At 54.7% G+C, this 67,040-nt stretch overlaps 2 protein-coding genes across 2 annotated transcripts; one reads left to right on the top strand and one right to left on the bottom strand.

Moving 5' to 3' along the window:
• Positions 1-7,559: 7,559 nt before the first annotated feature.
• Positions 7,560-19,691, bottom strand: MRPL21 (mitochondrial ribosomal protein L21). Its single transcript, XM_079930766.1, has 7 exons — positions 19,546-19,691; positions 16,209-16,266; positions 13,899-13,984; positions 12,694-12,857; positions 10,917-10,969; positions 10,441-10,544; positions 7,560-7,788 (listed from the first exon to the last, which is right to left on the bottom strand). Exons 1-7 carry the CDS (start codon positions 19,643-19,645, stop codon positions 7,724-7,726), a joined length of 630 nt encoding a protein of 209 aa, XP_079786892.1. The 5' UTR covers positions 19,646-19,691; the 3' UTR covers positions 7,560-7,723.
• Positions 19,692-19,754: 63 nt separating this feature from the next.
• IGHMBP2 (immunoglobulin mu DNA binding protein 2) lies at positions 19,755-45,222 on the top strand. Its single transcript, XM_079930763.1, has 15 exons — positions 19,755-19,883; positions 21,602-21,771; positions 24,791-24,974; positions 25,180-25,277; positions 27,011-27,174; positions 28,657-28,857; positions 30,920-31,067; positions 35,400-35,574; positions 38,274-38,456; positions 38,743-38,861; positions 39,385-39,479; positions 40,426-40,549; positions 41,230-42,060; positions 43,528-43,700; positions 44,154-45,222. The coding sequence occupies exons 1-15, from the start codon at positions 19,798-19,800 to the stop codon at positions 44,349-44,351; spliced, it is 2,949 nt and encodes a 982-aa protein (XP_079786889.1). The 5' UTR covers positions 19,755-19,797; the 3' UTR covers positions 44,352-45,222.
• The last annotated feature ends 21,818 nt before the right edge of the window (positions 45,223-67,040 follow it).

Genomic DNA, 67,040 nt, shown 5'->3' with positions numbered 1-67,040 from the left:
TGTTTGTATTCTTACAGTTTTTTTTTTCCCGGTAATTGATATCTAGTCTCATAGCACTGTGGTCAGAAAAGATAATTGATACAATTTCAATTTTCTTAAATTTAGCAAGGCTTGATTTATGACCCAAGATATGATCTATCCTGGAGAATGTTCCATGAGCACTTGAGAAGAAAGTGTATTCTGTTGTTTTGGGGTGGAATGTCCTATAAACATCAATTAAGTCCATCTTGTTTAATGTGTCATTTAAAGCTTGTGTTTCCTTATTTTCATTTTGGATGATCTGTCCATTGGTGAAACTGGGGTGTTAAAGTCCCCTACTATTATTGTGTTACTGTCAATTTCCCCTCTTATGGATGTTAGCATTTGCCTTATGTACTGAGGTGCTCCTATGTTGGGTGCATAAATATTTACAATTGTTATATCTTCTTCTTGGATTGATCCCTTGATCATTATGTGGTGTCCTTCTTTGTCTCTTGTAATAGTCTTCATTTAAAAGTCTATTTTGTCTGATATGAGAATTGCTACTCCAGCTTTCTTTTGATTTCCATTTGCATGGAATATCTTTTTCCAGCCCCTCACTTTCAGTCTGTATGCATCCCTAGGTCTGAAGTGGGTCTCTTGTAGACAGCATATATACGGGTCTTGTTTTTGTATCCATCCAGCCAGTCTATATCTTTTTTTTGTTTGTTTTTGTGGTATGTGGGCCTCTCACTGTTGTGGCCTCTCCCGTTGCGGAGCCCAGGCTCCAGACGTGCAGGCTCAGTGGCCTTGGCTCACGGGACCAGCCGCTCCGCGGCATGTGGGATCTTCCCGGACCGGGGCACGAACCCATGTCCCCTGCATCGGCAGGTGGACTCTCAACCACTGCGCCACCAGGGAAGCCCTAGCCAGTCTATATCTTTTGATTGGAGCATTTAATCCATTTACATTTAAGGTAATTATCGATATGTATGTTCCTATTACCATTTTCTCAATTGTTTTTGGTTTGTTTTTGTAGGTCTTTTTCTTCTCTTGTGTTTCTTGCCTAGATAAGTTCCTTTAGCATTTGTTGTAAAGCTGTTTTCGTGGTGCTGAATTCTCTTAACTTTTGCCTGTCTGTAAAGGTTTTAATTTCTCTGTCCAATCTGAATGAGATCCTTGCTGGGTAGAGTAATCTTTGTTGTAGGTTTTTCCTTTTCACCACTTTAAATATGTCTTGCCACTCCCTTCTGGCTTGCAGAGTTTCTGCTGAAAGATCAGCTGTTTACGTTGTGGGGATTCCTTTGTATGTTATTTGTTGCTTTTCCCTTGCTGCTTTTAATATTTTTCTTCATATTCAATTTTTGATAGTTTGATTAATATGTGTCTTGGCATGTTTCTCCTTGGATTTATCCTCTATGGGACTCTCTGCGTTTCCTGGACTTGATTGACTGTTTCCTTTTCCATGTTAGGGAAGTTTTCAACTATAATCTCTTCAAATATTTTCTCAGACCCTTTATCTCTTCTTCTTCCGGGACCCCTATAATTCGAATGTTGGTGCGTTTAATGTTGTCCCAGAGGTCTCTGAGACTGTCCTCAATTCTTTTCATTCTTTTCTCTTTATTCTGCTCCGTGTTAGTTATTTCCACTATTTTATCTTCCAGGTCACTTATCCATTCTTCTGCCTGTTATTCTGCTATTGATTCCTTCTAGAGAATTTTTAATTTCATTTATTGTGTTGTTCATCATTGTTTGCTCTTTAGTTCTTCCAGGTCCTTGTTAAACGTTTCTTGTATTTTCTCCATTCTATTTCCAAGATTTTGGATCACACTTACTATCATTATTCTGAATTCTTTTTCAGGTAGACTGCCTATTTCTTCTTCATTTGTTTGGTCTGGTGGGTTTTTACCTTGCTCCTTCTTCTCCTGCATATTTCTCTGTCTTCTCCTTTTGCTTAACTTACTGTGTTTTGCATCTCCTCTTCACAGGCTGCATGTTCCTAGTTCCTGTTGTTTTTGGTGTCTGCCCCCAGTGGGTGAGGTTGGTTCAGTGGCTTGTGTAGCCTTCCTGGTGGAGGGGACTGGTACCTGTGTTCTGGTGGATGGGGCTGGATCTTTTCTGCTGGGCAGGGCTGCGTCTGGTGGTGTGTTTTGGGGTGTCTTTGAACTTTGTATGATTTTAGGCAGCCTCTCTGCTAATGGGTGGGGTTGCGTTCCTGTCTGGCTAGTTGTTTGGCAAAGGCTGTCCAGCGCTGGAGCTTGCTGGCCGTTGGGTGGAGCTGGGTCTTAGCATTGAGACGGAGATCTCTGGGAGAGCTTCTGCTGTTTGATATTACGTGGGGCTGGGAGGTCTCTGGTGGACCAATATCCTGAACTTGGCTCTCCCACCTCAGAGGCTCAGGCCTGACACCAGGCCGGAGAACCAAGACCCTGTCAGCCACACGGCTCGGGCAGCCATCCTGTCATGGAGTCACCTGAGAGCTGGGCGTCCTATCAGGGGCTCCTCTCCTCAGGTCCCAGAGATGCCTGAGGGGCGGCCTCCTGTCAGGGGCTTCCTGGTCAGGTGCAGAGGCCTGAGGGCCGGGCGTCAGGTCTGAGTCATGTGGGGTACTGGGCACTTGCCTTCTCTGCTCCAGACTGCAGCGTTGGGGGGTTCGGCTGGTGTCTGAGGCCCAGGTTACGGCTTCCACCCAGGTTTACATCTGAGCCCCAGGTTTAAGACTTGGGGAGTTTCAAGACACTACTTTGAACAATTCAAAAAAGCCCCTCAGGGACTTCCCTGGTGGTGCAGTGGTTAAGAATCCACCTGCCAGTGCAGGGGACACGGGTTCGAGCCCTGGCCCAGGAAGATCCCACATGCTACAGAGCAACTAAGCCCGTGTGCCACAACTACTGAAGCCCCCACGCTCTAGAGCCCATGAGCCACAACTACTGAGCCCACGTGCCACAACTACTGAAGCCCGTGCGCCTAGAGCCCATGCTTCACAACAAGAGAAGCCACCACAATGAGAAGCCTGCGCACTGCAACGAAGAGTAGCCCTCGCTCACCGCAACTAGAGAAAGCCTGTGCACAGGAATGGAGACCCAACACAGCCAAAAATAAATAAATAAATTTATATTAAACAACAAAAACCAAACAACCCTCCCCCCCGAAAAAAAAAACCCTCAGTTTTTTATTTGTCCAAACCTTCAGCCCCAAGAAGGCCTCCCTTGGCCTCGGTTAAGAGGGGAGACTTGGCCACTGAGCCTCCTCAACCCCGGCCGCCCATATCAGAACTATCTGGGGAACCAGAAAAACACCTTCACCCCTCTATGGTTTAGTTTCTTTGTGTGTAAAATGGTGAGAAATGACAGTACCCACGTTGCAGGGCTCTTGGAGGCTTAGATGATTTAGTGCACCTGGCACAGAGCATCTCACAGATGTCACCGTTGTCAAGGTCTGACCTGCATGGACCTCCCAGTAACAGCCTCAACTCTGCTCCTTTGTCCCCTCAGGGCAGGGGCTGCGTCTCCCCACCCTTTCACGATTTCCTCTTTGGCTTGCTGGCTGCAGGCAGGCCCCACGCCAGGCAATTTTACTTGAAAATGATCCCTCCACGAGGTGACCTTTGTCCCCCCGAGATCGTTCCAGGACAACCTGATAACGACTCTGCCAGTCCTGAACTTCTATCAGGAGACTGGGGTAGGGCCGGACTCTATTTTGCAATTCTGTACTGCACACCAAGGCCTGGAAGCGTTGCCCGGGTTCCAAGGGGAGGATGTGTCTCTGGTGGCCGCCCACGGGAGCAGAGGAAGAAGCAAGCCAGATGGCGTCTCCAGGGAGGTGAGCATTCCAGGTTCTGCATTTCCCCATCTCTGCCGCAGGGCCTCGCAGGAAGTGGGTCAAGGGGCACCCAGCCACCAGGTGTGCTGCCCTTATCTCCGAGAACCAGGCCCTGCGGGTTTGTGCCCTGACTCAGCAGAAGTGGCCCCAGGAGTCTGAGGCCCCAGGGGTGTGGAGACGGCGGGAGGAAGCTGCCCTCCTGACAGCTGGGCTCACCTGCAGGAACCAGAGCAGCCCCGCCGGCACTGTACAGCAATTTACATCTTTATTTAAAAAGTATTAAAAAAATTTTTTTTTGGCCATACTGCATGGCATGTGGGATGTTAGTTCCCCAACGACGGATCGAACCTGTGTCCCCTGCAGTGGAAGCACCGAGTCTCAACCACTGGACCGCCAGGGAATTCCCAACTTACATCTTTAATGTTTGTAGAGCTCTGTCTGACTGTGGTCCTGCTGGACACCAAGGACTCCATCTTTTCCGTAAAGCTGCTGGACCAGCAGCCTCACCCGACGCCACTGGGCAGGCTCCACTGACCCTCCTCCCCCACTAGCCCGCATGCCCCCACGCCTGTGGCCCCAAGCACAGCCTGGGACCCACCCTGCAGACGGAAGGAGCCCCTTCAGCCCTCCCCTGGTCAGCAGCAGCGTGGAATTAGGGGTTGTGACAGAGACATTCGTGCATGCACCTGCATCCCTGCCGCGGGCCAGGTGTGGTCCTGGATGCTGCGTGTACATTAGTGAATAAAACAGATACGCTCCCCCCTCCTGGAGCTAGTGGTCCAGTGGGGGAGGGAGGCAGAGGAGAAACCCGGGACAGTAAAATACACGTGCGCTGACACCAAGTAGAAGACGGGGAGCAGGGACAGTGACCTGGGGGGGGACCTGCTGAGATGGGACAGCTCCACAGCCCCATCTGAGCCAGTGATACGTTTCAGTAGCAGCCAGGCCCCCTGGTTAATAACGGAAGTGACAGTCTGATCAAAGCCCTTGTGCCTGGCCCGGGGCTGGCCTGCATCCCATCGTCCCCTTTCACGCTCCCCCTACGTGCTCCACCCTCACTATCTGTCTGGACCTGCTAGGTTTTGGGGTGACAGCGGACTCGGGTCTCGGGCCACACCTGGCCCTGAGAGGGTTAGCCCTGCAGTCTGGCGGAGTGAACTGGGCGGAGGATGCAGGGGCAGCCTGAGCTCGGGAGCCGGCGAGGCCAAGGTGGTGCCCGCTGGGCAGGGGTCTGGATTAATGGGGTGGGGGGGGCAGGGAGGCAAGCAGGTGCTTGGAGGCCAGGGTGAAGGCCCCACTGCAGACGGAGCAGCAAAGTAGTCCTGTGAAAAAGGGAACCGAGACACCGGCCTGGGAGGACCCCGCAGGCAGCGAGGTGACAGGCGGTGAGGGTGGTGTGGCTGGAGCCCCCTGCCAAGCCCAGGTGACCTGCAGCTGCAGTGTCCAGGCACCGGCCAAGAACGGCTGGAAGGGGACAGTCATCAACGACAGCCACGGGAATCCAATTTTTGCCTTTTTTTTTCAGTCAACCGATGTGACTCATTAACCTAGTGGGTTTTCCCTATGTTTAAAAAGTTGTGAAATATTCGTAACATACAATTCACCAACTTAACCACTTTTAACGGACAATCCATCGGCATTAATGACATTGACAAGGCTGTGCAGCCACCACGCTAGCCACTTCCGGACTTTATGACCTCAAACAGAAACCCGGGGCCCAGGAAGGGAGAATTCAAGGGAGAATTCTGCTTCCCCTCCCCCAGCCCCTGATGACCTCTCACCTACTTTCTGTCTGAATCTGCCCAGCCTGGGTATCTCACATGAGTAGAATCATACCAATTTGTCCTTTCTGTGTCTGGCTTCTTTCACTCAGCACACTGTCCTCAAGGCCATCTGTGCTGTGGCAAGTGTCAGAATGCCGCCAGTCCTCTCTGTTTTTGGCTGTGCCGGCTTGCAGGATCCTAGTTCCCCAATGGGATGGAACCTGTGCCCCCTGCAGTGGAAGCGTGGAGTCCTGACCATTCCTTTCTTATTGCTGAATAAACACGTCCATTGTACTGTAGACCGCATTTGTTTATCCATCAGGATGGACTCGAGCTATTTCTGCCTCCTGGCTATTGTGAATGTTGCCTAGTCCAGTTTTTAAAAGCAGTAATCTTTCACCAGTTCGACACCGATGTCAATACTTTACGGGCACGTCACCAGTTCCCCAGAGCACAGCGGCTCTGCCCCTTTCTAGGATCACAAATGCTGACTTCGGCTGAGCAGTTGCTGTCGCCCAGAATCCTCACAGCGGTCCAGCGGGGGGTACCAGTATCGCCCCCATTTGAGGGATGAGGAAGTTGAGGCCCAGGGACCAGATAACGTGCCCAAGGACTCCTTGGAGGGTGGGTGTGGGGTTCACACCAGGTCAGTCTGGGTCCGGAGCCACCCGCCCCCTCCCCAACTACGTAAGCTGGGCTGCCTGACTACAGCAGACGACTTCAGAACCTGTTCTGTATTTCAAGCATATGGATGTGCATAAGATGAAGCATGTGGAAGGTGATTCCCACCTTACCTGCACAGGTTAAAAGGACCACAGGAGTGGGCCCTAGGCCGGCCGAGAAGACCCGGAGAGAGCCAGGGCCCGGGATCCGGAGCCGTGGCTCTCAGAGCAGTCCGCACGAGCCACAGCGTGTGGAAAGTTATCACAGATCCTGACGCGGCGGTGTCAGAGGGAGAGCACCCACGCTCTGAGGTGGGCCCACCACCCCTGCCGCCCACCCCAGGGGCACTGCAGCCAGTAACCGGCGGCCGGAATGCAGAATCTCCGCATCCAGTAGGACTGCTGCCCCCTGCTGTACATGGAGGGCACTGCAGGAGGGGGAGCGTCCCCACAGCCTGGCCAGCCAGCGTCCCCCAGCATCCCTGAGGGAGACTGGGTACCTGAAAGGGCGCAGGGAGGAGAGGGGTAGGCCTCCTGGTGCAGTGCCGCCTGCCTCGCTCACTCCCCCGTCATGGGACTCTGGAAGAAAGTATTAACTACAGTTTGATAACGGGTTTTATTGTGTCCCTTGAAAGCCCTAACTTTTCTCTTGGAGGAAGCCCGGCCTCTGTGAAGGACACAACCAGACACCTGGGCCGCCTGGGAGACCCCCGCTCCCTACACTTGACCCCCACCTCCACGTCCTTCCATTTGCCCTCCAGCCCTGGCCAATCTGGTTCGGGATCCCTCCCTTGTCACAGGGGTCAGCTGCCGGCCTGACCCGCCCCAGAAAGCAGCCCCCAACCCTTCTGGGACAGGAGGCTGCCTTCAGGATCAGGTTCAAAACTGCTCCGGCCCCTCTGCTCTGTCACTTCACATCCGGTTCCCAGCACGTGCTGCGCTGCCCCAGCTCTGCAGCCCCAGCGCCGCGCCCCGGCCTTGGACAGAGTGCCCCCCCTTCCCTGCTGGACCCAGCGGAGCAGAAGGACAAGGGCAGGGACTCTGCACCCAGATGCCTGGTTTGCATCTCGGCTTCTTGGAAAAGCAAATCACTAGAAACAGGTAGTTGGATTACCCGAGGGATGGGAATTTGCTCACGTCTTTGTACATCTTGCCCAGGAGTGGAATCCAGATCGTGTCTCTCCTGGCGTCAGCTCCTGGGCCCCGGCTGTGTCCCCCACGTCGCGCACCTGCGGTGCCCGGTGGAGGGCAGCCAGTAATATCAGTCTGTGTCTTACACGAGCATCCAGGCTCCAGCCCTGGAGGGCCACGCCTGTAATTCTTCCCGAATTCCTGTTTCTCCAGCCAAGGGAGACTATTCCTTACTAAGGATAAGCTCCCAGTCAGGGTGCTCAGCCTCCAACAATCGACGGCAGGACTGAGCCTGTTACGGCAGAGCCGCCTACCCCAGAGCACAGAGACCCGGACTCCTCGGAAAGTGGGTTTATTTTTATATTTCTAGAAACATTAGCTGGATGATCAGCACAGACGTGGAGCAATCCTGATGGTGTTTATCCGGAGGACGGTCTGAGGGCTCACGATAACTGCAAGACAGAGCAGGGCCCGGCATGAACACAGATCCGGACGCCGTCAACCAGCTACCGCGAGACCCAGCCGCCGCCCGCTCTTTCCTCGAGGGTCTGCCTTGCACCAGCACCGCCCCGCAGCCGGGCAGAACTGGCCACCCAGTGATGTCCCACAGGCCGTGGTTTTTGGTCATCACTGACCGCCTGCCTCACCACTCGCTCCGTGAGCCCCGTCAGACCCCACAGGGGCTGCAACACCCCGGGGCCTGGAGGCCAGGGGCGCCCTTGCTGCGGGCCCCCAGCCTGGCCTCCCCCACGTGCCCAGAGACCCCTGCCCTGCATGGGTGGGGGCACCCCTTCCGGCTACGCTGAGGCTACTGGAGGTGGCGGAGGGTACAGGAGAGGCTCCCTACTGACCCAGCTCTAGTAAAGCTGAAGCTACCGTCTGGTACGTTTCACCGTTTGTAACCGAGGACTGTGAGAGACATACATCGTCCCTCGTTGTCTGCAGGGGATGGGTTCCAGGGCCCCCGAGGACACCGGCATCCAAGGATGCTCAAGCCCCCTAATAAGACGGTCTAGTGTCTGCATGTGACCCACACCCACCCTCCCGTACACTCTAAACCATCTCTAGGTCACACGTGAGGCCTAAAGCACTGTCAACGCCATGTGAACAGGTGTAAATACAACGTATAATATACATCCTATGTAAGGACTTGGTGAAGCAAATTCAAGTTTTGCTTTTTGGAACTCTCTGGAATTTTTTTTTCTTGCAAATTTTTTTGTTTTTGGCCCTGCGGCACGCGGGCTCTTAGTTGTGGCATGTGGGATCTTAGTTCCCTGGCCAGGGATCAAACCTGCACCCCCTGCATTGGAAGCACGGAGTCAACCACTGGACCGCCAGGGAAGTCCCTCCTGCAAATGTTCCACCTGTGGCTGGTTGACTCTGCGTGTATGGCAGGCGGGGATATAGGGGGCCAACTGTGCACCTCCTGAGACAAGATGCTGCAGCCTGTGGGTCCCGCCCCAAGGGGCTGTGGCCTCCAGTGGAGGCCCCTGCAGGGACAGTTCTGTTCCCGCTTGTGGGTTTACTGGGAAATGGCAGGGGGCTCTGGATGGGAACAAAAGGTCGTGTGGGGTCAGGGAGACGGGGGAGACACAGCCCGGGCCGTGCAAAGCGGGCAGCAACGGCTAGGTGAGGGCGGAGGGGGATCCCTCCGTGAACCCTCGTCCCGGCCCTGCTCCGTGAGGCCGGGCAGGAGAGCGGGGTCTCCTGCCCCCACTCAGGGCACAGGCTCCCCTCCTGTCCCTGTGATGAGCCGCCAACTCCCGCAAGTCACCACAAGGCCGCTGGATGCGGTGGCCTCTCCACTCCCGCTCAGCAGGCCCTGCCTGCGCCCCCGGGGGAGGCCCCTGCTGTGAAGTCCCCCCCTCAGGTGCCAGCCCTTCCCGCCACCGCTTCCTCCCTTCCCGGCTGAGGTTCTGTCCACCCCACGCGCTGCACCTGCCAGAACCCGCGGCAAGTCCACACAGGGGCGCTGCTTCTTCACCTCTCCGACCTCTGACCTCACCCCTTCCTGCCTCCATCCCCTCCCCCCTCCCAGCAGACCCTCCTTGGTGACGCCCATTGTTACTGGCCCTTTAAATCAGGCGCACCACATGCGCCTGGACGCCCCTTCGGCCGGGGGACAGGACGGAAGGGCCTCCTGTCCCTGGTCTCTCAGCCCCTGTGCTCGAGCCCACCCTGCCCGCTCCATCCCACCAGCATCCGGACGCCCTGGCCCTCCAGGGGCCACCCCGCCTGCCGCCTCCCCAGGGAAACCTCTCCTGACCTTCTCTCCCAGGACTGCCTTCCTTCGGGCTCCAGACGGGCCTCCCTCCTCCCCCAAAGCCTCTTTCACTCCTTCAAACAAACCAGCCCCACCTCCGCCTCCCGGCCCAGTCGACCTCACACCCTTCCAGCCACCACCTCTTCTCTTTAACCACCTTCTGAGGATGCTGTCCCCACCTGCCTTTGCGTCACAGAACAAACATGAACGAACGCCCGAAGCATTACGGTAAGATGAAGTCTGACGAGCCGCCCACAGGAATTGGAACACAGGACACACGATCCCTCTGCATTTGTGACTCCTTCCTTCCCCGCCCCTCCAGAGGCAGCCACACCTGTGATTCTGCGCAAACCGTTCTTCCTTTAAAAATGTGCCGTTGTTATGTGTGTGCGTAATGCGTGCGGGCGCGAGCGTGTGCCCAGCAGCACGAGGCTGAGCTCTGCCCACCTCCGGGCTTCATGACTCGGCCTCACCCTCACATAGTCTAAGATCGTCCCTGCCGTGTGGAGGTGGGCCATCCACTGCACTGGACAACATCCCACTGAGGGAATCTCCGTTGCTCGTCCATTCCCCGTGGTGGACACGTGGCCTGCTTCTGGGTTGTCCGCAGGAACCCAGCTGCCAGGGCCGTGCCCTCCACAAGCCCCGGAGTGGTTAACGACTGCTACCCGCCCCTCCCTGGCAGAGCCAGGACGTGGGCAGAGCTCTCACTGGTCTCTGGGCTGCTGCACCCACAAAAGCGCCTGGCAGAGGGCAGGGCCCCGTCCAACCTGGCCCAGCACAGGACGCGGGGCAACACCCAGAGGACGGGAACGCAGCAGCCACGTTTTCTCCAACTTACTTCTTTTCCTTTTGTAGTTTTTCCTTTTCTTGAATCTCATATTGATTTTTGGCCATGATTCTGTCTTTTCAATGACTGTGGCTTCTACTTGAACAAGATCCTTTCTGGAAGGGAGGAAAACGAACAGTAATGTACCTTCCTGATTATTTTTCAGTTTTACTAGTGCTTTACGTGAGAACATCTAAATAAAGTTTAACTTCCTTTTCTGCCGGTTATCAACGTCATACGCCCTCCCTGCAGGCACTGTGAAAACTACCAAAAAGCACAGCAAAGAACAGTGTCATCCCACAGCAAATCTTAAAAGGGCCAAACTGCAGTGAATGAGTAACAGGTCAACGATTTGTCCTGGATGCTCTGTACGTGGGACACTACACACCCACGGTGAGAAGCGTAAGCGTGTTGAGCTTGGTGGCTGCAGCGGGTGTGACGGGAGCCCCTCTGCCCAGCCTCCCCGCCGGCATCTGAGAGCACGTTACCCGAGGAGGGGTCTGCCGAGCAGCGTGAAGTCGTCGGCCCCAACCAGCAGGACCTGGAATCAAATAGGCGTGTTACCAGCAAATAACACAAAGCCCCTAGAACAGGCAGTCGCCCGAGCACACCGGAAAGGAAGCAAGGTGTCGGTTCCCCGAAACCAAAACGCGGGCTTCCTCTGCTATCTAACTAGCCACTCCCTCAACCTGGGACAGAGGTGGGGGCGCCAGCTGGCGGCCTGGCTGTGTGTGCAGGGGCGCCCGGCTGCCTGCGGACACGCCCGCGCTGTCAGACCCGGACACGTGGAACTCGGTCATCTGGGCGAGCACGTAACCTCCTATGGCAACAGTGGCTTTTAAAATACAACAACTTTTTATTGAAGTATAATACATACGGGGAAAAAATGCACAAACCAAACTGTGGTGTCTTTTATACAGTTCACAGTCCTGCTGATACTGCAAAGATTGAGGTTCAAGGTATTCTTTTAATGACTGCAAAACCCTGCACGGCCAGGCAGCCTCTCTCACTGGAGGGAAACTGTGACGCTAAGCGTGGCCTCAGATGAAGACAGTTCTGCGACCCAAGTGCAGTGGGGTTCTCATTAGACATTGGGAGACTGTCTGAAATTCTCCTGATGAGAAAAAAACTCGATTGCATTAAGCTTAAATGTCTAAAGACAAAGCCTATTTTATAATAACATCAACGCGCTATGTGTTAGGTGATGACAAATAACGCAATCTTGCTCGACTCGCTCTCAGCCCGACACGTCCTCTGTTGCTGGGCTTCCGACGCTACGAAAACCACCTGCACTAGGTGGAGCTTCCTATGTTTTTGTTAATGTGAAATGTTTCAACATAATGTCTTTTTAGAGATCCTCACAAAAACACTCCAGAAGTCTCTTATTTTAGATGTAAAAGGTAAATGTACTCTTGTTCGTGAGCTCATGACAGAACCACGGGGGTCACCAAGGAGAAGGGGCTGTGCTGGCTGGTGGCGTCCACACAGCGCCCTGGCTCAGCCTGAGCCATGCTCCTGCTCGGATCACAGGCTGTGGGAAGACCGTCTGAGAGAGGAGAGTTTAATGCTCCCCTGGGTGTAAATATGCAAAGAATCTACAATCACAAAGGAAGGAGGAGTTTTAAATTATAAAGAAAACCATATGTCATATCACATCACACCAACAGTTAACCACGTCCTAAAAAATGATCCGGTACAGAAATCTCATATTTTATCTACAGTTTTATGAACAGAAGCAGAATAGGCAAAAACCAAATAGGCCCCCGAACACAAGCGGAGGGCAGAGGCACTTGGCTAAACACGCAGGACACACCTCGCGGCAGTTCAGGAGGGTCGGAAGACGACCAGCGCCCTGCGAGGCGCCTCTAAACCGTGCTCGCCGTTCAGCACAGCGGCAGCTGTCACGCCTAACGTCAGGGCAGTGCTCGAGCCGAAACAGGGCAGTGCTCGAGCCGAAACGGAACATTTTCTCTTCATAAATCCGGGCCTGAGAACTCTTTACATCCCTAACTGGGATTTTCACTGTACCTGTGATCAGATATTTTCCTCTAAGAATACACTAAGGAGACGTGAGACAAACCCTTCTCTGTCTGACGTGAGACAGACACACGCGTCCCCTTAGAGAAACGTGCTGATCGGCTCCCTGTAAGGAGGGGCCCTACCGAGTCGGGCCGCCCTCGGGGAGCAGCTCTGCCCACACCCCCCTGACCCCACCGTGCCCACTGGCCAGCCTGCCACGTCCCCAGAGCTGACTCACAGTCTCACCTTCTCCAGCCGGATCCTCTCTCCACACGCAACGTCTAACTTGTTTTCAATTAAGATCAGGTCTTCAGAGGTCACCTTCCACTGGTGGCTGGCAAAGTGCACCACTGCGAAGAGCCTGCCGTAGCGGCCCCGGGCGATCAGCTCGTTCACCTTCTCCACGACCTCTGTGGGGAGAAGGGCGGTCAGGGTCACAGCTACACCCTCACCCAGGTGCCCGCTGCCCCGCCGCAGGCCAGGGTGAGCCGCTGCTCCCAGGAGCTGGCACTGGGGTGCGCGGGGCACACGGGGCTCTTATAGACGATCGTGCCCCGACGGCACAGAAGCCCCCATCCCCCTGCCATCCTCCCGCCTGAGCGCTCGGCGCGCCTGGCTGGGTTTCTCTGACCCTGCGGTGGAGAAACCCTCACCTGGTTTCATTCCCAGTCGTTATTAACGAGCCAGCGGCCTGGCAAAGTGAGAGGAGAGGCCTTCTTGCAAACAAGGAAAACCTAGAATTATACCCTCATGGCGCTGGATGCTACCTGCTCGCGTCCGCCCACACCCAGTCCCCCTCCCACGGTCACCCCCTCGTCTTAGGCCTGGCCCTTCTCTCCTGCCCCGACCCTCCTGGCCTCGCCTGGGGCTGGGCGCAGGGCACAGCGTCTGCCCTGGAAACCGAGTCACGCCCTCGGCTGCACCTGGCCAAGAGGGCGGAACCTCGCCTGCAGCGAGGGGCACAGCATCCGAAATAGTATTTAACAACTGCAAGATTCCACGCGTTACTATGGACTTCCAGCTTTTGGAAACTGAGGATCTCGCACTCATCCCGGTGCTGGGCGTGGTGGCCACACTGCCCTCCTGGCGACACGCATCCTGCGTGACACCCTGATGGCCTCTTGAACACCTGGGCTGGGGCCGGCTTCCACCGATGACCAGGCACGTCGTTCTTCTTCCCTGAACTCCCATTTCTACCAACAGCGGGGAGACAGAGCTGGGCCCTGGCCCTCGCGCCACCCGCACTACCTGCCTGCGACTCGGCTGGTGCCTTGCTGCCCTAGGAGGACTGGCTCAACGAATGAGGGTTTTGAGCTCTGGTGTCGAGCGAACCTGAGCTTTCGCGCTGCGCCGTGTCTCGGGCACCTGGAAACGTGAAGTCCTTGTTCTGTGGCCAGGAGGCCCCCTGTGGTGGAAGCAGGGGCGCCACCCCCAGCTTCTGCCTCTCTTACCTGCGTGGTGTCTGGCCTCCTCGACGGGGTCTGGCACAACAACTTCTGGCCAAGGTGGTGAACTCAGTGACGTTTTAGGAACGTATCTGTAAAAATATTTTACAGACGTGGGTCACACACACGTGAAAAGACGGTTCAAGATGTGTGAGAAATGACTGCGCTCAGCACACTAGGAAGGGCAAGGATCCGGCACGTCTCTGATGCTTGTGTGGCTGGCGGGACAGCTGCCCCCGCAGTTGTAGGAGGGCAAAACCTGCTCGCCCCAAAATGTCTCTTAGGCGTGCAGATTACTTCAAGCCAAAAACAATCAAGGCCCAAAAGACGCAGGAAGAAACTGGCAGGAGGCAGGCAGGCCTGGGTCTGCGCGCAGCTTCCTGAAAGACTCGAGATGGAGGGCCTGTCCTGGGACACAGCATCACCAGAGACGGCTGCGAGGAACACAGGGGCCCAGAGATCTGAGGCCGCTCCTGTCCCACTGTCTCTGCAGGCCCAGCCAACATTTATTCACCAAACATCTGCTTTTCCACCTCCACGTGAATTGCCTTCGTCCCCTTTGAAGTCTCAAACCCCCACCCTCAACATCGTCTTTTGTCTTTAGCTGAAGGTGCTACTTAAGGTGAGGGCTTCTGCCATTTGTGCGAGTGGCTCATTTCTCCTGGGTCTCTCCTGTGTGTACAGGTTATTAAACTTTGGTTTGATTTTTCTCCTGTTAACCTGTCTCATGTCAATTTAACTCTTAGACCAGCCAGAAGATCCCAGAAAACTGGGGACCCTGCCGCTTCCAGCTCACTGTTCGCTCACTGTGAAGTGAGCGAACGCCTTCCCTGCCGGAGTCCACTGGCCCCCAAATGAAGCTGTGCACTCCCGTCACGCATCGTGTCTGAGCAGCCCTGGGCGGCCCGGCAGCAGCCAGCCGAGGACCGAGGGACAAACCTCGGAACGGGCCTGGGGGCAGCAGTGGCCACTCACGGCGGTCACAGGAGAAGTCAGCCGAGCTCATGAAAGCACCCTTTAGGGTTTCTGCCTCCACCCTCACCCAGGGTGCCCACTGCTCCTTTAGGGAAACACCAGGCCCTGCGTCCCCCCTGCTGAGAATCTCCGCTGCAGGAGCGCAGGTGGCTGCACTGAGAGCTTACTACGTGCCAGGCGCTCTTCTCTTTTTTTTTTCTAATTTTTGTACTGAAGTATAGTTGATTTACAATGTTAATTTCTGCCGTACAGCATAGTGATACAGTTATACACATACATTCTTTTTTATATGCTTTTCTGCCATGGTTTATCTCAGGAGACTGAATATAGTTCCCTATGCTCTCCAGGAGGACCCTGTCGTTTATCCATTCTATGGATAATACTTTGTATCTGTTAATCGCAAATTCCCAATCCATCCCCTCCCCATGGCAACCACAAGTCCTTCTAAGCTCTTTTTTGTTAAAAAGTTTATTTTATTTTTGGCTGCATTGGGCCTTCGTTGCTGCGCGCCGGCTTTCTCTAGTTGCGGCGAGCGGGGGCTGCTCTTCGTTGCGGTGCGCAGGCTTCTCATCGCGGTGGCTTCTCTTGTTGCGGAGCACGGGCTCTAGGCACGCGGGCTTCAGTAGTTGTGGCTCGCGGGCTCTAGAGCGCAGGCTCAGCAGTTGTGGTGCACGGGCTTAGTTGCTCCGCGGCATGTGGGATCTTCCCGGACCAGGGCTTGAACCCGTGTCCCCTGCATTGGCAGGCGGATTCTTAACCACTGTGCCAGCAGGGAAGCTCCCTTCTAAGCTCTTTAAATGCAGAAATTCACTCGACTCTCATGAAAACCCACTGAGACGGAGACTAATACTGCTTCCATTTTGCCGAAGAGGAACGAAGCTCAGAGTGCGTGGCCCTGCTCAGGGACCCGGGCTGACAGGGCGGGGCAGGGACGGGACCCTGTGTGTTCCTACCTGAGTACGATCTTGTCAAATTTACCTTCTGTAGTTTATATTAATTTTATGTGTTTTCTTGAACACTGAACATGCTCTTTCAAATTATGTAAGGTCCTCCTGGAGATTCTGACACAACCATCCCGTGATTCGACCTTCCCAGTTGGAAATAAATCCCCAATTAGGAGTTAAAAGCTTTTGCCTGGAAAGACACAGCTGTGCAAGGCCCAGAACACCTTTGCCTTTGGGTGCTTGAGGTTCTGTCTGTATTTCTATACGTCAAGGGTCTGAGAAAAATACTGTCAAAAAGTTAAAAGAAAACTAAATATTCTTGAAAACCCAAATGCTTAAAGTTCTGACTTCAGAAAGGAAAGGAAGAGAGTCACCAAAACCCACATTTTGATATTACCCTTGTGGAAATGAAGCGCTCTGCGAACTGAACCTTCGAGAAGCAGACCACAGGGAAGCTGAGGGAATAAAGAAACACGCGTAGTTACTAACACGAAACGCAAACCGCCCTTTACGATGCTCAGTGTGCAAGTGCCGCTCCTGTGACTGGCACGCGACTTAAACCACCACATCGCGACATGTCTACAGAAAAACCTAGGCCGACAAAACTAAAAGAACATCACTTATAGTCACTGGCTATTACCGTAAGCGTCAGGATGTGCTTGTCACGCCATTGAAAAGGGCCTAAAACCAAATCACCTACCTGCTAACCCACTCCTTGACCACAGGTGCCCACTAAGTTCAGGCCCTGTTCGGTACCCCAGTGTGGGAGCGGCCTCCAGGACGCCCCGACGAGCCCACCTCCTCGTGTTCTCACCCCTGTGTTGTCCCCCGACAGGGCGCTGGTTTCTGTGACCAACAGCATGTGGCAGAAGTGACAGGACAGCACTTCCGAGAGTAAGTTATACAAGGGCAGCTGCTGTCCTGGGTGTCCTCTCTCATCTCTGCTGCAGGGCTGCTGTGCGGTGAGCAGTCCCTGGAGGGGCCTCCTGCCAGCAGCCCAGGGAGGGAGCTGGAAAGCAGATTCTGCAGCCCCAGCTGACAGCCTGACTTGAATCTAATGAGAGACTGGGAGCCAGAAGCACCTGCTAAGCTGCTGCTGGATCCTGACCGTCAGCGATGGATAATACACGTTAGGTATCTTAAGCTGCTGGATTTGGGGGTAACCTGGGACATAGCAGTAGATAACTAATGCACCGACAAAGGTACCCACAGCCCACTGAGAAGGACTCAGAAATAAAATGCCTGGTAAGTGCAAAAAGCAGAGGACAGGTTTCTCAATAACTACTGTTGGTTTTATTTTTTCAATTGGGCTCTAATTTATAAACCATAAAATTCACTCTTTCAAAGCTCACTCATTAGCGGTTGTTCCCAATTCTTGGTCTCCTGGGCTGGTTTCTCTTCCCCTCTGCCATCTTGGTGCGCTTGTGGTTTAGACATTGGATCTTACCTCTTCTTTACCTATAGCCGTTCTTCTGGTGATTGTATGAATTTAAATGTCACCTATACACTGGTGACTCCCAAGTTTACACCTGCAGCCTGTCGGACATGACAAACACCTGTCTCTTTGTCATCGTCACCTGCATGTCTAACAGGCATCTCAGAACCTAACAAAGGCTCCTGATCTGCCCCTCATGCCTGCTTCTCCCACACCCCTCCCCATCTCACGTAATTGCGACTCCATCTTTCTAGTTGCTCAGGCCCCAAATCTCAGTCATTTATGACCCTTCTCTCTCACACCCCTCAGCCAACCTATCAGCAAGTCCCCTTGCCTCTCTTTGAGAGATCCAGGCTCTGACCACTTCAATCACCCAAGCCTGCATTATTACTAACACCCTGCTCTCGCCCTAGCCTCCCTTCTCTGCACAGCAGCTAGAGGGATCCTGTTAAAACTGAGGTCAGATCGTGTCACTACTTTGCGAAACTCTACAAGAGCACCCCATTTCACTCAGAGAAAAAGCCGAAGTTCTTACAGCGGCCACAGGGCAGTGGGCATTGCGGTTCCATCTGTCTCTCTGAGCCCATGCCTCACGAGCTTCCCCTCGCTCACTGCACACCTGCCATTCTGGCCTCCTGGCTATTCCGGGAAGATGCCAAGTGCAAGGGCCTATGCCTGACCGCTCTTGCCCTGAACGCTCCCCGACCCCACGTGGCCCCCAGGCTAATTCCCTATTTCCTTTGGGTCTCCACTCCAATACCGTCTCAGTAGAGAGGCCTTCCCCACCCATCCTATTTAAAATTGAACCCTTTCTTCCCAACTCATGCTTTATTTTTCTCCATGAGTCGTAACAGCTTCGAACATACTATATAATTTGCTGTTTCTTAAAAATCTGCTTGTCTCTCTGCACAACCCTTCCCCCTGCGTCAGAATGCTAGCTCCATAAAAGCAGGGATTATTGTTTTATGTTTATAACTGATGTATTCGCTATCCTGGACCAGTGTTTGACTTGTAACAGGTGCTCGATAAATGGTGAATATACGAATAAATGAATGACATCTACTCTGCTAAGCCATCAAACGAGGCCCCTGTGGAACACTCCACGATTGGGAACTTGTGATTGGCCTCTCGAGAGCCATCCCACCGCTGAAAGCTCACAAAGTTTCTGCAACTGATCTGCTTCCCTTGCCTGTGGTCTTAGCTTAGCAGTGACCCCACTGGGAACAAATGGTGCCCCAGGATCATCCTTTAGATCCCTAAGGATCGTGCCAGTGTCCACCCTGTTTCCTTCACTCACTCTTCAAGGTCCTGCCTGTTCACCATTTTGGTCACCCTCTCTTTACTCAGTTCACTTCATCTGTGCTTCTCTCTGAAAACATTGGGTCTGGAATTGAACACAGCATTCTAGAGGTGGTTTTATAATGGTAGAACGCAGTAAGTCCCACTGCTTTTGTAAAAACTTCCCTGCCTGCTTAAACCCAAGTTTTATTATGGAAAATGACAAGCATACAAAAGTAAAGAGAATAGCGAGTCCTCCTGTATCTCTCCCCAGACTCAACAGTTATCAACTCTTGGCCAAGCTTGATTCATTCACAGTGCCTCTGGCCCAACTCTGTGATTAAAGCAACTGTCAGTGTATTTCTATGAAAGATACAGATTCTTAACAAAAACACAACCACAACATCATTATCACACCTAAAAAAGGGAACAATTATTATCAATTCAGACCCAATTCTAAAACATACATAAACATTCCCTCACACAGATACACACTCCAACCGTTTCAGACAGAAGTTTATAGTGTTTCTGAGAAACATAATCTTTTTGAGCCTCATGACAACCCAGTGCCTAAAATACAGCTGTCGCTTTTGCTGGATTGGTTACCATTAGGCAAGGACATCCATCACCATTTTCCAGATGAGGATGGTGAGGCTCAGAGCGTGGCTCGCAGCCTGCGGGTGATGGTTAGCGCACAGGCCTTGGAGCCGGACCGAGCTGTCTGATTCAGTCCTCTCCCACTTCCCTGCTGTGTGACCGTAAGCAAGCTACCTAACCACTCTGAGCCTCAGTTTGTTCCCCCGGTTAAATACAGCCTATATGGAAGTTGGGGAGCTTTCATCAGTATTTAAGCTACTAACTAAAGGAACCAGGATCTGAACCTAGGTTTCCCCAACTCCAAAGTCCGCGTTGTAATCACCGCATCAAAAAAAGCGATTAACATCGGTCGGACACAGACACACATGTGGCGGGACGGCAGGGCGCCCCACTTCCTCTCTTCACCCCGCGGCCAAGGTCTCACCCTCTCCGGGCCCCGACGCTCTCAGGACACTGCGGCTGCATGCAGACACCAGCCGTCTGAAAGTGACCGGCAGGGCCGAGGCCGCCACAGCCGCCGCCATCTTCCCGCAGCCTAGACCGACACCGGAAGCGGAAGAGGCGCGAACCTGGTGCGTCGACGCACCGGGCCCGGCCGGGAGCACCGCCCCTCGCGGCAGCCGGAACTCGGCGGCTCGGGACCTCGGCTGCTCCGGGCCCAGGCCGGACTGCGGCCATGGCGTCGGCGACCGTGGAGAGCTTCGTGAACAAGCAGTTGGACCTGCTGGCGCTCGAGAGGGACGCGGAGGTCGAGGAGCGCAGGTACGGCCGCCGGCCCGGGCCTCGGGTTCGGTCCGGCGGTTCCCCTAGGCCCCCGTACTCTCCCAGCTCAGACCTCGGGCGGACCTCCCTCCTGGGGGCTCGGCCTGACCAGCCTGGGGGTCGGGATTTGCCCTCCTGACTCCTCGAGTCCGGGTCGCGGCTGTGAAGGGGCTCGGCCTCCCACACAGATGGAAGCCTCTTCGACCCCCGGGACAGCCCGTTCCGTTTGGGGGACCCTTAGGAAGGGTCTGTTCTCCCCCTGAAGTTCCCCTCTGAACTTTGCCTCGTAGGTCCTGCCTCTCTCCCCATTTCCATCCCCAAAGTGTTCTCAGCCCTCTTCCGTCATCGTCCCCTCTGTCAGTGTCTGCGCCTGTTCCGTGCCAGGCCCCGAGTGAGATAGTCACTGATGGTCCCCTGGCGGCTGGGTTTGAGCGGAAGGGGCAGGTGGGAGCGGAAACAGTTCCCTCCCAGCGTGATAGATGCTGACCCGTGTGTGCAGGCAAAGTGCTGTGGGAGCAGGAGGGTGGACAGCTGAGCCTGGGGAGCCTTAGGTTGAGGCTGGCTTCGTGGAGGAGGTGGTGCCTGAGCACAGCTTGCAGAAAAATAGGGATTCAGGTGGAGGCGGGGGAGGATATTCCTGGAAGAGTTGTGGGGAGGAAGGGCAGCCCTGCAGGCGAGGGTGGAGCCCTGAGAAAGCCAGACTTGTTTCCGTAGGGCTGAAACTTTGAGAGATGACACTGAGGCCTGTGAAAGCACCCCACATACATCAGCCCCTTTAAACCTTACGTCACCTCTGCGAAGTTGGTTACTGTAATTCTCGTTTTATGTCTAAGGAGGCTGAGACAGAGGTTAAGTCATGTGCCCCAGGTAACACAGGTCGAGCCAGGATTTGAGTTCAGGCAGGCTGATCCCAGAGTTTGCACTCAACCGTTGTGCTACCCAAGTGGAGAGGATTTGTTTTAGAGGTTTTTGATCGTGATGGTTAAGAGCATTTGCAGTCCTGTCGACGTCAGTGGGATCCCAGCTCCATGATTTATGGCTGGATGACTTTGCAGCCTTAGTTACCTCATCTGTAAAATGAGATCATTCTCACAGCAGACCAGTGAGGTGGGAACACAGTGATCTCTAAGTCAAGTGCTCAGCACGGTTCAGAGTACAGAGTAAGCACCCATGGGAAGATAGGCGGGGGCCAGATTGGGAAGGGCCTTGTGGAGAAGATTGTATGATATTCCTGTGCAGAGGATGGGCCTCGGTGCAGTTAAGCAGGTCAGAGAGGTAAATAGATTTTCATCTTAGGGGGGATCTGTTGGATGTTGCTGCTGGGATTGGCTGGGGAGAACCCAGAGATAAGGAAGCTAGGAAGCTCGGTTTAGTCCGGAGACGGCCAGTGATGTGGGCTTGAACCAAAGCTATGGCGGCGAGGATGAGGCAGGGGTGGATTCTGGGTACAAATGGGAGGGGCCTGGTGGGACTCAGCGACACACAGGACTCAGGACAGAAGGTGAAGATGAGCGAAGGTTCTGTCTTGGGAAACTGGGAGCAGGGCACAGATCGCGCTGGGGCTATAGGGGGGGGCAGGTTTGAGGGGGGGCAGTTTTGGAGTTTCCCTGGTCACCCTTCGTGCCTGTGCAGAGATTTCCATCTGTTCTTCCTGCACGGTTGGAAGTGAAAACTGGTAAAATACAAATACTGAAGTCTCAACATTGGGTGTCTCCCAGGTCCTGGCAGGAAAGTGTCTCTCCGAAAGAACTCCAGAGCCGAGGCGTCTGCTTGCTGAAGCTGCAGGTATCCAGCCAGCGGACCGGGCTGTACGGACGGTTGCTGGTCACCTTTGAGCCCAGGAGATGCATGTCTGCAGCTGTGCTTCCCAGTAACAGCTTTATTTCCGGTCTGTGCATTTTTGACATAGGTGGACTTTGAGTATTGCTGTCTTCAGATGTGGCTTGTAAAGACCAGGTCACATACGACCAGTTGGGGAATAAAGCATTGTAATGGAAAGCTCTCACTTAGAAATTCAGCAGTTACGAGGCTTTTTGGTAGTTTAGAGCAGCACTGCCCAGACTGGCAGCCACTAGCCACGCGGGCTTATTGAACGCTCGCAATAGGGCTAGTGATCGCTGCTGGTGTAAAATGCGCATGAGATTTTGAAGATTTAGTGCAAAAAATTTAGAATATCAACAGTAATGTCTTTGAAAACTGATTATATCTTGAAATGATAATATTTTTCATTGGGTTAAGTAAAACGTGATTAAATTTACCTGTTTCTTTCGGTTTTTTAATATGCCTACTAGAAAATGTAAAATTACACATGACTCTCACATGTCTCTTGAGTAGCCCTGGTCCAGATGGTTCAACGTGTGTAGTTGTGTATTCCCAGACCTTCCTTGTGCCAAGGATACTTTGGCTAAACTTGTGGCAGCTCTGCTGGAAAGGAGGGGCAGTTAGAAGAAGCTTCTTAAGCTCACACCTGGGATGCTTGTTTTATTTTTTATTTTTTCCTTTGGCCACGCCGCACGGCATGCGGGATCTTAGTTCCCTGACCAGGGATCGAACCTGTGCCCCCTGCAATGGAAGCGCAGAGTCCTAACCACTGGACCGCCAGGGAAATCCCTGGGACGCTTGTTTTTGATCAGACCTGGAAACTGGGAGAGAGCAACACTGCCGAACACTGCACTTCCACTAGAAAAGTCTCTCTGCCTTGTTTTGGTGGTGACAGTTTGTTGGTTTCATATTTCGATTTTCTAGACTCTTGCCCCACAGTTTTTGGAATACGGGCTGGGTTTGGAGACAGATAGGAGGAGGGGAAGCTGCTGGTTTGGAGTCAGGTCTTACACTTTGCTGTTAAGTGGCCGAGAGTCAGTCACGTGTCCTCTGAAGAACAGAACCAAGGGGATTATAGTTGAGCTCTCGGCCTCGCCATCAGGATGAGCGGGTGGGACTGAATGTGCAGGGCGTTTGTAAACTCTGAAAACCAAAGGAATAGTGTGTGTTCAGTTAGTAAGTGTTGCGGAGTGAATGACCTGAGAGGTTGATGAATAGCTGATAAACAGGAAGTCAGCTGTTTATGTGAAAAAGTGTGGAGCTGAAAATCTGATGTGTTGCTTCGGCTTCTGATCAAACGTAGGTGGGGTTGTTAGTTTTTTGTCTCCTGAAGAGCAGTTTTAAGGCTCTGTAGCTGAGAGGTGTGAATTCTGCAATGTGGGACCCTACTCAGGGCAGCCGGTGGGGAAGTCACAGTCGGGACGGGGTCGCCTGCACTCAGCCTCACGGAGGTCCCCGTGCACAGAACCAGACCTCGGGCCCAGGGGCACTGCTGCCACCTGCTCTTTGTCTTTAAAAGTTGGGGCGGGAGACAGAAAAGATTCAAGATGCAGATGAAACTCATTGCCTAGAAGGAAAACAGCTGGGACTAAGAATACGCCTCATGCTTGGTTGACGTGTGGCACGTACTCTGACTCGGAATAAATGGGGTGTGAGTATGTGGGAGGCCCTGGCTGCATCTCAGCGTGGATTCTTGTTTGGTCAGAACTGTCTGTGTTCAAGTGACAGAAACCCCGAGCCAGATGGGCTGGAACAGGAGGGGGACGCATGGGTTGTGATAGCTGGAAGGTGGCTGCACGGCTCAGAGGAGGTCACCTGGGCTTAGTTCCGCTCCGTGTTTCGGCTCCGCCCTCTCCTGGGTTGGCTTCCTTCTCAGGCCCCAAGTGGTAGCAGCTTCAGCCCTCACGTCCTCTCCAGTTTCTGGTCCAGCTGGGAAGGGTGAGGGCATCCTTCCAGCTGTCCACCCAAAAGTCTCACCACATCTCAGGGGCTCTGACTTGGTCCCTTGTCCATCCCTGAGCCAGTCACTGGCCAGGGGGCTTGGGAAGCCCTGATTGGCTCGGGTGTGGGTCGTGTGCTCCGTCCCGGCATCGGGGGAAGCCTCTCAGACTCGCCTGGTGATGGGTGAATCACCAAACAGCTGTCGCAGGAGTGGGGAGGCCCAGCTGAGTGGGCAACAAACCACCCTCTCCCTCCTTCATCAGTGTTCCCTTTCCACCTGGAATGTTCTCCCCCAGGTGAGCTCGTGGCCCCCACTGTTTCCAGGGCCCACCCTGCTTACGGGTCACCCCTCAGAGAGGCCCTTCCCACACACTCTGCAATGGCACCCTCGTCCCTCTCCACCCTCTGCTGCACTTCATCTTTTTTTTTTTCTTTAATACATTTATTTTATTTGTTTTTGGCTGCATTGGGTCTTTGTTGCTGCACGCGGGCTTTCTCTAGTTGCGGTGAGCGGGAGTTACTCTTCGTTGTGGTGCGCGTGCTTCTCATTGCAGTGGCTTCTCTTGCTGTGGAACGCTGGCTATAAGGCGCGCGGGCTTCAGCAGTTGTGACGCATGGACTTCAGTAGTTGGGGCTCACGGACTCTAGAGCGCAGGCTCAGTAGTTGTGGCACACGGGCTCAGCTGCTCCGTGGCACGTGGGATCTTCCTGGACCGGGGCTCAAACCCGTGTCCCCTGCATTGGCAGGTGGATTCTTAACCACTGTGCCACCAGGGAAGCCCCTGCACTTCATCTTAACTAAAGCCCTTGGCTCTGACCCCTGGTAGGTTTTCGTATTTGCTCCTCTCCTCCCTAACGTGAGCTCAAGGACCGTGTTTTATTCCTAATATAGACCAGCACCCAGAACAGTGCTGGGCACAGAGGAAGACTTTAAATATTTTATTGACTGTCATGTTTGTTTTAAACAGTTCATTGAGCTCCAGTAAATTTTCACATATGATGTTAGTTAAAAGTATTTTTTTTATTGATTTCATTTCTAATGAAAGTAACAGATACAATGTTTGAAATATGCTGGAATTTGTTATATGAAGTAATTCACGTTTAACGTTGTTCAGCGTTTATGTAACTGGTCTTTGCTTCTGTAGGTGACATAGTGGGTCTGTATGAGGAAGACAGTCAGTTGGCCACTGGGATCCTGACCCGGATCACCCAGCAGTGGGTCACCGTGGCCTTTGACGAGTCCCATGATTTACAGTTGAGTTTGGACCAAGAGCATTCCTACAGGCTGTTAAAACTTGCCAACGACGTCACTTATAAGCGACTGAAAAAGTAAGTGTGTGTGACTGGAAGTCACATGTGACGTTTTCCTTAAACACCTCCCTCCTCTGGGCAGAAGAGGGCAGGCACATCCGTCTGGGGTCGGTCGCGTGCCCCTCATGGGAGGTGGTGGGCAGCAGCGTCGCGTGGAGCCTCGGGCGCTGGGTTAATTGCTGGTTTTCACTAAGCTCCTAATTTTCATTTTCTCCTTTGGCAGAACTCTGATTACCCTAAAGAAGTATCATTCTGGCCCCGCGTCCTCGCTCACAGAGGTCCTCTTCGGCGGATCAGACCCCAGCCCTGCCAGTGAGATACGTAAGAGCTTGTGGTTTTCCTTTTCTGGTTGAAATCACCATGGACAGGATCTCGAACAGTGAGACCCTGGGCCATTTTAGCAAGAGTTTGAGAATGTACAGAGAGAAGAAATCTACCTTAGTGTCTTTTTATAAGCTTCTTTGTGTGACTTGCTAGAACTAAGTCTAAGTCTCTTTCCTGTACACGGCGTCAAAGAAGTAGTTCATTCCATTTTTTTTATGATGTTCTTTCTAATATATCTAAATATCGAATATTTTTGTTTTGAAATGCGAGGGTATTTCTTCTAGCCCAGTGCCCTGTGAGAACAGAGGATGACTGATCATGCTTCATGCTCGATAGCATTTTTTTATAGTTTGAAAAGTCTCAGTTCTAAGTGCATTTGATTATTTTCTCAGTATCCTGTAAATTGAAGACAGTTTATTTCTAATTGTAAGAGTGCCGTGTATTAGTCATAGAACGTTTGGAAATAAAGAAGCGTATAAACAAGGGAAAGAAATCACTCAAAAACCTGCCGCTTAGAGTGAGCCTCACTGGTGCGTGTGTGCATTCTTCTAGTTGTTTTTCCACGTCCACATGGAACAGTCTGACTTACATACAGACACACGCATGTGTCCATGTACACCCCCCCCCCCGACTGTTCTCACGGTGCTCTGGGCAATTTCTCATCTCCTTCAGTGTCCTGGAGAAGCTCATTTTGAGAGGAGTTTATCACCTCATCAAGCAGCTGCCCGTCACTGAACCACCCCGTAGGTGTTGGACTTGGCTGGTTTTTACAGTATAGCTTCAGTCATTCTCACACAAGGGCTGCCCCACACCCTTTTCCTGTCACGCCGGTGCTCGTACCCTGGCGGTGTGTTGGCTCTTAGCTCAGGGCTGCTTTGTACCTTCTCAGATTCCAAAAGCACTCACATTTCAATAAGATTTTATTTCTGCCAACTGTTTACCGAGAGGCTACTATGAGCTGGGAAGGGAACTAGCATTGTTTTTGCTGTGTTTCAAGGAACACGATGTGCCCTGGTTGTAGCCAGCGTCCAGGGGAGAAGGGAACACGCAGGAGCTCTGGGTCGGATGCTCCGTTGCTCTCTCCGAGTCTCTTTCCGTCTTAACCTCCGGGTCGGCGCCCTATGCCCGTGGGGGTCAGCGCGCTCGTCTCTGCTGCGGGCACCGCGGGGCGGAGGCTGCGGGTGCGAGGCTGGATGCAGCGGCACCTGCTCTCAGAGCACGGAGCTTACGAAGCAGGTCATTAGAATCGGCCATGGAAGATTCAGAACAGAAACATGGTCCTGGATCTGCTCATAATTGTTGTTTGTTTTCATCGTTTTACGGGCGCTTAGAAAGGGCCACTATGGTAGAAATGAATCTGTTCCCAGAAACATTTACTTTACAAGAAGCTGTTATTCTGGAGCATGAGTTGGCAGACTTTTTCAATAAAGGGACAGATGGTAAACATTGTAGGCTGTGCCGGCCGGTGCGACGGCGGGCTGCTGGGGACAGTGTCCCGGGACACCTGCCTCACCGAGCAGGCGGCCGGCTGGGCTTGGCCTGCGGGCCACAGTCTGCAGATTCCTGGTCCAGGAAAACAAAGCAGGTTGATTTTGCGTTGACTGGCCGACCCCTGGGGAGGGCCGGCTTTCTCCCCGTTACAGCCCGTATTTCTGTCGGCACACGCGGGGTCAGGGGCGGGGAGTGCCGGGTGACGGGGAGCTGGGTCCTCACTGTCGCTTGTTCCGCAGCGCCCCTGACTTTCTACAACGCCACTCTGGACGCCTCCCAGCAGGAAGCGGTCTGGTTTGCGCTGTCCCAGAAGGAACTCGCCATCATCCACGGGCCTCCTGGCACCGGGAAGACCACCACTGTGGTTGAAATCATTCTCCAAGCTGTGAAACAGGGCTCAAAGGTGGGCAGTGGGCACCGTGTCCCCGCCGGCACCCCTCACTCTGGTCTGCTGCGCTCGCAGGTGCCCAGCAGGGCCCCAGCCTGGGCTCTGGGGGACTCGGTTGGCAATGTTCCTGAGTGTTTACTGACTGAGCACTGGGCTGGGCCCTTTTCAGTCTCTGACAGCGCTTGGGACTGTTGGTCTGGGGTGGTGAGGTCTGGGTTACTGTCGGCCAGGCCACAGTCCAGGAGCCGCGTCTGCTCAGCACCCATGCTCTGTGCTCAGACCCCTGCTGGGCATGCCGGGCGTGCAGGTGACCAGGGACTGTCTGTGCCGTTCAGGAGGAGACCGTGCAGCCAGTTCCCGGAGACAGAAGTGTTTTGGTTGATCAGGGGGTCTGGTGAGTTGTGCAGAGTGCAGGTTACCAGTTTCCGAGATGTGGAATGTGATATCGTGTATTGTTGTTCACGTAGATTTTTAATGGTTGAGAAAGGATCTTTCATCCTCATCTGTATCAACACAAGTCATCGTGGATTCTGAGCACATGGAAAGCTCTTTAGAAAACCTTTCTGGGTCGTAAACGTTGGATAAGGATAAGAATTAGAGCAATATGGTCCACATTTGCAGGTTGACATTTCCTGGGTGCTTCCTACGAACGAGGCACGTTTCTCAGTCTTTCCAGAGTTCGCCCCTTTAATCCTCACAGAAGCCCCGGGTGCGGGGACTCCATGGTCTCGGGCCCCGTCCCTCCACAGTGGGTGGCAGAGCCAGGACTCAGACTCGGGCGACACTCTCCCCAGAGCCCCTGCTCCTGCAGGGAGATCCATGTTGGTTACAAGGCCACGTCCAATGGTCTCCTGCAAATGACTGTCTTGGCAAGATGTTTACCAAGAAAAGCTGGTGAAAGATGACTTACTGGCAGGGAGCAGATTTGATGGTTTAATTGGGTGCCTCTGTTTCAGGAAACAGTGAAACAGGAGATACCTGTGTTCACGCTTTGGTGCAGACCGCCTTTGGCCACCTAGATGGGGTGGGGACTCTGCTCTCTGCCTCCCCTTCCTGCTGCACCCCCTCCTAAGAGCCAGACTGCAGTTCTGGAAGCAAGATTGAGCCTGTTCACGAAGGCTTTTCCTCATTCCGCTTTGTCAGACGATAAAGTGACTTGATGGGTGATGAGACGGGTGTCCCAGCCCTGATTATCTCAGGGCACTTGGAGGCCTTTCCTTCCAGTTGCCGGGCATCCTTTCTGGTCCTTTGGAGCCTAACAGGTTCTTAAGACCCGAGGTCTAGTATCCAGATGTTGTGTCAGTTTCCAGTAACTCATGTCCTGCAGACTGTCTGCATCCGTCCTTACAGCCGGACGTTTACACTGTAACGTTACTGGTTGCGCACGTTCCACCCTCCTCTCTTTAACTTTTGGACTTTCCATTTGCTTAATAGAAACTTAAGTGATTTCGTTAAAAAAGAAATCACCAAGCCCGAGTTTGCGCTGTGCTTCCCCAGGTTCTGTGCTGCGCCCCCTCTAACATCGCCGTGGACAACCTGGTCGAGCAGCTGGCCCAGTGGAAGCAGAGGCTCCTGCGCCTCGGGCACCCCGCACGGCTCCTGGAGTCTGTCCAGCAACACTCCCTGGACGCGGTCTTGGCGCGGGGTGACGGCACCCGGATTGTGGCTGACATCAGGAAGGACATCGACCAGGCCTTCGTGAGTAGCTCTCAGCCGGCGTCTGCTCTGCGCGTGGTTTCGTGATCTGCAGTCTTTGCCGGGAGTACACTGTATCCTCTTGCTTTTCTCTGGCCTTTGCCGATTCATGTACTTATGTTGAACGTTGGGACTGCCCCTGTGCTCAGCACTGAACAGGGACTCACCTGTCTTCAAGATAGTTTCATGAAGAGGCGAGCAATTGTCTTGCAAAAATATTCCTCTTAAGGATTCCCTATGTCTGGCATGTTGGCTGGATAATATCGACCAGCAAAAAAAAAGCAGCCTGAAAATAAAAATTCAGAAAATATGCATCCTCCCTAAATTTCTAGTCCATTAATATAAAACATGGTGTAATCCTTGTGAAAGAGAACTAGGTAGGTGATAGGTTAATCTGAGATGGAGTTTTCTCGTGCAGTTCAGAACTTTCGAGCTCTTTGGTTCTCTAGTTTACACGTCCGCCCCCAGTTCCCTTAATCGCGTGTCCTGCCCTGTATTTGCTCACCGCCAGCCCATCTCACTGCCTCACATTTCTCTCCTCGTGTCGGGGGCTGGTGCAGAGACTCAGCCTTCCCCACGGATCTGTGGAATAGTGGGAACAGGACACACGCATGTTACTGAAGGTTAAAGGCGCTGTAGGAATTTGCAGTGATGTGATTCGCGCTGTCACACATGTGGATGATTTCATTTTCCTTTTTTAATAAATTATTTAATTAATTTATTTTTGGCTGTGTTGGGTCTTTGTTGCTGTGCGCGGGCTTTCTCTAGTTGCGGCGAGCGGGGGCTGCTCTTCGTTGCGGTGCGTGGGCTTCTCATTGTGGTGGCTTCTCTTGTTGCAGAGCACTGGCTCTAGGCGTGCGGGCTTCAGTAGTTGTGGCTCGTGGGCTCAGTATTTGTGGCGCACGGGCTCAATAGTTGTGGCGCGCGGGCTCTAGAGTGTAGGCTCAGTAGTTGTGGCTCACAGGCTTAGTCGCTCCGGAGCATGTGGGATCTTCCCGGACCAGGACTCGAACCCGTGTCCCCTGCACTGGCAGGCGGATTCTTAACCACTGCGCCACCAGGGAAGCCCAATTTCATTTTCTTGTTCCTTTTTAAATCCATGCTTTTTGGGACCTCCCTGGTGGCGCAGTGGTTAAGAATCCGCCTGCCAATGCTGAGGACACGGGTTCGAGCCCTGGTCCAGGAAGATCCCACATGCCGCGGAGCAACTAAACCTGTGTGCCACAGCTACTGAGCCCGCTCTCTAGAGCCCGCGAGCCACAACTACTGAAGTCCACGAGCCACAACTCTTGAAGCCCGTGTGCCACAACTGCTGAAGCCTGCACACCTAGAGCCCGTGCTCCATGAGAGAAGCCACCGCAATGAGAAGCCTGCGCACCGCAACAAAAAGTAGTCCCCGCTCGCCGCAACTAGAGAAAGCCCGCATGCAGCAACGAAGACCCAATGCAGCCAAAAATAAATTAAAAAAAAAAAAGTCCATGCTTTTCAGAGTTCTCTTCTCTGTAAGTTACACCTCCTTCCTGTCATTCCGGCTAAAACCCCTTCTCCAAAGCAGAAATCACAGATAAGGAAGGGGTTACGTGTCTTTTGCATATGGAAGTAAGTCAGGGTCTAGGTAGACATTTTGGGGGTTGAAGAAAATATTTTACTCTCTTGACAAATGTGGAATAGTGAGAGAAGCTTAGCTTCTCTCTGTATAAACTAAGTCCCCAATCCTGGCACGAGCAGGTGCTTTTTCTTCCCCAGGAGTATGTCTGATGACTGTGCAGGGTAGGGCTGGGCTCCCACCCCTGGGCTCGGCTGAGCTTACGGTTCTTGGAGGACCTACACTCTCCCTTCCTCCCTCTCCCTGTGGAGGTGACAGTGGCTCTAAGGCCAGTCAGGGTGTCACCTGTGAGGATCTGATGCTCCTTCAAGAAAGACTTTTGACTTTTTAGCGCCTTTGAAGGGACTTACATGAGTGGACCAACTGATGAGAAATAAAAGCATTTTGTGAATTAAAAGGAGCTAAAATAAGTGCAAAGTCGAGCCAGAATTATGATGTTTTCTTTGCTTTTCTTTACAGGCAAAAAGCAAAAAGACCCGGAATAAAAGAGAGAAAAGTAATTTTCGAAATGAAATCAAGGTGTTAAGGAAGGAGCTGAAGGAGAGGGAGGAAGCAGCCATGCTGGAGAGCCTGGTGGCGGCCAACGTGGTCCTCTCGACAAACACAGGTGAGGGGATGGGCCTCCACCCCGTGTGGCCTCGAAGAGGGCTGGGGGTGTGCCCTCTTCCTTGGTTTTCTGGAAGAGTTTGGTAGAATTGTCTTTACAATTGGGTAGAACACACCAATTCCAGCCGTTCTGGGCCTGCAGTTTTCTCTGTAGGGAGGCTTTTTCTTTTTTTTTTGGCCACACTGCATGCTGGTGGGATTTTAGTTCCCCAACCAGGGCCTGAACCTGGACCATGGCAGTGGAAGTGCCGAGTCTTAACCACGGAACTGCCAGGGAAGGGGACTCCCTGTAGGGAGGTTTTTAACTGCAAATTCAACTTCTTTAATTGATATAGGATATTCAGGGTGTCTCTTCTTGAGTGAGCTTGTGTCTTTCAAGGAATTTGCCCATTTAATCTAAGTTGTTCAATTCCTAGGCATAAAATTGTTCATAATAACTCCTTATTTAAAAAATGTCTATAGCATCAGTAACAATGTCACCTCTTTTGTTCCTGATGTTGGTAATTTGTATCCTCTCTTTTTTCCCTGATCTTCTGGCAGGAGGGTTATTAATTTATTGATCACTCAGAGCACTGGCTTTTGGTGTCACCGGGTTTCTATGTTATTTTTCTGTTTTCTGTTTCATTGATCTCGGCATTGGTTCCTATTATTTCCCTCTTCCTGCTCACTTGGGTCTAGTTTGCTCTTCAATTTCTGTTTTCTTCAGCTGGAAGCGGAGGTCATTGATTTGTATTGATTTGAGACCCGTTGTGTTTTATACTATAGGCATTTAGTGTTGTAAGTGTTTCTCCATGTACTGTTTTCACGGCATCCCATAAATTCAGATGTATTGGTTTTCATTTTCATTCATTGTGAAATATTGTCTCATTTCCCTTTTAATTTCTGTTTTTGACCCATGATGGTTTAGAAATGTGTCATTTTCTTTCCAAATATTTGGAGGTTTTCCAGATAGCTTCCTATCATTGATTTCTAATTTAATTCCATGTGGACAGCGGACGTACTATGTACGACTTGGATCATTTCATTGAGACTTATCTTATGGTCCAGAATGTGGTCTCTGTGAATGTTCCACGTACACTGGAAAAGAATGGGCTGTCTGGTTTTGTCACAGCGTTTTATAATGGTTGATGACTGTCTTTCAAGTCTGTATCTTCCTGATGTTCTGTCTGTGTGTCCTGTCACCGAGCGAGGGGTGTTGAAATCATCTGTAACTACGCGTTCGTTTATTTCTCCTTGGAGTCTGTCAGCGTTTTCCCTGTGGCCTTTGTAGCTCTTTTACTTGGGGCGTAAACGTCATGTTTTCTTTATTAATTAACCAATTTATCATTATGAAATGACCTTCTGTATCCCTAGTGTGTTCTTTTTTTGAAGTCTACTTTGGTATAAAGATAGCCACTGCAGCTGGAGACCACACTTCGCTGCTTTAGGCCTTTCTAACGTGGCCGCTTGGTTCTTAAAAGCCAGCAAGTGAGAGAGTCTTGTCGCAAGATGCGTTACAGTCTTCTGTAATGTTACCATGACGTGACACCCCATCATCTTTGCTCTATTCCTTTGGCCAGAAGCAAGGCACGGGTCTGGCCCACGCTTAAGGGGAGGGTATTCCACGAGTGTGAATACCGGGGGCCAGGGTCAAGGAGGGGGTTACCTTAGGGTCTGTCTGACACAGCGTCTCATGGGGGCTACTCTAGGGAACGGAGTGCAGGTTCTGATTGACTTTGTAGTTATTGTTTCACCCAGTTGCCTTCTAAATCAGATAGGACAAAACCAGAATTACAAAAATGCTCTCATACTGTCTTTTGTACTTACCTATGGAGTTGCCTCTGTTGGTGCTCTTTGCTTCTTGGTGTGGATTTGAGTTACTGTCTAGGGCTCTTCACGTCACCCTGAAGGACTCCCTTTAGTATTTCTTGAAGGGCAGGTCTCAGCTTTTCTCTACCTGGGATTATCTTTTTTCTCCTCTTGTTTTCGAGTGACTCTGTTTTTAGACGTAGCGTTCTTGGTTGGCAGCCTTTTCCTTTCAGGTGTTTGACTGTGTCACCCCTGCCTCTCGGCCTCTGTGGTTTCTGCTGAGAACGCAGGGTTAGTCTTACTGAGGATCCCTTGTATGTGACAGGTTGCTTCTCTCCTGCTGTTCCTTCTTTGTCTTTCGGCAGCTTGACTGTGGTAAGAGTCTCGGCGTGCTCCCTTCGGGTTAAGCACGTGGATGTGTTGCGTCCCCTGGATGTGTGCATTGTTTTCCATCAGATTTGGGAAGTTTTCAGCCATTATTTTTTCCAATATTCTTTTGGCCCCTTTCTTGCTCTCCTTTCCTTCTAGGGCTCCTATTATGCACACGTTCGTGTACTTGATGGTCTTCAAGGTGCTGGTCATGGGATTCATTCTTTATTCTTTCTGTTCCTCAGACTGAATAATTCAGTTGGCCTGTTTCCTGATTCTTCTGCCTGTTCAGATCTGCTGTTTAGCCTTTCCAGTGAATAACAGTTATTGTACTTTTCAACTGCAGACTTTTTTTTTTTTTTAAATAATTTCTGTGTCTTTATCGATAGTCTCTATTTGGCGGGACGTCATTCTCAGACTTCCCTCACCCTCACCTCCTGTGGGCGCAGAGCCCCAAGGTGAGCCATAGGTGAGTGCGTAGGGCCTCCTCTGGTCTTTCCCGAGTGTGCACACAGCCCTTACACGAGTGTGGCTTCTAGGTTCTCGGCCACGTGTCGGAGCTTTCAGAGCCCACAGACGTCTCACTCCCCAGGTTTTCCTTCAAAGCTTCTGGTCATCCTGCTTTGCGCCAGCTGTTATCCTCGGCCTCCGAGAGCACTCGTGTGCAACAGTGGCCTCTGGTTGTTTCCCACTGACACCCCCTGGGGAGGGGCTGTTTGCACAGGGCGAGCTCCAAGTCAGGTCAAATAAAGACAGTCTTGCGAGTGGGACCTTCCAGGGAACCAGCAGCAAGTCTGACAGTGACAGTTCTCTGGGGGCGTGGCTTCGAAGGAGTTCTGTCCCCAGTGGGGCAGGCCGCTGCTCTTCACTGTGACTGCAGGCCATTGGTTTCAGGGCCAGCACAGAGCTGGGAGCAGTGCCTGTGCCCAGGAATGCCACAGAGCCCACTCTGCTTGCCCAGAGTTAGTCAGTTTTCGGAGCATACACTCCTGGATTGCTGTAAGCGTGTGATTGATTTCTGGAGTTCTGAAAGAGTCGGTTCTGCCAGTTCTGCCAGTGTTCTCGTTGCTCTGGTGGTGGAGGGGGTTTTCAGAGGCCCTTATCCAGCCGGTTCTGCTCACATTCTTCTCTGACTGACTTCAGTGCAGCACCCGCTGGAAATCACAGCTGCCCCTCCGTGCAAGGTCAGCATGTGGCCTTTTAGGTCCCTCCTGGTTAGACTGGGGAACTGGAATGAGATTCCTAGAGGCGCTTCCCTCTGCAGCGTGAAGTCACAGCCGTAACCCGGGCACAGCTCTTAGCCACCCAGAGCCCCGTCCAGATCCTGCCCTCTCTGCAGACAGGCTCCCTAACCGTCTCTGAAAAGTCGGGCTCAGGAAAGTTATCGAGATGTAGGTCTTAATCATAAGATAATATACGTCGTGGCGTCATTAGTCTAGGGGAAAAGGGCAAGAACTCACATGTGTAGCGTCTGTTAGAGCCTCTCATCTTGTGGTAGGCACTTGATACGTATCATTTAGCACGTGCTACGTTTTTATATATGCATCTGGGTAACCAGTACGTGTTATTTGACGCATCCGTGCTCTGCTAGCATGTGGTGTGTGTAACAGTCTGTTTGTAGGGGTCGGGTGGCTTGCCCAAGGCCTCACCGCTGTTTGTGAGCGTGGGCGCGGGCCCCGGGTCTCGCCCACACTGGACCTCATTCCACTGTACGGCTCTTGTGTTCCACAGAGGAGGCACTGGTGCAGTGGTTCTGTGTTGCTGGTACGTAGGGGTTTTCCTCTGGGTGAACGCCCAGCAGTTCATTTTCTGTGTGTTCAAGAGAACACCTAAGAAGAGAATTAACTAAATTCTAAATTCAGAAAATGATACAGAAATTACATTTAGAATTAAGACAGCCTTCCAAGGATTTGGGGTCCCAGCCCCAAAGCGGTGATTGATTTTGGTGAATGAAACGGAGTGGCCGTGACCAGGGGCGCACTGCTTCACACTTACACGTGGAGTGGCTGGAACCGTGAGCTCCGGAACGTCCTGCCCAGGTTTTATTCCAAGGTGCAATCATATTACACGAGCCTTAATACAAGACTAGATGATGAAACAGTGGCTTGTTGGTGGCTCTTTTGGGGTGACTGCAGCCGGTGCATCCTGTAAAGGCTACGGTTCTGATTTCGACCAGGTGCCTCTTCGGACGGCCCCTTGAAGCTGCTGCCAGAAGGCCACTTCGACATGGTGGTCATTGACGAGTGTGCCCAGGCCCTGGAGGCCAGCTGCTGGATCCCCCTGCTGAAGGCCAGGAAATGCGTCCTGGCCGGAGACCACAGGCAGCTGCCCCCCACCATCTTCTCTCACAAGTAAGGCCCCTCCGCCCCCAGCTGCCACCCCTGTGTCTATCCCTTGAAGCCCAGCCCAGAAGCCCCGGGCTTAGCCGGAGGTCCTGGAGGTGCTGGGAAGCCTGGCCGATGTGCTGACTTAAGGATGTGTGGTGGGCAGGTGGCTCCCTGGGCGTCTGAGCCCCCACTTTGGCGGAGGGAAAAGCCTGGGGTCCCCCTGATCGGAGGCGCGGTTTCAGTTACACCGCACAGAGGAAGTAGGGACTCAAGATGTATGACTCACAGATCCCAGAAGAGGGGACGCGGCCAGCAGGGGAGGGGCAGCCGTCCAGCCCAGGTCACTAGAGAGCGGCTAGCAGACGTGTCATTTATAAGCTGGTTGGGGCCGAGGCCGCTGGCTTCTCCCGGGCTTCACTCTCAGGGGTGGCTGTAAAAGGTGCCCCGGGCGAAGCAGAGCGGGAGCGGGAGCCCTGAGCTCGGGTCCTTCCCTGGGCGTGCGGGCTCTGGCGTGAGCTGGGTGGTCACACCGTGAGGCCGCCCGGGCAGCAGCTCCGAGAGCAGTGGTGTTTCTCATCCCGCCGGGGGTGCCGTCCTCCGTGGGCTCCTGTACTTGCTCGTTCAGACGGCAGCTCGGTCAGACGTGTGCTCCCTGAGGTCGGGGGTCGAGTGGTGTCCATGCTTGTGGCCCCAGAACCGGGCGCGTGCTCAGTCCCTGCCTGTCGAGTTGACGTCCTCTAACGGGGCGGCAGGTGGGGGTGCGCGCTCGCGCGGGGGTCCCGGGGGAGTGTGACTGGCTCTGGCTCGTTGGCCCTCATCTGCAGGCACGTCCTTCTGCTGAGGACATGAGGGGTGGCTCAGGGGACTGCGCTCCTGCCGCTGTAGGGCCGCAGCAGTCAGTCCCTGGTGGTGTGACTGCTTCCCGGGTGCGGCCTGCTGCCGCCACTGGGCCTCTTCACCCCGTCCGCAGACCCCCAGGGCTCCAGCCACGTGGGCCCCTCCGTCCCTCCTCCCCGGGTGTCGGGCCCCGACCGCCCTTCATTCACTTCTCTGTCATCCCCGTTGACGGCTCGCTCGCCTGGCTTTGTCAGCACTCGGCACTCCTGGTGGTGGTGTGTGTCAGTCCATCGTTTACTTCCCAGCGGCAGTGTGAGGCCTGTGAGGCCTGGGGACAAGGCCTGGCACTTGGCGTCCCTGAGCAAACTGGCCTCTTCCGGGCCAGCTCCCACGCCCAGGTCCAGAGGTGGCTCCCAGAGGCTGAGGCCCCCGCGAGATCAGATGAGCAGACGTCTCCCTGCTGCTGCTGTTGGAGACGAGGGTCTTCTCCAGTCCGTGCGAGGGAGGCCGTCGGTGGAGCTCGCAGGAGGGGAGTGGCGACCCTGGAGCTGAGGGGTGTGCAGGTCAGGGTCCCCCAGGAAGGGGCGTCCAGCCGGGGGCTTCAGAGTGAGGGCGCAGAGCGTGGGGTAAATAGAGTGGGAGACGGGGGAACGTGGTTTGGAAGATCGTCCTGGTGGGAGCGGGCGTGCGCGTGGGGAGGGGCTCGGATGCTCTCCAGAAGCGGGGCCTCGGGGGCATCGATTCAGCAGCTGGTTCCGGAGGAGGCCCGGGGGGTCCTGGGAAGCGGGTCTCTGGGTGGATGGTGTGGGCTCGGGGAGGGGGCACCGTATGGTGTCTGTGGAGAAAGCAGGGTGATTTGGGGGGAAGTCTGTCTGTGGGGTCGTGCTGGGTGTTTCTGGGTTTGTGGTTGGGGCTGGTAGTCACCTCACCCCTCCTGTCCTTGGCGCTGCTTTTGGTTGGTACCTTTATTAAACAGCGTTAACTGCAGAGGCCTGGTCAGTTATGGAGGGAGGACGGATGCCTGGGTAACACTGGGCACTTTCCCTCCGTGGTGAGAGGAGGCTCTGGAGCCTGGCCGCCTGACCTGGTCCTGGCTCTGCGGCTCACTGGCTGGGCGGCCTCGGGCTGGCCTCACTCTCCTCGTGTGGAACAAGGGAAGCGTACCAGTAACCGGCTCAGGTTGTGTGAGGATGAGGCGAGTTAATCGGTGTCAAGTGCCCAGAGCAGTGCCTGGTGCGTGGGAAGCACCCAGCAACTCCTGTTGTTAGTAGTGGACTCCTGACGGCCGGAGTGTGTTGGAATTTTCAAAAACTTGTCTGTGTTAGTTCCCTTCAGCTGCTGTAACAAATTACCACGAACTCAAGCAACGGGGCTTTGTTACCTTACAGTTCTGGAGGTCCAGAATCAGCCTCTGCGGCTTGAGATCAAGGTGTGGGCGGGGCTGGCTCCTTCTGGAGGCCCCGGGGGGAGAGTCCGGGCCTTTGCCTCTCCCGGCTTCTGGAGCCACCTGCCTGCCTCACCTGTGACCCCTCCTCCGTCCTCAAAGCCGGCTCTGCAGCATCTTCAGGGCTCTCTTGTCACATCGCCTTCTCTGATGCTGGCCCTTCTGCCTCCCTCTTAGGAGGCCCTTGTGATGACGTGGGCCCTCCCGGATGACCCGGGATCATCTCCCATCTCTGCTCCTCCCCTTTGTCACTGAGGTCACATGCTTGCAGGTCCCAGGATTAGGACGTGGGCACCTCTGAGGGGCCGCACCCTTAGTTCTAGGTCAGAAGTGGGCGGCGTGGGTTGCGTGCTGAGGTTTGAGGACTGCTTTCCTCCCTGGCCCCTGGTTTAGGCTGGACTCGGGACTCAGACCCTCCTTCCTTGTCCTCTCCTTGGGGCAGGGCCGCACTGGCGGGGCTGTCGCTGAGCCTGATGGAGCGCCTGGCGGAAGGGCATGGCGCCAGGTCGGTGCGGATGCTGAGCGTGCAGTACCGCATGCACCAGGCCATCGCGCGCTGGGCCTCGGAGGCCCTGTACCACGGCCAGCTCACGACCCACCCTTCCGTGGCCGGGCGCCTCCTGCGGTGAGTGACTCGGCTACACCCCCGTCCCCTGTGTCACCGGAACCACGTTCCACAAAGATCTGAGCGTGAAAGGCGCTTCTGAGACGGATTTCTGCATCTTGTCCTGGAGAGCTGGGTCGGGCTCCTGCAGTCTGAGGTCCCTTGCTCTCTGCCCTCTCTGCACCGCCCGTTGGCCTGTCGGGGGAGAGGGGCAGCTGGGGGAGAAGGGCAGCGGGGCTTCTGTTCCTGGGACCCCAGTGCCGCTCTGTCGCCGGGGCCTCGTGTGTTCAGTCTCACCTGTGTGCAGGGATCTCCCGGGAGTGGCTGCCACAGAGGAGACGGGTGTCCCCCTGCTGCTGCTGGACACGGCCGGCTGCGGGCTGTTTGAGCTGGAGGACGAGGATGAGCAGTCTAAAGGGAACCCTGGTGAGCCTGCCTGCAGAGGCCCAAAACGACCCTGGGCTGCTCTTTAAAGATCGAAGCCCCTCTCAGCTGCCCGCGTCAGAGAGGAGTGGAGCGAGCAAGGGGAGCAGGCGACGGCGCGGCGCTCCTTGAGGCGGCGGTCCTGAGCCAGACGCCCTGGGAGGTCGAGTTCTCGACGGGTGGGCGGCCCCAAGTCAAGGGAGCGGGTGGGCCCAGGCCGCGTCCTGTGTGCTCGTTCAGAACCGAGTGGCCTGGCGCGGCCTGGCTTGGCCTTGGGACGCGACCCTGGCTCACTCACAGGGCTGCCAGTCAATGGGTCGCACGGCCGTTCTTCCACTAAGAGGAGACTCCCGTCAGCTGTGGGTCCTGTGCGCTGTTTGCTGGGCCTGGTGGCCCCTCTGCCCCAGGTTGTTGGCTTGCAGGCGTCAGGCCCAGTGTGAGAGCAGCCTGTCGTCATAGATGGAAAAGTGCTTAAAAAACAGGCGCCGCCCCGCCTCCTGCTGAAGAGTCGTCCATTTCCCTCCAGGTGAAGTGCGCCTCGTCAGCCTGCACGTCCAGGCGCTGGTGGACGCCGGTGTCCAGGCCGGCGACATCGCCATCATCACGCCGTACAACCTGCAGGTGTGGGGCTTCGCTGTCTCTTGTGTGTCGGGGCGACTTGCCGCCCCAGAGGGGCCAGAGGACGAAAGCTCCAGGGTGGAACTGACCACATCCTGACTGGATCCAGGGCTCAAATGACCTCAGCAACGGCCTCCATCCACCTGTCCGTGTTTTCCGCCTGCCATGCCATCCCCTGCCCCATCCTGGGCTCTCGCCTGGTTTGCTGTGTCGGCTGCGTTTTCAGGCCTGCCCTCGGGGGCCAGGCAGCCTCAGCACGACGTCGTCCTTCCAGGGTGGTCCCGGGGGCGCCGCCTGTCTCTTTATGGCATTTCCCACGGGAGTCTCAGCTTTGAGTCTTATCGGTCCGGCTCAGGTTGTCCCGTCCCTGAGCTGCTGGGATGAGGGGTCCTCGCCCCTCCTGGGGTCAGCCTTCTGGCTCGTGGGGCACCACGGGGCTGGCGCTGCTCCGGAGGCTGCCTGAAGGAAGGTCGGGGGCGCGGCTGTCGCCTGGAGAAGGCGATGGGTCGGGACCAGCAGACACAACAGGCGTCTGCTGCCTTCTCTTGGGCTTTTCTGCCGTTTCCCCTCTCCGTGCCTCTGTGCTCGTGAAGCAAAGCCTGCCTGCTTTGGTAGGAAAGACGTACCTGCTTCAAAGCATTCTGAGGCTGATCAGTTGCCGTCCCGGTTTGGAGGCGTCGCACGTGGGGATGTCTGAGCCAAGCGAGATGGTGACACGCACGTCAGCGCTGGGGTGTGGGTCACAGCTGCCACGTTTGTGTGCTGTGTTGGTCTGTCGTGCGCACGCCCGTGGGAAGAGCGGTCCTCGGAAGCCTTCTCCCCGAGGCTCCTGCGGGGCCTCCCTGGGGCCTGGCAGCTCTGCAGGGCCAGGCCTCCGCCGGGCTGAACGGCAGCACGTCCAGGCCGCCCCGACCTGGGCTGTGATATGTGGCCTCGCTTGGTGTTTCAGGTGGACCTGCTCAGACAGAGCCTCACGCACAGGCACCCGGAGCTCGAGATTAAGTCTGTCGACGGCTTCCAGGGCCGAGAGAAGGAGGCTGTGATCCTGTCCTTCGTCAGATCCAACAGGAAAGGTGTGGAGCCAGGACATCCCTGGTGGTCCAGTGGTTAGGCCTCGGCGCTTTCCCTGCCCAGGGCCCAGGGTCGATCCCTGCTCGGGGAAATAGGGTCCCGCAAGCCGAGTGGGGTGGCTGGGGAGACCGGGACGCTGCTGCAGAGGGGGCCCAAGAGCCCAGAGCTTGTCTCCTGGCCTCCAGGCCAGTTTAGCCTCAGGGCATGGCTTCTGCGGCCAGGGCGTGTGGATGTACCATCTGGTAAGAAAGCTGTACCCAGAAACAGTTGTTAGTTAACGGGCTCTGTGAGTCGTTTCCAGTACGAGGTTGGCAACAGATAAGAGGAGGGGATAAGCTGAGGTGGGGGAAGAACACACTGGAACGTCCCTGGCGCTTTCCCTCGTGTGTCGGCCGCAGCTGCAGCCCTGGGCTGTGTCCTGGGTCTGGGCTTAGGGAGAGGACTTTGTACCGGCTTGGGAATGAGCGGCAGTCTGGAAGCTGCCAGAGCTCCAGGTGGGGCCGTGGGACGGTCCTAGACGGTGGCTGGGGGCTGAGGGGTGGGCGCTGAGTGACGGGGCCCCTGGCTGTGGGGGTGGACGGAGCCGCGTGGTCCTTCTCGGGTGACGGTCGCTGATGGGGGGAGACCTGCCTTCCTAGCCCTTAGTCCCTGCTCCCTGCGCCCCCTCCCGGCTCGTGTGCAGGTGAGGTTGGCTTCCTCGCCGAGAACCGGCGCGTCAATGTGGCCGTCACCCGCGCCCGGCGGCACGTGGCCGTGGTCTGCGATTCCCATACCGTCAGCAGCCACGCCTTCCTGAAGACGCTGGTGGACTACTTCACAGAGCACGGGGAGGTGCGCACAGCCTTTGAGTATCTCGACGACATCGTCCCTGAAAACTACTCCCGTGAGGGTGCCCAGGGCCCTGGCCAGGCCGACGTGAAGACCCGCGGCTCTGCCGCGACGGCCAGGAGGGCTCCCGGGAGCAGGCAGCCCACGGGGGCTGCGCTGGGTCGGAAGAAGCCAGGCACGGCGCCTTTGTCCTCCGAGGCCCAGCCTCAGCTCAGCCTCAACGGGGGCGGCCGGGAGGGGGCCAGGAGCAGAGATGGCGCAGAGCAATTCAGGGCTGTGATAACGGAGTTCGTGGCGAGTGAGAAGACACAGCTAGAGTTCCCTGCCTCCCTGGATTCGCAAGACAGGATGTGGGTCCATCAGATCGCGGAAGAGTACGGGCTGAGGCATGAAAGTGCCGGGGAGGGGAAGGAACGGTTCATCACCGTGAGCAAGAGGGTCCCAGCGGCCCCTGCGGCTCCAGCAACCCCGGCAGGGCCTGGCAGCAAAGCCCCTCTGTGTCCAGAGCCCCCCAGCCCTGCGCAGGCAGAGCCCGCCATCGGGGAGCAGAGCAGCCGGGGCCAGCCGGACCTGAAGGCGCTGCACCTGGACAGACTGCAGAGGGCGGGGAGCCAGCCGGAGCAGCGGGCCACGGGCTCCGGGCCGCGGAAGTTACCAGAAAAGAAAAAGAAGAAAGAAGCAGAAGGTAAGCTGGTCGGCTCGCGAGAACACAGGCGTGGCGTCCCCTTTACTGGGGAGTTTGCCCCACCACAGACCCACCTGCCACCCTCGAAAGAATCAGGACCCCTTCCCGGTGGTGACCCCGCCCTAATCCTGCATTTTGTGCCCGGTTTCAGTCGGTGTGGTCTGAGTTCCCTGAGTTCCGTGCTAGTCACAGTGTCCTCTGTGTGCCCGGGGCCTCGCCTAGGGCCCGGCAGGTAGGGAGCCCTCAGAGCTTCTACTGCAGGTGAAGGGCCCGGAGGAGCAGCTGGGGTGGGCCCGGGGCCCCTGGGAACGGAGGGGCAGCCGCAGCGCCCTGCTCCGGCAACGGCGCTCCTTCCACAGGCTTGCGGGGTCCCAGGCAGGGCCGCGCACTCCGCTGTCGCATCCCGGGCTGTGCTGGCCCTGTGCTGGGGCGCCCGGGGCCTGTTTACTCTGCACCCCCGTCCCGTACTGAGATTGAAGGTCCAGGGTCTGGATTTTCTGTAGACGCCTAGGTGAGCTCTGTCACAGCCGCTTCCCTCTTGGCAAGACCGCGAAGGCGGTCCCGTTCCCCGTATCCCTTGATGCCTGTGCGCAAAGCTGCGAAATTCTCAGCTTTCAAAGCAGCCTCCCTGCACCTGAGGGTCCGTCTGGACTCACTCCATGGCATTTAGCGAGCGACCTCCGTGTGCCAAGCCTTGCGCTAGTGAGCAAGACGGACGCCACCTCCGCCCTGTGGGAGCTGACACTCTGACGGGGGAAGGAGATGCTTCCCTCCTGTTTAAACCCCACTGAGAACATGTAACTGCCATGGAGGACGGGGGCCAGGAAGGCATGACTGGAGGAACTGGGCTTCCTTCCAGAGGAAGGCGTGGGCATGGCCACTTGAGGACCGAGCGCCCTGGGGAGACATCACCCCATTTCACAGCTGCTGGCACTGCTTGGGGTTTGAAACGCTTCTTCAAGCAGCCAGAATTATGGTGTAATTACAGAATTACGACCATATTATAATTGTCTCTCTCTTCCTCTTCTGAGCATTTTCCTACAACTGTAAAAGATTTTCACACACCTGGTTACGAACATTAAGGTTTCATTAGCCCTGGCCGGTGAACGTGCAGGAGTTCATCTGACCATTACCCTGGAGGCGTGGTAGTTCGGGGTTTTTATACTTAACGAGGTAAGGAGCATTCTCACATTTAAGTGCTTCTCTGGATTTAAGAGGATGAACTTTGTGCAGGCCTGCTCCCTGCACGGCCAGCCCTTTCCGGAGACTCATGCCTTCACTGCCTGGTGTGAGTAGTCGTCGGTTCAGTGAGGGACCCAGCTCGATGGTGCATCTGCTCACGCGCTGTGGCCCCGAAAGCAGGAGGCCGGGCGCAGCTGCCCGATAGGGCAGACGTGGGCCCAGTGGGAGAGTTCCGGTCCGACTTCTTTCTCCTTGCCTGTTCGGGTGACGCCTTTCTCCCCTCAGGACCCATGGCCATAGATCTGCCCGCCGGGGAGGACTTTGACGCCCTGGTCTCGGCCGCCATCAAGGCTGACAACACTTGCGGCCTCGCCGAGTGCACAGCCAGCGTCATAACCCTGGGCCAGCTCTGTCTGCACTGCGGCCGCCGTTACTGCCTCAGCCACCACCTGCCCGAGGTACGCGGACCCCCGGGCTCGGGCAGTGGGGAGGGCGGCAGGGCTTTGTCTCCAGGACACAGATCCTGGGTGTATGCACCCCATATAGACTGGGCCTGTGCGCGTGTGTCACCCACATACAGACTGTGGGCCTGTGCGTGTGTCACCGCCAAGCAGATTGACATCACCCTGCCAGGGAGGTGTGGGAGCCGGCCCTGCACTGGCATCTGCTCGGAGGAGGGTCTGGGCAGGGCTGCAGGAAGGGTTTTGGGCTCTAGCTGCCAGCCCTGTGAGGGTGTGGACCCTGCCTGCCCCCCACCCCTGGGAGCCTGTAGGTGAGGGTCCATGTGCGGGAAGGGTAGGGAGTCCCTCCGAGGTTGGTGCTGGGGCTTCCTGACCCCCAGGCTCTGCGATGGCAGAACTGGGGGCCTCTTCCTCCACCCCCAGCACAGCACTGCCTCTTGTGTCCCCCAGATCCACGGCTGTGGGGAGAGGGCTCGTGCCCATGCGCGGCAGAGGATTAGCCGGGAAGGGGTCCTCTACGCCGGCAGCGGGACCAAGGACAGGTCCCTGGACCCTGCCAAGAGGGCCCAGCTGCAGAGGAGGCTGGACAAGAAGCTGGACCAGCTGACCGGCCAGCGGAGGGGCAAGAGGAAGGAGAAGGGGAAGTGAGGCTGGGAACACCACCGCCTGCACCGCCTCTGTGTCTGAAGCTGTGGCTGCCGGTGAGCGGCGCTGCCCCCGGCGTCTTTCTGTCCCTGGCGGCAGCTCCTGGCGACGGTGCTACAGGCAGACCCACGCTGTCTCCCCGGTGACGGGGGCGGTGAGCTGCTCTGATGTGGTGGGTCGCGGTGGAGAGGCCATGGGGCACAGCTAGGGCCAGTGGCTGCTTCTCAGGGCTGTTGTAGGGAAGGCCCTGGACTGCTGCGTCCCCTTCCTCACTCCCGGCCCAGGCCATTTTCCGAGATCCCGCCCTCGGAATCACGGGCTGCTGCTTCCGGCGTTGGGAAGGTTCTGTTCCCTCGGACCCCTGCCTGGGCCTCAAACTCCGTAAAAGTGATGTCCCCGCCGTCAGGGCTGGCCAGCGTTCAGCCCGTCAGGGGAGAGGGCGCCCAGGTGGCGTCTCGGAGCTGGCATGTGTCCTGCGTGCCCCCGTGCACGGCTCGCCCCTCGTTGGGGCTGTGACTTCACCGAGGCCATCGTCTGTCTGTGCCCTCGTGGTTGCAGTGGCCCCAGCCTGACCTGACAGCCCTAACCATTCTGCTGCTGTGCAGGCCCTAGCTCAGGCCCGGGTGTGGTTTACAAAGGCTCCCGGGCCGGCCCCTGCCCGTCCTCGGCGCTGTTCCTGGTGACGGTCTCGGGAAAGAGCCACCCCAGAGCGCCGGCGCTGCTGACCCCTGCAGACCCAGAGCCCCCGGAGGTGTCCTCCCGGGTCCTTCATTGAAGAGAACCCCAGGTGGATGTATTCTTTTATCCTCAGAGTTTTTTGTGTTTCAAAGGGATATAAGTGATTTAAAAACCAAATAAAAATATGTGCACGTTGTCCACAGTATGTGTGTTATGTGTCTCCGATGTTCGTTCTTCCCCTCTTTGCTCAAAGCATCACTTTCCGAAGTGGTTGAGAACCGGTGAGCACAGGACACTCGGGGCCTTAGCGGGGAGGTGGGCGCCGGCCACGCGGGGCAGCTCTTGTCCTGGGGACAAACGACAAGGGGGAGAAAACGTACCTGTCCTGCTTGATTTTCTACCAACTGGAATGAAAGTTTCGGGTTGGCAGGTGTAGCACTGTGAACTGGAGAGGAAAACACAGGGTCCGGCTCGAAGGAAGGACAGCACTGAGGACAGCGCTTTGCCTAGAGCTGCCGCTGGAGAAGAGGCCAGGCCTGCACGGGGCCTCCGGGCATCGGTCTGGCTCCTTCTCTGTCACCAACTGCACCCTCCCGGCCCCATCGTCATTCCCATCCCCGGGGCCCTCAGAGCCACTGGTGTTCAGGTGTCTGGGTTTTTGGCCTCAGTCTCCCTCAGGAGCACCCCCCAGATGCCATTTATCCAGCATCTTGATGGAGCCTGTCCTTCCCGCCAGGCCCACACGCTTCACCACCCTGCGTTTGCCAGTGCTGGGCCCCACCCCCGCCTGGCGGCCCTCCCTGTGCCCCCTCTCGTGGGGACGCCCCAACCCTGCCCAGGCCCGACACCCACTCTGCACCACGACCCCTCCTCCTGCCCCTTCCGTGGGCGCCTTCCTCACTGGCTCCCGTGAAGTGGCTGCAGGACTGAATTTTTCAGGAAGAGGAAGGAGTGGGGACCTGGGTGCATTGTGTTTTTAAGTGCCACACACGTTCTGGTGATGATTCATGTCAGCACAGAGGGCACTGCCTCGTGTAGAGGCGCAGCTCCCGCTGCCCTTGAGGGCCCAGGCTGGTGGGAAACGTGGGCATGGCTACAAGGTCACGAGGTGTCTGCGTTTGAAGCATCGTTACATGGTTGCTGAGCGGTACGGTGGCAGCTTTTCTGCCTCCTGAGGGTGCTAATCTCCCTGCCTCTGTGGTAACAAGCCCCGATCCCCTTGCCACAGGGAGGCTCTGGGTCCTCAGCTGGATCAGAGAACATACGCTAACAGCCACAGGAGGGCCAGGTTCAGGGATGGGCCAGAATCCAGACAGGGCCCATCAGGGATCTACCCTGGGGTCCGCAGACAGATGCTAAAAGAAAGGTGTTGGCTCTTCTTCCACTGGGGATGACCCACAGCCACCCCTCCTGCCATCTAGAGGAAGCCTGTCTGTAGGAGAGAAGGAGGCCAGCACAGAAGCAGCGCCAAAACGGGGTGTGGGGGAACAACCTGATCACATCGAGCACCTGGGTCCAGCCGCACCTGATCCCCAGCCCATTCTCAGTGTCCCGGACTAATAAATCCCCTTTTCTAGCCTTGGGTCTCCGTCTGCCTTGGGTTTCCGTCGCTAGCAGCTAAAAGGATCTTCGCTGACCCAGTTGTGCCCACCTCTGTGTATCTTATTGGGTCTATCCAGTCCTGGCACAGAGGCGGTGCCGAGTCAGGGCACCGGAAAGGGCAGGGCCTGTACCTTCGTCCCGTGGGCCATCCCGCCAGGAATGAGCTTGGCCATTCCTTGAGCATTCCTTGGCCTGCTCAGGCCATCCCGAACAGGAAGAGCTCGAAGGAGAGGAAGGAAGTTGGCGCGGGGGTGGCGAGAGACCTCCCGAGTTGGGGGGCCCTGCGAGTGGATGCCAGCTCTACTGAATGTGGCTTCTTCTGTCACAGGGACGGGAATGGGCCGCCTCTCTGGCTATGCTGAGAAGTCCGCAGCATGGCAGTGGGCAACGGGCAGTGGGCGGTGTGTGTTGGCAAGGCCTGGGCCGGGCTACTGGGCTCTTGGCAGTGCCCCGTGTGGTTTGCTGTGGTTGCCTCACACCCCTGCCCCACATGGAGCCTTCACCCCTCCACCACTGCCCTCCACTCAAGCCGGCTTTGACCCATGGTTAAAATGTCATGAGTTGATGGTTACAACACAAAAGTTTTCCGTTTCTCATCCCAGAGAGACTTCGTTAGGAAAATATTTGTAGCTGGTTGCTCAAAAAAATGTCCTAGAGTTCAGCCTGGGCAGGGTAGCCCCAAAAAAGGAGAAAACATCCCAGGCCAAAGAAGCGTGAGCTGCCGGCACCTGCAGGCTGCAGCCCTTCCTGAAGGAGCAGCTGGCGTTGGGGTCCCTTCCGGGTGGGCGTGCTTCTTCGCCTCTGTGGAGGCACCAACGAGGGGGCCTGCCGTTTTCTTCTTTTGGGGTAGGGGCGATACGGCCCAGGACGGAGCCCCGGCTTCAGAGCATGTCAGCCCTGGGGTGCATGCCCAGATCTGCCTTGTACGGGCTGCATGGCCCTGGGCCTCAGTTTCCTCGTCTGTAAAATGGGGAGGTAACAGGACCCATCTCACAGGGTTGCTGTGAAGATGAAAAGCTTTAAAGTCACAAGGCCCTTGAAAGAGTGCTTCAGTGCTCCGGAAGTGTCCGCTGTCCTTGTCATCTTGTTGCAGAGCTGCCGTGAAGGTGACACAAGACAGCACATGTGGCTCCTCGTCTGGGTTCAGCAAATGGTGTTTCCCGCCCTCAGCCACGGCCAGGGTGCCCGGAGCCCCAGGAGCTGGTCTGCTGCCAGCCGCTGTTGCTGATTCGGTGAGGCCTGCACCCGGGCTGGCACCCTGGGCTTCCTTCCGTGCAGCAGGGCGCACCTCACCCCCTGTCGGTGGGCCAGCCCTGCCCTGCCCTGTGTTTACCTGGGTTTGTTTGGAGCGTTACCAGGCGATCAGAGTGGGCTGATGGGTACCAGGCTGCTTTGGGGATGGTTTAGGCCTGAGTTACAACCTGGTATTAAAAAGGAACTGTGTGCTGTGCCAGGAGCATTTCAAAAGCTGCAGCCTTATTTGGTCTGGAAACTTCTTTGCTCGGAGGAAAAGTGGAGCGAGTGAGCCGACCTGGGCTCGCTCTAGGCGGGCAGATTCTTAGTTATGCCAGCTTGGGTTGTCCAGTTTGTGAATTATTTTGATCTCTGACTTCTCTCTTTGTTTTGGGCTGCCTGCCTGTTTCAGCAACGATTCCCCCCTTTTCTGCTGGAACCATCACTCAGCTTTCTCTCCCCTGCCCTCAGCTGCCGATGAGTTATTTTGTTGTACAGGTTTATTGAGGTGTGAGTATCATACCATAAAATCCACCCATTGCCAGTGTACAACGCAAGCAATTTCAGTTAACGTGTAGGGTTGGGCCGTCCTTCACCTCCACCACATTCCCTAATGCCCATTTGCAGTATCAGGGGAGGAAGTTCCCTTCCATCCTTAGTTTGCTGAGAGTTTTTGTTTGTTTATTTATGAATTTTTATTAGCTTTTTAAATTTTTTTATTTTTTTCATCACGGATAGGTTTTGGACTTTGTCACAGGTTTTTCTGTGCCTGTGGGGATGGCCATATGGGGTTTGTCCTTTACGAATATGGTAGACTGCATGAATTGAATTTTGAATGTTAAACCAACCTTGAATTCCTGGGGTAAATCCCACTTGGTCATGGTGTATAATTTTGTATATGTTGTTGATGGGGCTATATGATCAGAAACACTTGGCAATCACTGTTTTGGGGTCTGCCACAAATCAGAAGTGAACCTCCTTAGGGGGAAGTCATACTTGGATTCTTTCAATGCAATGAGTTAGAGATTCCAGGACCCAGAGAAACAGAAACCCAGCAGAGGACTTCTCACACCCCTCTCTTCCCTATTAAACACAGTGTCCACACCATTCTGAGATTGTAATGCCACTCGTTTTCGCCTTTAGCCCCACGTGGAAAACTTCAGCAGTCAGAGGGTTCCTGCCCCCGAGCTGGACCTGCTCACCTTTCTCTGGAGTGGACTGAAGTGGCTTTTGGAGGTGATTTGGGGCTGAAACCCAACTGTGCCCAGCCTATCAAGTCTTACAAAACTGGCTGTGGCCACTCAGAGGAAGGGCTTTCAGTTTCTTTTTTTTTTTGTCTGTGCCGTGTGGCTTGCGGGATCTTAGTTCCCCGACCAGGGATTGAACCCAGGCCCTCGGCGGTGAAAGCGCAGAGTCCTAACCACTGGACCGCAGGGAAGTCCCTTTTCTGGTGGGGGGAGGGGGCTTCCAGTTTCTAATTTGCCCAGAGATGCTACGGAAGCTGCTAGTGGCCCCGGACAGACAGAGGCTGTGGACGGGCATGGGGTGCCCAGGTCTGGATGACACAGCCGAGCTGGGGCAGGGAATTTCTGGTTGATCCTCTGCAGTGAATGCAGGAGTGTCCTGGTGTCTTTCACACCCTTTCCTGGAGTGAGAGGACAGAGGTTACCCTTGCTTGTGGATCTCCCTGCTGGCTTCAGCACTTAGATCCACGCAGCCAAGCCCTAGCAAACCCTGTACGGACTGCTGGCCCTGTCTCTGAATGTACGGGGAAGACACCAACAGGCCATTGATCCGGGGCCTCAGCTGGGGATAAACTTGCGTCTTTCTTCTAGAGCACAGAGACAGCCGTCTCCAGGCCAAGGCGGGACCCTCCGCCTCGGCAAGCCTGAGAACAGGGGTTGTGCCACCCCATTCTTTATTCTCCCCTGTTGAGGCAACGGGAGGGGCAGGCCCCACGGGGGTCCCCCGGGCCCCCATCGCTGAGGGCAGGAGGCGTAGAACGCAGGCTTCCGGTCAAGATGACATTGCAAGTTTACGCTTCAGGGCACGGCCCTCACCCCCGTCTCTGACCCCACCCCCAGCCGTGCTAATAAAATGGAAAAGAGGTTTAAAAACATGAAGCCACACCCCACCCAAAGATAAACATCCCTGTGTTCCAGAAAGCAGACAGAACTAGGGCAGTCAGAGGCGGGGAAGCAGTGGGCCTGCTAGGCTCCTGGTCTGGGAAGAAGCAGGGGTGTTCTACCTGTGGGTGATGGGGGCAAAAAGGGCCAGTTCCGAGGTGGGGTGAGGCTAGGGCCACACTCGAACTAGATGCCGGCCGGGGCTTTCCCATTCAGCAGAGGGAAAAAAAAGGCTGTTCCCGTTCCTATGGCCGCATAACAAATTTACCCAAAACTCTGGTATAAGACAACCGTTTATCAGACTCCTGGGTTCTGGGCTCAGGAATTTGGACAGAACTCAGCAGGACACAGAGATTCAAGATGCCCTTGGCTCAAGGCGGGAGGACGCTGGTGAGATCTGTCCCCCAGCACTTTGCCCCAGCCGACGCCTGTCTCCAGCTAAGACCTCCTCTTCGCTCAGTTTCCCCCGAGCCCACCTGCTTCCGCACTCTCTTCCCTCGAGTGGCCGCTCCCCATAAGCCAGACACCTGAATGCTGGATGCCCCCTCTGCTTCTGGGAGACTGAGGCCTGAGCCACTCAGGGCTTTAAGGTCAATTATACGCTGCTGGCTCCCCGGTGACTGTCTTCTCGGCCGTCTTCCCCCAACTCCAAATGAATGCCTGCTCCCATCTGCACCTGGGTATTTAAGACGCATCTCAAACTCCACACGTCCCAATTTGAGCACCTGACTGGCTCCTCGGCAGTGGGCGGAAGGGTGGCCCCCAAAAGATATGCCCTCATCCTACTACCCAGGACCTACGAATAAGACTTTTTGGTCTATGCAGACGTAATTAAGGATCTCAAGATGGGATCATCCTGGCGGCCCGTGGGCCCTCAAGCCAACGACAGGTGTCCTTATAAGAGACAGAGAGGGGCTTCCCTGGTGGCGCAGTTGTTGAGAGTCCGCCTGCCGATGCAGGGGACGCGGGTTCGTGCCCCGGTCCGGGAAGATACCACGTGCCGCGGAGCGGCTGGGCCCGTGAGCCATGGCCGCTGAGCCTGCGCGCCCGGAGCCTGTGCTCCGCGACGGGAGAGGCCACAACAGTGAGAGGCCCGCGTACCGCCAGAAAAAAAAAAAAAAAAAAAGAGACAGAGAGAAGAGACACGAGAAGAGGAGGCCACGTGACCACAGAGGCAGAGATTGGAGGGACGCGGCCCCAATCCCGGGAACACCTGGAGCCCCAGAAGCTGGGAGAAGCGAGCAGCCTCCTCCCCTAGGGCCTTGGGAGGGAGCGTGGCCCTGCTGACACCTTGATTTTGGACTTGCGGCCTCCAGAACCAGGAGTGAGCAAGTTTCTGTGGTTTTAAGCCGCCCAGTTGGTGGTCATTTGTTGCAGCTGCCCCAGGACCCTGACATGCCGTCTACATCTGCAGCTCGGTCTTTAAGGTCGCTCACCCCGGAACTCTCATGCTCATCCTGTGCACCTTTCTCTTATACCCCACAGTGACCTGCCAGCAAGTCCTCTGTTCTCTGCCTTCAAACCACGCTCGCAATCTGCCCGTGTCTTCCCATCGCACTGCTGCCGCCCTGGGCCAGACGCCCGCCCGCGGCCCGCCTCCGCGGATCCTGGCACAGCCTCCTCCTGTCCGCCTCGGGGTCGCTGGCTGCCACACGGCACCTTCCTCCTCCAAGTCCCCCTTTCTCTGCTTTGCTCTGTGATGCTGGGCGGACGCTCAGCAGACCACACCCTGGTCCTCCTGTTCTGCCAGCAGCCGGCTCCAGAGGGAGACTGGGAGATGGTAGAAGGGTCCTGGGCCCTATTTGTCTGTCCCTCTCAGTGTCCCTCCAGCAGGACAGCTGCCTTTGGTGCTTCCGGAATCAGCCTCTCGCCTGTCCTCAGAGGCTGCAGAGCACCCACTCCTCAGAGAGCTGTGGGGCCCGCCCTTTGAGCTCGCGGCCCTTCTGTCCTCTCAGCGCTGAGGGTGATGGGTAGCTGCTTATTTTCTCTGTGCAGCCAGCGTCCTGGATGAGATCCTTGGACTGAAGTGCCCACCGTGGCTTCCCTTTTTCCTGACTCCACTGGTGCTCTGGTCTCCCCGCTTCCAGCCTTGCACCTACGAGCTGTTCTCAACAAAGCAGTCGGAGGCGGGGGTCCTGCCACACATGGACAAGGGGGCCGGGAGTTTGCTGTCAGAGGGAGGGCTCTGGGGTTGTGGTGAAGTTTCAAAGCTTAGCAAAGTGGAACACATGAGACTTTATTACGGCCCCATTATAGTATCTGCCGTCCCCTCTAGCTTAGTGTTTTGTTTTATTAGCATTAGTATTATTTTTTACTGTAGGTCCTTGTTGGTTATTTTTTTTTTTGCTGCGCTGCACAGCTTATGGGATCTTAGTTCTCCCAGCAGGGATGGAGCCCGTGCCCCATGCAGCGCGAGTGCGGCGTCCTAAGCACTGGGCCACCAGGGAAGTCCTGTTGGATATCTATTTTATTTTATTGTTTATTTATTTTATTTTTTATTTTATTTCATTTTTTGCGGTACACGGGCCTCTCACTGCCGTGGCCTCTCGCATTGTGGAGCACAGGCTCCAGACGCACAGGCTCAGCGGCCGTGGCTCACGGGCCCAGCTGCTCTGCGGCATGTAGGATCTTCCCGGACCGGGGCACGAACCCGTGTCCCCTGCATCGGCAGGCGGACTCTCAACCACTGCGCCACCAGGGAAGCCAGGTTATCTGTTTTAAATATAGTGGTGTGTACACGTCGATCCCAAACTCCCAATCTATCCCTCCCCTCCACCCTTGCCCCCGGTAACCATAAATTCCTTCTCTAAATCTGTGAGTCTATTTCTGTTCTGTAAATAAATTCATTTGTATCATTTTTTTTTAGATTCCGCATATAAGCGGTATCATATATTTGTCTTTCTCTGTCTGACTCACTTCACTTAGTATGATAATCCCCAGGCCCATCCATGTTGCTGCAAGTGGCATTATTTCATTCTTTTCAATGGTTGAGTAATATTCCATTGTATATATGCACCAAATGTTTTGTTTTTCTTATTAACTGCTGGTCATATGCCAGTGGTGGGCTGTGAAATCAACGTGGTGAGTTGTGACGAGGGTTTTAACAAAATTGAAGTGAAATAGAATAATAAGCGAGAATGGGAGTGATCAGAGTGTGACAGACGCGGTCAAAGGAAGCATCGTTTGACGAAACTTTCGTTCAGGGCTTTGTGCGTACAGAGCTGTGACGTAAATGCATTTCTTTCTGTGAGTCTTGGTTTGAAATGTTTGTAAGCTCCATGGGGGCGGGTCCGCGCCTGTCTCAAGCCCCGGTCCACCTCCTGGAACTTCCAGTCATCTGTCGAGCACATGACTCGGGCCTGTCCCTCTGTAGCTAGGACAGGGCTCTTTGGTGATTCTGCTCAGCGAGATTTTCTGAGGTCATTTTGCTGAGCATTTTCTTCTTTGTGATGTGTCTCTGCCCTTTCCCCGGAGTTCCTCTCGCGTGTATGGCAAATCTGGACCCGTTTTCTAATTATTTTTACCTCTTCCGTTTTCTGTCTCTCGGCCTTTTGCTTTCTTGTTATGAGCTGTTCCTCAGCCTTATTTGCCCAACCGTTCTATTTGTTTTGAAAATTCATACGATCACATTTTTCACGGTTTAGGAATTCTCCAGTTTTTGCTGCTCTCTCTCCTTCTTCCTCTCCTGGGGCGCTGTTGGTGGACCGCTCTCTACGTTCCTCTGCCCGAAGCGCTTTTCCTTCCCCCGTGTCGCTTTTGTCTGCCTTTGCAGGATGGCTCTCTTCAGACACCTGTTGGTTGTCCACTTGTATCTACTGAGGCCTGGACCCTCAGATGCACACGGGCTCGTTGACCGAGGACCCTGCTCTGGAGTCAGCTGCCTGGCCCTGGAGCTGGGGGCCGGAGATCGGTGCCTGTCTTTCCCTTTGGACTTGTTGGATCCCCAGTGGCATGGGATGGCGTTGGGGGGGCTCAGCCTTGCTGTTCATCTCCCCGAGTGATGCTCTTTCCTCTGTGCGGGATTCCCGCCACCACTGTGCCTCGGGCCCCAGGGCAGAGGTGCCCGTTTTACACACAGCAGAGACTAGGCTGGCGGTGCGTTTTCTCCCAGGTCGGGGAGGGGGCTCGCTGGGCAGCAGATGGGATTTGAGGATCTGACTGCATCTTTAAAAAAAAAAAGTGTGGCAAAATACACATAAAATTTACCATCTTCACCATTCTGAAGGGTACATCTCAGTGGCCTCAAGAACTGTCACGAGGGCTTCCCTGGTGGCGCAGTGGTTGAGGGTCCGCCTGCAGATGCAGGGGACGCGGGTTCGTGCCCCGGTCCGGGAAGATCCCACATGCCACGGAGTGGCTGGGCCCATGAGCCATGGCCGCTGAGTCTGCGCGTCCGGGGCCTGTGCTCCGCAACGGGAGAGGCCACAACAGTGAGAGGCCCGCGTACCGCACAAAAAAAAAAAAAAAAAAAAAAAAAAAAAATTAGGAAAAAAAAAAAGAACTGTCACGATATTGTACAACCACCACCACGGTCCACTTCCAGAGCTTTCTCGTATTCCCAAATGGAAACCCTGTCCCCATTAAACACCAAGTTCTTCCCCCAGCCCCTGGTAACCTCTGTTCTACTGTCTGTCTCTATGAGTGATTGCTTCTCCGAAAGGCTTTCCTCCATCCCGGTTATTTTACCACCCAAGGTCCCTACTTCCCGAGCCTTTGGTGATTCTGTGGAATCAGTCTGCTTGACTCCTGGGTGACCTTCAGTTGATGTATGTGTTTAGTCTGCCAGCTTTACCCCAGAGTTCCTCTATAATATTTAGGAATTCATCTTTTTTGCAGATACTTTGTAAAAATCGAGTGGTAGAATCTTTTTTTGTTGTTTTTCTGTTTTTTTTGGCCACACCATCCAGCATACGGAATCTTAGTTCCCCGGCCAGGGATTGAACCCGTGCCCCCTGCAGGGGAAGTGCGGAGTCTTAACCAGTGCGCCACCAGGGAAGTCCCTAGAATCATCTTATAATCACAGTGTGTAATCATTTAATGTTCATGTTTAATGATAAAAATGGGATACAAAGCTATATATTCAGTACGCTGTAATTTACGTAAAACACACTGGTATGTGTAAGAAAGATGGAAAGCCATAAGGCCAAATTGTAAACCTCTCTGACCTCTGGGATTTGGTGTGGTGCTTGTTATTTAACTTGCACTGCTTTTTATCTCTCTTTTTTTTTTTTTTTTTTTTTTTTTGCGGTACGCGGGCCTCTCACTGTTGCAGCCTCTCCCATTGCGGAGCACAGGCTCCACACGCGCAGGCTCAGCGGCCATGGCTCACGGGCCCAGCCTCTCTGCGGCATGTGGGATCTTCCCGGACCGGGGCACGAACCCGTGTCCCCTGCATCGGCAGGCGGACTCTCAACCACTGCACCACCAGGGAAGCCCCGCTTTTTATCTCTTAGAAGTTTTCCCCAACGGTGAGTGTTGGTTTCTCTGCTGGGTCTGGGGTCCTCCACGAGCTTCTCCATCTTGGGCCTCGTGTGGTCCTGGTTGGCTGTGGAGTGAGCCTGGGTCTCACACGGGTGGGAGGAGGGGGAGATCGGCTCAGTCTGTGTTCTAGAAAAATCCCTCTGGTGATGAGCATGAAGAGGTGTCGGAGGTGGACAGGAGTCATGCGGGAAAGTGTAGCCAGAGTCTGGAGAGGTGACCAGGGGGAGGGGGTGGGTGAGGGGCACAGCTGCTGAATATTCATGGGTTAAATCATTGGAATGTGTTGCCTGACCCACAGCGGGGTGAGAGGCTGGGAAGATGTCCATGTTTCTGGCTTGGGTGATGGGTGACTTAATGGTTCAGGAAGTCCCACCCAAATGTTCTTAATAATAATCGTATTTGTCTCATCTCTTTTAAAAAACGTTTTGGCTCCTTTGGGTCTCCGTTGCTGCGTGTGGGCTTTCTGTAGTTGTGGTGGCTTCTCTTGCTGCAGAGCACGGGATTTGGACGCGCGGGCTTCCGTAGCTGTGGCTCGCGGGCTCTAGAGCGCAGGCTCAGTAGCTGTGGCGCACGGGCTTAGTTGCTCCGCGGCATGTGGGATCTTCCCAGATGAGGGATCGAACCCGTGTCCCCTGCATTGGCAGGCGGATTCTTAACCACTGCGCCACCAGGGGAGTCCCCTGGCGGCATTCTTAACGTTGTACAGCTGTCACCTCTATCTAGCTCCAAAACATTTCATCCCCCAGACGGAAACCCCACGCCCACCAGCAGTCCTCCCCATGCTCCGCTTCCCAGCCCTTGGCAACCACACATCTCCTTTCTGCCTCTGTGGACTCGCTTGCTCTGGACATCCCATATCAATGGGACCATACAATCTATGACCTTGAGTGTCTGGTTTCTTTCACTGAGCAGAATGTTTCTAGGGTTTTTCCGTGTGTCACGTGTAAATTCCTTCTTACGCCTGAACACTGTTTTCTGGTATGGTCAGGCCACATGTTGTTACCGGTTCATAATTATCCATTCGGCTGATGGACATTTGGACTTTTCCACTTTTTCGCCGTTGTGCATAGCGCTGCTGGGGACGTTTGCATATGAGTTTTTTTTTTTTTTTTTTTTTTTTGGGGTACGCGGGCCTCTCACTGTCGTGGCCTCTCCCGTCGCGGAGCACAGGCTCTGGACGCGCAGGCTCAGCGGCCATGGCTCACGGGCCCAGCCGCTCCGCGGCATGTGGGATCCTCCCGGACCGGGGCATGAACCCGTGTCCCCTGCATCGGCAGGTGGACTCTCAACCACTGTGCCACCAGGGAAGCCCTGCATATGAGTTTTTACACGTACCTGTTTTCACTTCTCTCAGAGTGGAAGTGCTGGGTCAGTTGGTCATTCCCCGTCGCCTGGATTTCTTGAAAAGCAAACAGTGGCTTAAGCCTTCTAGCCTGCCCTGGAGCCGGGCTCTCTATAATGGTTATTGCCTTTGGTCCTCGCTCACCCCTGCGAGGAAGGGACGGTTGTTATCTCCATGGCTGGCCTGGCCTCCGAGCCTCGGGTCCTCCCTCTGAAGGAGGAGCTGGCTTACTGCTGGTGCAGTCTGGGCGGGCCCCCGATGACCAGGGCTGCCGGGGAGCCTCCTGCAGAGAGCTGGCTGACCACCGAGACACAGGGAACCGTCATGAGGGAGGTGCCCATGACGGGCGGTGGCCGAGGAGGCCGCCACGGGAGGGCGGCGTCTCTATCTGGACTCACCCTCTCACTCCCCGCTCGCTTGCACATTCCTAGAAGAGGGGACTGCGGTTCAGCAACGAGTGAGGACCAGAGCTGGGTTCAAATCCCAAACGTGGTCCAAACTTATGTATGACCTCAATCCCTGGCTTCCCCCAGCCTCTGGAATTTCACTTTACAACAGGAGCCAAGAATGATACTGAATCTTCTTGAAGAAAAATGGGAAGAACTAATGATAAAACTACTCCTACTCTGCTTACCCAGCACGGTCCTTTTAATATTTTACAGATTATCCTCCACGTGTCTGCACCCTTTTACAGAGTTACCATCAATCAGGCTGTTCAGATCCCTTGTGGGTTCTGCTGTTTTGCACTTTATGTGTCTTAAACATTTTCCTACGTTTTAAAAAGACTTGTCGCGATTGTTATTTAAAATCGCCTTGTGAGTATTACATCACGTATTACATCATGGAGCTCTCTGTAATTCAGTAAACCATTTTCCTAATGTTATTCGGATCAGGGGTTGGCAAACTGTAGTCCTCAGGCCAAATCTGGCCCTCTGCCCTTTTCTGTACAGCCCTGAAGCTAAGAATGAGTTTTACATTTTGTAATGGTTGAAAAAAATCAAAAGGAGACAAATGTTTTGTGACATATGACACTGGCATAAAATGCAAATTTCAGTGTCTGTTAGTAAAGTTTTATCGGAACACAGCCCTGCCCACTTGGGCAGGGACAGAGTCCAGTGGCTGTGCAGGGACCGTGTGGCCACAAGGACTGAAATATTTCCTACCAGTCCCTTGACAGAAAAAAGTATGCCTACCCCTGATTAAGGTTATTTACTTTGGGGGGCGGGTTTTGATTTCTTCAAAATCTTTTAAGTGGCAGGTGCTGTACGAGGGCTCTGGGGTACAGGGGGGCATGGAATGAACAGAGCATGAAGGGTTCCTGAGCTCTGGGGGCTGGTATGTTCTGGAAGTGACATCGAGTGGGTTGGGAAGAGGGACGGTGAAATACGATCATCTCAGAGAGTGGCCAGTGGAAGGTCCTGGGGTCTGGGAAGGCCCATCTGCGGAGCTGACACCAGGAGGTGATGTTAGAACTGGAATCTCAGTGTTGAGAAGGAGAAGCCGTGCAAAGACCACGAGGAAGGACGTTTGGGGTCAAGAGAAGAGTGGGTGCAACTGTCCTGAGACGGGAACGAGACGGACACTGTTGAGGAGCCAGTGGAAGGTGAGTGTGAGTGGGACAGAGAGTGATGGGGGTGGTGGTGGTCAGGTGGGGCAGGACCTCAGAGGCTGTGGAAGGGAGCTTGCATTTTACTCTGAGACCCACTGAGACCCAAGACCGGTAAAGGATGGATTGCAGGGGCAGAGGCAGAGGCAAGGAGAAAGTGAGGGGGGGATGGAGAGACCTGGATATATTTTGGGTTTAAACTTACAGGATTGCTGAAAGGATGTGGGAGATGAGGGGTTGAAAAGAGAGGTTAAGACACCTCCTGGGTTTCTGGCTTAGGCAGCTGGTGGATGGGGTTAGAATTCCTGAGATGGAGCAGACTGGGAGAAGAGCCCAGGACTCAGGGCTCTGCTGGGTCCCAGGGAGATTATTCTGGATTGCCTGGGTGAGCCCAGTAAGTCCTTGGAAGATCTGGGAGGCAGGCACGTGAGAGACAGAAAAGGTGATGTGGTGATGGAAGCTGAGAGAAAGTGATTTGAAGATGTTATGCTCCTGGCTTTGAAGATGGAGGAAGTGGCCACCAGCCAAGGAAAGCAGGCAGCCTCTAGAAACTGGAAGGCAAGGAAAACGGATTCTCCTCTAGAGCCTCCAGCAGGAATGCAGCCCTGCTGACCCATTTTAGACTTCAGACCTCCCAAACTGTAGGATGATGAATCTGTATTTTATTTATTTATTTATTTATGTCAAGTGGAAATTTGTTTTCTTTTCTTCTTTCCTTTTTCTTTTGGACCGCGCTGCACAGCATGTGGGATCTTAGTTCCCCGACCAGGGATTGAACCCGTGCCCCCTGCAGTGGAAGCACAGAGTCTTAACCAGTGGACTGCCAGGGAAGTCCCTATATTTCATTTTTTATTCAGTTTTTAGAACCAATAGCTTAAAGTGGTTACTCAAATGATCTCTAACGAAAGAAAGATTTCATTTTTATACCACGGCAGGGATTGCATTCCACTTTCATTTTTGGCATATGTATACGTGTCACCAAGTTTAAAATATTGAAGATCTGGTTCTGATACAACTAAGAGAGAAACATGGAAAATAGGACCCTGAGAAAATGTTATTTGCTGAACAAGGTTAAGAAGTGAAGCATCGGCTGTGATTTAGCTAGTAAGTCTCATTTCACTCAGAATGCATGCTTCGCCGGCCAGAAGCTCTCTGTAGCATCACACTTTAGCGACCTTTCAGGCAACCACAGACTAAAGTACCCCTACAAAGAGCTGTGTTTTCCTAATTATATATAAAAAAAAAAAACCTTGGTTCCAAGTCCATCCACTCAGAGATATTAGTCCAAATTTGTGTTGTTTTAAAATGCTAAATTGGTGGTCATTTGTTACAGCTGCAACAGGAAACTAACGTACTCAGTAAAGAGTCCTCCAACCTTCTGCCCAGGGAGCTGGGGGGGGGGGGGTCTCCCTGACCAGTGTGTAGCTTCACTTTTTCTCCAGTTGTCAGAATGAGCGTCGTCCCTGCTCTTGATCTTGTCTAGTGTCACTGGATGCAACCCTGAGGTTGGTCTGTTTTAGGACGGAGAGCACTAAGGGTCCATCCAGTTGTCTGTTTACCAATGCACCTTCGTGCTGGGCTCTCGGTTTGCTGAAGACTGCTGACCTTCAAAAGGCACGTGGGTTGAGCTCACAGACTCTGGAGCTGAACGCCTGGCCTCAGAGTCCATGTCTGCTGCCTCCTGGCTTGGTGACAAGCCCCTCAGTGTTTCACCACCTCAGCTACCTCAGCTGTGGAAGGAGGTGCTAACAGGACGCCCTGCCGGTGCTGCGGGGGACTGAAGGGGCTCATCTGCACGGTGCCTGGAACTGTGCACGGCCCCCAGTGAGGGCTGCCTGCGTGCAAGTGCTGACAGGTTAATAACCACATTTTGAGTGGGTCTTAACGCAGGGGGGCCTCAGCGGCACACGGCCTCCGCTGACCAGGCTGGGGCAGGAGGAGGCTGGTCTCAGGCACCCCTGGGACTAGAGGCTCAGGGTCCGCGGGAGCCATGGTGGGGCTGTGACTGCTGGAAGCGGTTTGCGTGAGGGGGCTCCTCGGTTTGGGCAGGGGCTCTAGTGGGAGGCTTCTGAGCTCCAGGGCCCCCTACTACGTGCCCCCTTCCACCCCAGTCAGGCCCAGCCCTTCCTCACCAGTGTGGGACCCTTGCTAGGGGGATCTTTACAGGGAGTGGAGGGCGGGGCTTGAGGCTGGGAGGGGCCTGGAGGCGGGGTTTGTCCGGGGAAAGGGCAGGACTTGGGAGGAACTTATTTAGGTGGGACCTTGGTGGGGCGGGGCTTATCTGGGTGGGGCTTGTTTGGACGGGGCCTGGTCCTGGGGCCTAGGGCAGGGCTTGTAGGGGGCAAGGCGCGGCTTGGGGAGGAGCTTATCCCGGGGACCTGGCGGGGCGGGGCTTGGCGGGGCAGGGCCTGGTGGGCGGGGCAGGGCCTGGTGGGCGGGCCTGGGGCAGGGCTTGCCCAGGGTCCTGATTCGGCTCCCTCCCTGGTTACCAGGTTTTGTTTCCGGGCGGCATAGCCTGGCCAGGTGGAGAGGCTGCCTTGGGTCACTCTTGGAGGTCCGGACGCCCTGCGAGGGGGTCACTGTGAGGGGGCCCGTGCACCTCTTTGGAGGTGCGGGAGATGCCGCATCGGGCTTATACATCCCCATTGCGGGTGTTTTGGGGCTCTCTGAAGTGGGCTTCCCTCCCTGCACCCCGTAATCGCTGCTTGAAGGGCAGGAGTCTGGGGAGGCAGGAAGGCTTGGGGAGGTGACTGGCCGTCTCTCTTCTTCCCTCTGCTTTTCCCTCTTCCGCATCCTCCCTGAGTCAGACTGCAGTGAGCCAGGTCTGGAAAAGGCAAATGTTCCCCTTGGCAAAAGGGAACTGAGAGGAGCCTCTGGGGGCCAGAGGGCCTCGGCCACAGAGCGGACTGGAGCAGACTGGAGTGGAGGCTGCCGGCCCAGGACGGAGAGCCTCACCCTCACGGGCCCCTGTCATCCTGGCCTCCCCTGGTCACCCTGGCTTCCCCGTTCATCTTGGCCTCCCCTGGTTATCCTGGCCTTTCCTGGTCATCACTTTGTCTTTGTCATCCAGCCCCCTTGGTCATCCTCACTGCCCTGTTTACTGCTCCCGGCTGTCTCTGGAGTGAGTGTGCCCTGGGCTCTGCAGGTCTGAAGTGGAGCTCCTGAGTCAGGGACGGGGTACAGCCCTGCCCCAGAAAACAAGGCACAGGTGATGTAAGAGCCAAGTAAGTCCTGGCTTTATTTGGGATGAAAACTCATCCTCTGAGATCCTGTGAGTCCCCTCGGGGGTTGACGTCTTTTACCTGACCCTTGGCGGACCCGGGGACAGGACGGAGGGGGCCTGGGATGGGGCAGGCAGGGCTGGGCTGTGTCCGTACAGCTCTAATGCAGCACAGGCCACCTCACCAGAAGGCCCAGGGTCCCACCTTAGGGATAACACTTCTCAGAGCCCACTGATGGATGGATGCAGGACATCCCTTCTGTACAGCAGCCTGGCAGCAGAGGGAGGTGGTTGTTCCCATTTTACAGATGAGAACACAGCTCAGAGAGGACGAAAAGCACCCAGGGAGGTAGTGGTGGAGCCGAGGCTCAAAGCCAGAGTCAGTCCTTCCCCTCCCACCCTTCCCCGATCGCTGTGGTCCCTCAGCGAGGGCGGGGCCTTCCCACCTGCTCACCTGTACGACTCCTCAGGACGGACTCCGGGGTGGGGTGTGGGAATCGGGACACACTGGCCCACTCACTGCCATGGGTTTAATTTTCAAAGTTGCAACTCAATCCAACTCTGAATGGTTTACAAGTGGTACCTCTAACAGATAAGGATACGGAAAGGTTGAAAGTTAAAGAAGGAGAGGAGATGCACCGTGCAAGTGCCAACCCAAAGGAAGCTGGGGACGCTGCGTTAATATCAGACAAATAGACCGTAAAGAAATAACACGACTAGGATTCACGAGGGTGAGTTCATAATTTACCACCAAAGCTCCAATTTCCCGGGATATAACACGCCGAAATTTGTGTGCTCCTAACAACATAGCCTCAAAATAGATAAAGCAAAGTGACACCTCAGGCATGGGCTTGCTTGTTCATTCTGAAAGCCAGAGTTTGGTGATGGACTGCAGTCTTTGCCATCAGCCTTGGGCAGGGTTGAAAAGAGTCAGGCTTTTCTCTCAGGGAGTTCACCCTACAGAGGGGAGAAAAAAATATTACAGATGCATGAAACAGCTGGAGACCAGCGGCCAGCACCAGGTGAGGATGGTGCGGGTCACGGACTTTGGACACACGACACAGATGTACACCAGCAGGCAGACACACTCATTTCTCACTTTTGTTCACACAGTCACACACGTGTGTCCACACAAACACCAACGGTCCCACCTGGGTATGGGCGAGGACCCTCATGGGGTGTGTCATTGGAGGGAGGGCCTCTTGGAGATGCGTGTGGACTTGAGCCACCTGGGTTCCCCCCACCCCCACTATCGTGGCTGCTGTCCCCTTGGCCCTCAGACCTGCATGCCAAGTGGGACAGTGCACAGACATATCCCGGGCCTCTCTCTGTACCAGGTATTGTCCTAGGTCTGGAGCACAGCAGTGACTGAAAGAGACACAGCCCCTGCTCTCATCGTGAACGTGTATCACACAGTGACGAGCACACGGGGGAAATGAATTGAGGTTGGAAGATTGAGGGGTGTGTATGTATTGCATTATTTTATGTAAGGTGGTCAGGAAAGGCCTCTCTGAAGAGGTGACATTTGAGCAGTGACCTGAAGGAGGTGAGGGAGAGCTCTGCACGCAGGTGGGAGAGGAGCATTCCAGGCAGAGGGAACAGCAGGTGCAAAGGTCCTGAGGCGGCCTGGAGCTAGTGGGCGCAGCTGTAGAAGGCGAGGGCAGAGGTCAGCGGACTGGGGCAGGGAGACCATTGCTGCCCAGGAGTCTGTGCAGAGGAGGCAGGAAACGGCCTCAAAGGAGAGGCTGAAAGAAGCCAGGGTGCACCTGTGGGCCCCCTGTGAGCACCAGGCCCAGCACAAGGTGGAGTTACTCGCACTTGACCAAACACGTATTAAATGTCTGCTGTATGCGTGGTCCATGCAGGGTGCCAACCGGCCTCGGGTGTGGCTGAGCAGAAACCATGCGCCCCTCGTGTCTCCTGGGGCACTGACCCAGCGGGGTGGCAGGAACTTGGGGGTGAGCCTACCCTCGGTCTCTGTTCCCGGTCTGCAGACCTCTGGGTGAACAGGGCCAGCACAGAGACCCAGGGCCCTGATGGATCACGTGGCCCCCGGTGCCCCCTCCCCTCGTAGCCAGCCCCCGGTGCCCCCTCCCCTCATAGCCAGCCCCCACAACCCTGACCGGGTCTAGGAACCTGGGGACCCAGGCCAGGCTCCCAGCTGCACTCCTACCCCGCCCTGCTCCATCCACCTGGTCACTTGCCCACGGCCCACGGCCCACCGTAGGCCCCGTCAGCACCATCTGTGCTGCTCACGTGGCCGTGTAGGGGCTGCCCCCTCTGGTCCTGTCACCCATGCTGGCATTCAGCCACCGCGTGGACAGTCAGGCCTCGAGGCCGTTGACACACAGAACCATCTTGGTACGGCTGATAACTTGCTCTTACCCCGAGCCCCCTGACCCCTCATTGCCCTAACTGCCAAGCCTGGGACCCCCCGGACCTCTCTCTGATGATCCAGCAACTGAAGGGTCGGCACCTGACAGGGGGAGGCCCGTACCGGCCAAGACTGGGAGGCTGGCACAGGAGTTATGGAAAGCAGCGATGAGGTGCCTCAAAAAATTAGAAACAGAACGACCACTTCTGGACATTTATCCCAAGGAAATGAAACCAGCCTCTTGAAGAGATCTGCACCCCCACATTCATCACCACATCCCTCACGATAGCCGAGATATGGAAACAAGCTAAGTGTCTGGGTGGATGGATGGATACAGACGTGGTGTAGGCACAAAGTGGAATATTATTCAGCCATCAGAAGAGGGAAATCCTGCCTTTAACCACAACCCGGATGAACCTGGAGGACATTGTGCTAATTGAGATTAAGCCAGACACAGAAGGACAAACCCTGGACCATCTGACCTGAGTGCGGAATCTAGAAAAACCAAACTCTTAGAAGCAGAGAGTAGAGCTGTGGTTGCCGGGGGCGGGGGGTGGGGAGATGGGGTCAACGCTGGACGAAGGGAGCAAACTTGCTGTTATAGATGGATGAGTTCGGGGGATCGACTGCCCAGCACGGTGACTGCGGTTCACAATATTGTCCTGCACACTGGAAAGTTGCTAAGGGAGTGGCTCTTATGTGTTGCCACCGCACACGCCATGCAGTGAGGAGGTGAGGGATGGGTTAAGCTCGTAGCAGTAATCGTTTCAGGGCGTATGCGTGTATTAAATGACCACATTGTACACCTTTAGAAAAATCCCATGGTACAGCCTGAAAAAAGAAAGACTGGGAGGCCATTCCTACCAGGGAATCCTGGTTCATGTAGAAGAGGGATCGGATGTGAGACCACCCCAGAGAGCAAGGCCGTCGGCACACGCCCCCTCCTGATTCACACATTCCCATCACGCGGAGCATCTTGGAATGTTCCGGCACCGCCTTTTCCGTGGGTGTCTCGCGTCCCTCTGGGTCCTCTCTGGGGCCGTGGCGGGGCAGGGTGGGACTCCCATGCCAGATTCCCCCCATTTTCTGCGGTCTTCGGATCCCTCCATCTACCTTAAGCCGAGGGCTCTGTCCTTCGAGGTCCCTCCCCACCCCGCCCAGGCGAGTTTCAGATTCGTATTAATGGCCCTCAGACTCCCAGGACCACGTCCAACCTTGTGTGGTTTCTATAAACACACGCATACTGACCCGTTTCACTTGGTCTTAAGTAACTTTGCACCCTTTTCTGTGAAGCGCTCCCCCAAACCCATCCCCACAACAATCACCCAGATGTTTACTCATTTGGGGTATGGAATTCCCTCCCTTCTCTCCACCCACCCTGGCTCAGGTGGGATCCAGTCCAAGGTAAGGATGACTACGGGGTCGACGCGGAGGGGATTGCGAACTAGTTCCTTAGCAGAGCTCCCCTGGGAAGGCAGCAGCTCCTCAGGGAAGGGAGGGGTGGCCTGAGACAAGGAGGAGGGGAAACCTTCCAGCAAGAGATGCCTATGTGTGGTTCCAGGGAGTTTGGCTCTTCAGGGTCGGGGTCTGCCCCATGTCTTCTGGAACCTTCTCAACATCTCCATGGACAGAAGTGCAGCCTCTTATGAGAAATGCCTGGCTCACAGTAAATGATCGTAAATGTTTGTTGAATGAATAACAGACCCATGACTTGGTGAATTCAACAGAAGTTCTAATTCAGCAAATTGCAAAAGCACATGGTGAGTTTGTTTGGTTTGTTTGCTTGTTTTCCAAATCAGTCTCAGCCTCCAGGCTACTAAAAAAAAAAAAAAAAAAAAGGTGTTTTTTTTCAGCATGGGCATAGAAATTCCCCGAGTTTTAGTCCAGATTTCAAAACAAGAAATTAGGGATTTGAGTCATTCTGTTGACTTAAGGTAACCTGGGCTGTCAGAAGCAGCCCTCCAGCTCCCCAGCTCCCTGAGCCCCAGTAGGAGTCCTGAGGCTCCTCCCACTCTTCCTGGGGGCTCCTCCCACTTTTCACGGGGCTCCATGAAAATAGCTCTGTGGTCACCCCTCAGGCTGTCCTCTGTTGACCCAGGGGTTCTGCTAACCATGCCAGGGTCTGAACGGGAATTCCTCTGCCTTCCATCCAGGGAAAAATTTTGTGGGGCCCAAAGCTTATCAACAAGAAGGTGGTGCTCTTGCTAGATCATGGGAGCAACCTCAGTGCCCATCGACAGACGAATGGATGGAGAAGATGTGGTACATATATACAATGGAAAATTACTCAGCCATAAAAAAGGAATGAAATTGGGTCATTTGTAGAGACATGGATGGATCTAGAGACTGTCATACAGAGTGAAGTCAGTCAGAAAGAGAAAAACAAACATCGTATATTAACGCATATGTGTGGAATCTAGAAATATGGTACAGATGAACCAGTTTGCAGGGCAGAAATGGAGAAGCAGACGTAGAGAACAAACGTATGGACACCAAGGGGGGAAAGTGGCAGGTGTGGTGCTGTGATGAATTGGGAGATTGGGATTGACATGTATACACTGATGTGTATAAAATAGATAAATAATAAGAAACTGCTGTATAAAAAAATAAAGTAAAATTCAAAAATTCAAAATAAATAAATTAATTAATTAAAAAAGAGAAGGAGGTGCTCTTTAAGAAAAAGAATACAAAATTATTACAACAAAGTTAGATACAACGAATATTTGTTTAGAATGGGAAAAGAAATCACAGCAAATCACAGATTTTTTTTTTTTTTTTTTTTTTTTTTTTTTGCGGTACGCGGGCCTCTCACTGTCGTGGCCTCTCCCGTTGCGGAGCACAGGCTCCGGACGCGCAGGCTGAGCGGCCATGGCTCACGGGCCCAGCCGCTCCGCAGCATGTGGGATCTTCCCAGACCGGGGCACGAACCCGAGTCCCCTGCATCAGCAGGCGGACTCTCAACCACTGCACCACCAGGGAAGCCCAAATCACAGATTTTTAAAAGCTCACAAATACCACAAATAATACAAA

Source organism: Stenella coeruleoalba (genome assembly GCF_951394435.1).
Source record: "Stenella coeruleoalba genome assembly, chromosome: 8".
NCBI lineage: Eukaryota > Metazoa > Chordata > Mammalia > Artiodactyla > Delphinidae > Stenella > Stenella coeruleoalba.
The sequence above is the reverse complement of the archived record's forward strand: the minus strand, read 5'-3'. Positions and strand labels throughout refer to the sequence as shown.

Bases quoted from the DNA above. Each gene is read 5' to 3' on its own strand.
- MRPL21 (XM_079930766.1), bottom strand. From the start codon at position 19,645: ATGGCGGCGGCTGTGGCGGCCTCGGCCCTGCCGGTCACTTTCAGACGG. The intron at 16,267-19,545 runs GTGAGACCTTGG...TTATTCCCTCAG, and splicing joins AGCGTCGGGGCCCGGAGAGG to CTTCCCTGTGGTCTGCTTCT. The intron at 7,789-10,440 runs GTAAGTTGGAGA...TCTGTCTTGCAG, and splicing joins AAACTACAAAAGGAAAAGAA to TTATCGTGAGCCCTCAGACC.
- IGHMBP2 (XM_079930763.1), top strand. From the start codon at position 19,798: ATGGCGTCGGCGACCGTGGAGAGCTTCGTGAACAAGCAGTTGGACCTG. The intron at 21,772-24,790 runs GTCTGTGCATTT...TTGCTTCTGTAG, and splicing joins CAGTAACAGCTTTATTTCCG to GTGACATAGTGGGTCTGTAT. The intron at 42,061-43,527 runs GTAAGCTGGTCG...TTCTCCCCTCAG, and splicing joins AAAGAAGAAAGAAGCAGAAG to GACCCATGGCCATAGATCTG.